The sequence below is a fragment of the Scyliorhinus canicula genome, chromosome 29 (genome assembly GCF_902713615.1).
Source record: "Scyliorhinus canicula chromosome 29, sScyCan1.1, whole genome shotgun sequence".
Taxonomy (NCBI): domain Eukaryota; kingdom Metazoa; phylum Chordata; class Chondrichthyes; order Carcharhiniformes; family Scyliorhinidae; genus Scyliorhinus; species Scyliorhinus canicula.
The window spans coordinates 6,148,439-6,220,527 of record NC_052174.1 but is presented as its reverse complement, the minus strand read 5'-3'; the positions used below and the strand labels follow the sequence as shown (position 1 = coordinate 6,220,527).

At 44.5% G+C, this 72,089-nt stretch overlaps 3 protein-coding genes across 3 annotated transcripts; 1 reads left to right on the top strand and 2 right to left on the bottom strand.

The window, feature by feature from the left end:
* Positions 1-12,353: 12,353 nt before the first annotated feature.
* Positions 12,354-16,452, bottom strand: LOC119958284 (probable G-protein coupled receptor 139). Its single transcript, XM_038786716.1, has 2 exons — positions 16,356-16,452; positions 12,354-13,249 (listed from the first exon to the last, which is right to left on the bottom strand). Exons 1-2 carry the CDS (start codon positions 16,450-16,452, stop codon positions 12,354-12,356), a joined length of 993 nt encoding a protein of 330 aa, XP_038642644.1.
* Positions 16,453-37,308: 20,856 nt separating this feature from the next.
* Positions 37,309-41,392, bottom strand: LOC119958283 (probable G-protein coupled receptor 139). Its single transcript, XM_038786715.1, has 2 exons — positions 41,296-41,392; positions 37,309-38,204 (listed from the first exon to the last, which is right to left on the bottom strand). Exons 1-2 carry the CDS (start codon positions 41,390-41,392, stop codon positions 37,309-37,311), a joined length of 993 nt encoding a protein of 330 aa, XP_038642643.1.
* Positions 41,393-56,844: 15,452 nt separating this feature from the next.
* Positions 56,845-60,715, top strand: LOC119958282 (probable G-protein coupled receptor 139). The gene is made up of 2 exons (XM_038786714.1): positions 56,845-56,941; positions 59,820-60,715. The coding sequence occupies exons 1-2, from the start codon at positions 56,845-56,847 to the stop codon at positions 60,713-60,715; spliced, it is 993 nt and encodes a 330-aa protein (XP_038642642.1).
* The last annotated feature ends 11,374 nt before the right edge of the window (positions 60,716-72,089 follow it).

The following is a 72,089-nucleotide window of genomic DNA, read 5'->3' as shown; positions in this document are numbered from 1 at the left end:
CCCTGCCATGAGATCATCAATTGACCCTAATTTGTTGCACAATGCCAGGCCTGGTATAGACTGCTCTTGGACTTTTTTCCCAGGACATTCTGTTCTTCGAAATTGTTCGAGAAAACATAATATGAGCTCTTCATCCAGACCATCTTTCCCAATTTGACTTTTTCAGTCAATATGTAGATCGGGATCGCCCATGAGTATCATTGTGCATTGTCACGTTTCAGCATGGCATGTTTGATCTCGTGCACAATGCAGCCATGTTGCATCGCTGATTGAGTGAGTGATCGTTTCAGGGAGGGTGTCAGTCATAAGGTCTGCCTTTTCCAGGACGGTGCCAATGTCATTGAAACTGTTCAGGTTTATGCAGGCAAGTAAATGGTGGAAAGGCTTTGGGACATCAGGGGCTGGATTCTCCAAAAATGGACCTAAGTTCCCATACCGGCGTAAAAACGCTGACGTTTCACTCTTGGCTTTCCTCAACAAAGTCAAGAGCGGTTCTCCTACCTGCAGGGGGCGAGCAGGCCCCCCGGGCAGCTGCTCATTGATCTGGCTGAGTAAATGGCTCCCGCACGGGTGGTGGGGAGTCGGCGCCTGTGCACGGCGGTGGGCTGCAGCGGCCCTGCTGTGCGCCATTGCGGACTCAGACAGCGAGCCAACATCGACAATGTAGCCCCCCCTCCCCCCAGATGCCTGTGAGTCCCCCCCCCCCACCCCTCCCTCCGGCTTGATCCCCCTTCCAGTGCAGCTGCGGACTGAGTCTGCCGCTGCGACCCGAGGTTCTCGACCAGCGATACATGGTTAGAACCACGCCGTCGGGAACTCGGCCAGTTTTGCCCAGATAAGTAATGGTGGGGGGGGGGGGGGGGGGTGGGGGGTTGCTCTGTTATTGGCCCCCAAGCCCTGCTACGTAATCCGCTTGCGAGTGATCTCCGGCCCCCAGCCAAACGTGATTTTGGTTCTGAGCTGCGGGGAATCCAGCCCCAGGTATAGAGGTTAGTGGATTGGCTATATATCAGAACACGGTAGGAATGGTCGTGGTGATAGGAAGAACCAATAATCCTAACCAGGGGCTGTTTAGCACAGGGCTAATTCGCTGGCTTTGAAAGCAAACGAAGGCAGGCCAGCCTTCCTGAACAGGCGCCGGAATGTGGCGACTTGGGGCTTTTCACAGTAACTTCATTTGAAGCCTACTTGTGACAATAAGTAATTTTTAATTTTTTAATTTAATTTTATTGGTGAAATCAAAATGGCATCAAGCACATGAGGAAAACGCCATATCATCCGCCGTCCAATGCTTTGGGAGCTAGTGAGAAAGGCAGACCTTCAAACCTTGTATCTGGTTGCATCGTGAGAAACTAGTTTGGCACTGTTCCTATTTGATTCCAGAACCACTCCCCACAACATGACAGGAGTCACCCTGGCAGTTCTTTGCTGGGACCATGTCTATGCACGAGGCTGCGATTGTTGTTTCCAGTTTAGGCAGGGACGGTGGAGTCGCAACAGGAAAATCAAATTAGAAATCACAAAGCCGGAAGATCTGAGAGGGTGTTTAGGGGTGGTGACACAATCTGTCTCCGGAATTTCAGAGATGGCGCCAGCTGGGTCCTCGGAATGACATCAGAAAACAAACGTGGCCTGTAATCTACATAGTGAAATCCCAAGACATAGTTCTAAAAAGACACCTGGATCACCTCAGAGGTAGAGAGCCTGCCCAATTGAGAGTCCATCTGAGACCCCAAAGGAGTCCCTGGCACAGGGCTACCAGCAGTAGAGGATCCTATGCCCATCTCCGCCAATTGTTAGGGCTTGGTTCAAAATGGAGGCCAAGTAATTGGAGGTTCCAGTTAGGGAGCTAGGTGGTAGTTAGGAATAAAATGCAATGAATGCAATATGTCTAGAGGGTTGGAAAACAAAAGCAGGGATGTACTTCTGAGGCTATTTATGGCTCTGCTCAGGCCCCATTTGGAGTATTGTGAGCAGTTTTGGGTAGCATATATAAGGACGAATGCGCTGGCCTTGGAAAGGGTTCAGAGGAGGTTCACAAGAATGATCCCTGGAATGAAGAACTTGTCGTATGAGGAACATAGAACATAGAACGATACAGCGCAGTACAGGCCCTTCGGCCCTCGATGTTGCACCGACATGGAAAAAATCTAAAGGCCATCTAACCTACACTATGCCCTTATCATCCATATGCTTATCCAATAAATTTTTAAATGCCCTCAATGTTGGCGTGTTCACTACTGTTGCAGGTAGGGCATTCCACGGCCTCGCCACTCTTTGCGTAAAAAACCCACCTCTGACCTCTGTCCTATATCTATTACCCCTCAATTTAAGGCTATGTCCCCTCGTGCTAGCCACCTCCATCCGCGGGAGAAGGCTCTCGCTGTCCACCCTATCTAACCCTCTGATCATTTTGTATGCCTCTATTAAGTCACCTCTTAACCTTCTTCTCTCTAACGAAAACAACCTCAAGTCCATCAGCCTTTCCTCATAAGATTTTCCGTCCATACCAGGCAACATCCTGGTAAATCTCCTCTGCACCCGTTCCAAAGCTTCCACGTCCTTCCTATAATGAGGCGACCAGAACTGTACGCAATACTCCAAATGCGGCCGTACTAGAGTTTTGTACAACTGCAACATGACCTCATGGCTCCGGAACTCAATCCCTCTACCAATAAAGTCCAACACACCATAGGCCTTCTTCACAACCCTATCAACCTGGGTGGCAACTTTCAGGGATCTATGTACATGGACACCGAGATCCCTCTGCTCATCCACACTACCAAGAATTTTACCATTAGCCAAATATTCCGCATTTCTGTTATTCTTTCCAAAGTGAATCACCTCACACTTCTCCACATTAAACTCCATTTTCCACCACTCAGCCCAGCTCTGCAGCTTATCTATGTCCCTCTGTAACCTGCAACATCCTTCCGCACTGTATACAACTCCACCGACTTTAGTGTCGTCTGCAAATTTACTCACCCATCCTTCTGCGCCCTCCTCTAGGTCATTTATAAAAATGACAAACAGCAACGGCCCCAGAACAGATCCTTGTGGTATGCCACTCGTAACTGAACTCCATTCTGAACATTTCCCATCAACTACCACTCTCTGTCTTCTTTCAACTAGCCAATTTCTGATCCACATCTCTAAATCACCCTCAATCCCCAGCCTCCGTATTTTCTGCAATAGACGACCGTGGGGAACGGATGAGGACTCTGGTGCTGTACTCGTTGGAGTTTAGAGGGGTGAGAGGGAATCGTATTCAAACTTCCAGGATACTGCGCGGCCTGGATAGAGTGGACACGGAGAGAATGTTTCCACTGGTAGGAAAAAGTAAAATCTGAGGGCACAGCCCCAGCCCTATGATCCTTTTAAAATTGAGATGAGGAGGAATTTCTTCAGCCAGAGGGCGATGAATCTGTGGAACTCTTTGCCGCAAAAGGCTGTGGAGGCCAAGTCACTGAGCGTCTTTAAGACAGAGATAGATAGGTTTTTGATTAATTAGGGGATCAGAGGTTATGGGGAGAAGGCAGGAGAATGGGGATGAGAAACATATCAGCCATGATTGAACGGCGAGTAAGCTCGATGGTCCAAATGGCCTGATCATGCTCCAATGACTTATGGTTTCCTCAACTGCCAATACCGAAGCAACTCCAACATCGGTAACCCTGAGGTGCTCCCAGTGGAAGTGAAGATCGCTGATCCACTTCACCCCTTCCGATCCGACTCCATCTGCCACAGACTTGATGCCCAGTTTGAAGAGATGAAGGAGGCAACCATGACGTGAAAGCATTGATGATGGAATGGACTTGAGGAGGTGGGGGGAGGATGCGGAGAAGATGTTGTAGTTTCCCCGCTCCAGGAAAGTACTGGACGACGAACTGAACTGAAGAAAGGGATTAGGAGAGCTAAGAGAGGGCATGAAAAATCTTTGGCGGGTAGGATCAAGGAAAACCCCAAGTCCTTTTACACATATGTGAGAAATATGAGAATGACTAGAGCGAGGGTAGGTCCGATCAAGGACAGTAGCGGGAGATTGTGCATTGAGTCTGAAGAGATAGGAGAGGTCTTGAACAAGTATTTTTCTTCAGTATTTACAAACGAGAGGGGCCATATTGTTGGAGAGGACAGTGTTAAACAGACTGGTAAGTTCGAGGAGATACTTGTTAGGAAGGAAGATGTTTTGAGCGTTTTGAAAAACTTGAGGATAGACAAGTCCCCCGGGCCTGACGGGATATATCCAAGGATTCTATGGGAGGCAAGAAATGAAATTGCAGAGCAGTTGGCAATGATCTTTTCGTCCTCGCTGTCAACAGGGGTGGTACCAGAGGATTGGAGAGTGGTGAATGTCGTGCCCCTGTTCAATAAAGGGAATCGGGATAACCCTGGGAATTACAGGCCAGTTAGTCTTACTTCGGTGGTAGGCAAAGTAATGGAAAGGGTACTGAGGGATAGGATTTCGGAGCATCTGGAAAGTCACTGCATGATTTGGGATAGTCAGCACGGATTTGTGAGGGGTAGGTCTTGCCTCACAAGTCTTTTAGTCTCCTTTGAGGAGGTGACCAAGCATGTGGATGAAAGTAAAGCAGTGGATGTGGTGTACATGGATTTTAGTAAGGCATTTGATAAGGTTCCCCATGGTAGGCTTATGCAGAAAGTAAGGAGGCATGGGATAGTGGGAAATTTGGCCAGTTGGATAACAAACTGGCTAACCGATAGAAGACAGAGAGTGGTGGATGGCAAATATTCAGCCTGGAGCCCAGTTACCAGTGGCGGACCGCAGGGATTAGTTCTGGGTCCTCTGCAGGTTGTGATTTTCATTAATGACTTGGATGAGTGAGTTGAAGGGCGGGTCAGTAAATTTGCAGATGATACCAAGATTGGTGGAGTTGTGGATAGTGAGGAGGGCTGTTGTCGGCTTCAAGGAGTCATAGATAGGATGCAGAGCTGGGCTACGAAGTGGCAGATGGAGTTTAACCCTGACGAGTGTGAGGTTGTCCATTTTGGAAGGACAAATATGAATGCGGAGTACAGGGTTAACGGTAGGGTTCTTGGCAATATAGAGGAGCAGAGAGATCTTGGGGTCTATGTTCATAGATCTTTGAAAGTTGCCACTCAAGTGGATAGAGCTGCGAAGAAGGCCTATGGTGTGCTACCGTTCTTTGCAAAGGGATTGAATTTATGAGTCGTGAGGTGATGATGCAGCTGTACAAAACCTTGGTCAGGCCACATTGGAGTACTGTGTGCAATTCTGGTCACCTCATTTTAGGAAGCATGTGGAAGATTTGGAAAAGGTGCAAAGGAGATTTACCAGGATGTTGCCTGGTCTTTCGAGGAAAGGTTGAGGGTGCTAGGCCTTTTCTCATTAGAACGGAGAAGGATGAGGGGCGACTTGATCGAGGTTTATAAGATGATCAGGGGAATAGATAGAGTAGACAGTCAGAGACTTTTCCCAGGGTGGAACACAACATTTCAGGGGGACATAAATTTAAGGTAAATGGTGGAAGATATAGGGGGGATGTCAGAGGTAGATTCTTTACCCAGAGGGTAGTGGGGGCATGGAATGCACTGCCTGTGGAAGTAGTTGAGTCGGAAACGTTAGGGACCTTCAAGCGGCTATTGGATAGGTACATGGATTAGGGTAGAATAATGGATTGTTGATTAATTTCTTCTTAAGGGCAGCACGGTAGCATTGCGGATAGCACAATTGCTTCACAGCTCCAGGGTCCCAAGTTCGATTTCGACTTGGGTCACTGTCTGTGTGGAGTCTGCACATCCTCCCCGTGTTTCCTCCCACAGTCCAAAGATGTGCAGGTTAGGTGGATTGGCCATGATAAATTGCCCTTATTGTCCAAAATTCTATGATTAACCAAGGACAAAAGTTCGGCACAACATCGTGGGCCGAAGGGCCTGTTCTGTGCTGTATTTCCCTTATGCACTAAGATACCCACTGTATCTCAGAGCTCTGGAATCTTTCACCGTTTAGATAATATGCTTCATCATACCAATATGATATACCATTTTCACATTTTCATTGAACTGCATTTGCCAAATGTTTGCCCACTGACTTAATCCATCGATAACTATTTGGAGCCTTCTTATGTCTTCTTCACAAATCATGTACCTAGCTATCTTTGTGTCATCAACAAATTTGGTAACCATCCCATCCATCCCTTCATCGAATTCTTTTATATAAATTGTACAAAGTGGAGGTCCCGCCCTGATCAATGTGGCAGACCACCCGTTTGATCTTTCCAATTTAGAAAATACCCATTAAGTCTACTAGAACATAGAACATAGAACAGGACAGGCCCTTCGGCCCTCAATGTTGTGCCGAGCCATGATCACCCTACTCAAACCCACGTATGCACCCTACACCTGTAACCCAACAACCCCCCCTTAACCTTATTTTTATTAGGACACTACGGGCAATTTAGCATGGCCAATCCACCTAACCCGCACATCTTTGGACTGTGGGAGGAAACCGGAGCACCCGGAGGAAACCCACGCACACAGGGGGAGGATGTGCAGACTCCACACAGACAGTGACCCAGCTGGGAATCGAACCTGGGACCCTGGAGCTGTGAAGCATTTATGCTAACCACCATGCTACCCTGCTGCTACTCTGTGCTTCCGGTTAGGAATCTAATCTTTTATCAATCTGATCTGTTACCCCCTCTATCAAGAGCTTTAATTTTCCACAATAATCTTTGATATGGCATTTTATCAAAGTACTTCTGGAAACATAAGTCCAGAGCGTCCACCCTTTATGCCGTTGCTTCCTCAAGTAACTAAAATAAAGGGCAGCACGGTGACGCAGTGGTTAGCATTGCTGCATCACGGCACCGAGGTCCCATGTTCGATCCCGCCTGTGGGTCACTGCCCGTTGGAGTTTGCACATTCTCCCCGTTTTTGCGTGGGTTTTGCCCCCACAACCTAAAGATGTGCAGGGTGGGTGGATTGGCCAGGCTAATTTGCCCCTTAATTGAAAAAAAAAAATGAATTGGGTACTCTTAAAAAAAAAATTTTTTGAAGTAGCAAAATAAGTTGGTTATGCACGATTTCACCAAACCATGTTGAATTTGCTTGATTACCCTGAACGTCTGGTATATCTCCTTTAATAATACCTCCTAACATTTTCCCTGTGACAGATGTTAAGCTAACTGGATGGTAATTTTCCACTTTGTCTTCCCCCTTTTTCAATATTGGAGCTCAATTTGCAATCATCCAAGCTGATGGGACATGTCCAGAAAATAGATAGATTTGGGAAATTAAAACCAATGCACCACTTACATCATCAGCCATTTGTTTCAACACCCGAGGATGAATTCCATCAGGACCCGATCATTTGACAATCTGCAGTTCCAGAAATGTCACCCCATCAGCCATAGTGCTAACCACTATGCTACCCTGCTGCCCATTTCTGTCAAGGCCCCGGCAAGTTCTCCCTTTGCCTCCATCAGTATTCTGGGATAGATTCCATCTGGCCCTGGTGACTTATCTACCTTAATGTTTTTCAAAATGCCCACACCTCCTCCGTTTTGATCTCATTGTGACCTTGAGTTTCTACACACCCTTCCCCAGACTCATCCTCCAACAAGTCCTTCTCTTATTGATTAGGGTTGGCGCATTTATTTAAAGCAAAGCCAAACCTAGATTTCAATGTACACAATTACCAGAAGTCCAGATAGAGTGGATAGGAATGCCCTATAGCCCCTAGTTGAGGGGCCCATAAACTGGCAATACAATGTAGACTCAGATAGAGGGTTTTGAGATGATTGGAAGGACAATTCTTGAACCAAGAGGGGAGTGTCGATCCGGAATGTATTACAGCAAAGTGGAGTAAGGCAAGGAACCTCAATCCATTTCAACAGTACTTCGATCTGAACTTGAGATGGAGAAACCTACAAGGCTATGGACAAGTGCTGGGCGGTAGGAGGAGTCAGGGTGACTGCTCCTTGACTTGCAAAAGTTCGATGAATTGAATGACCTCCAAGCAGGATGATTCCACCATTCTGAATTCCTGCAATCGGAGAGTTTCTCAATGGCTCCGAGTTAATTCAGCTTTTCTCAGCTTTGTTGATGGAACAGCTGCTGGCTTGTGGCTGTTTACAGTGCTTCTGCCGTTGACACAGAAGGACTCATAGTTTGCAGTTTGCAGCCGCCATACCTGTTATAGCTGTATATTATATTTCACCATGATATTAACAGACATGATGAAGCACGTTTTCAATGTGAAGATGGGACGTGATCGCCACAAAGGTAGCCTCCTACCAATAATATCATGGTAAGAATAATATTTTGCTCTGTTTAATAGTATATATAAATGTCGATGGGCTTCAGAGTGGTTTCACAGGTTGTAGCACTAGCGAGGGCCGAAGGGCCTTCACTGCGCTTAATGTTCAATGTTCTATGTATTGGTTACTAGGTTTGATATAAAACTGACCTCCCCAGTTTCCTGCCCACATGAACTCTCTCTTCAAAGTTCTTTTCACCTTCCCCTTACAAAACCTGTTGACTGTAAGTCTGGTGCCAATATCTAGCCTTGGGTGGAATGATTTGGGCTGCATTCACAAGTAACCAGACTCTGAGCCAACTCCATTCCGATGAGCCAGTGAATACAACCATCCTCACACTGTCCACAGGCTTGATCGGAAAGAACATGTGAACAAAATTATAGAACAGTACAGCACAGAACAGGCCCTTCGGCCCTCAATGTTGTGCCGAGCCATGATCACCCTACTCAAACCCACATATCCACCCTATACCCGTAACCCAACACCCCCTTAACCTTACTTTTTATTAGGACACTACGGGCAATTTAGCATGGCCAATCCACCTAACCCGCACATCTTTGGACTGTGGGAGGAAACCGGAGCACCCGGAGGAAACCCACGCACACAGGGGGAGGACGTGCAGACTCCACACAGACAGTGACCCAGCCGGGAATCGAACCTGGGACCCTGGAGCTGTGAAGCATTTATGCTAACCACCATGCTACCCTGCTGCCCCAAATGGCATATTAACTGCACTGGCTAGTAGAGGGAAATTTCGGACTGATCTCTTCCCTCTACACTTATTATGACTCGGGCAATACTTGCTAGCTTCAAGTGGGGCAGCATGGTAGCAAGGGGCAGCACGGTAGCATGGTGGTTAGCATAAATGCTTCACAGCTCCAGGGTCCCAGGTTCGATTCCCGGCTGGGTCACTGTCTGTGCGGAGTATGCACGTCCTCCCAGTGTGTGCGTGGGTTTCCTCCGGGTGCTCCGGTTACCTCCCACAGTCCAATGATGTGCGGGTTAGGTGGATTGGCTATGCTAAATTGCCCGTAGTGTACTAAAAAGTAAGGTTAAGGGGGGTGTTGTTGGGTTACGGGTATAGGGTGGATACGTGGGTTTGAGTAGGGTGATCATTGCTCGGCACAACATCGAGGGCCGAAGGGCCTGTTCTGTGCTGTACTGTTCTATGTTCTATGTTCTAAGTATGCTGTACCAGAATCCAGGAAGTGTGCTTTAACCTGATCCCGGAAGTGTGCTGTACCAGAATCCAGGAAGTGTGGTTTATCTTGATCCCGGAAGTGTCTTGTCCCAGAATCCAGGAAGTGTGGTGAAATCTGATCCCGGAAGTGTGTTGTACCAGAATCCAGGAAGTGTGGTTTAACTTGTTCCCGGAAGTGTGTTGTACCAGAATCCAGGAAGTATGGTGTAACCTGATCCCGGAAGTGTGTTGTACCAGAATCCAGGAAGTGTGCTTCAACCTGATCCCGGAAGTGTGTTGTACCAGAATCCAGGAAGTGTGCTAAAATCTGAGTCACCGAAGTGTGCTGTGCCAGATTCCAGGAAGTGTGCTTTATCCTCACGGTAGCATGGGGGCCTCACGGTAGCATGGTGGTTAGCATCAATGCTTCACAGCTCCAGGGTCCCAGGTTCGATTCCCGGCTGGGTCACTGTCTGTGCGGAGTCTGCACGTCCTCCCCGTGTGTGCGTGGGTTTCCTCCGGGTGCTCCTGTTTCCTCCCACAGTCCAAAGATGTGCGGGTTATGTGGATTGGCCATGCTAAATTGCCCGTAGTGTAAGGTTAATGGGGGGATTGTTGGTTTACGGGTATACCGGTTACGTGGGTTAAGTAGGGTGATCATTGCTCGGCACAACATCGAGGGCCGAAGGGCCTGTTCTGTGCTGTACTGTTCTATGTTCTATCCTCATCCAGGAAGTGTACTGTAATGGGTCGCAAGTATTGTGCTACAGCAGGTTCCAAGTGCTTCCTGGACTGTAAAATTTCACTTCAGCAGTAGGATGCTGTGTTGGAACCTGGGAGCTTCCAAGAGGAATATCAATTAGATTTTATACAGGAACACTGAATTATTCTCACAATTCGTCCCAGTGATGTTACAGACACAAATATGTTTTGCACTTTTCCTTCCGCATTAGCTTTTTGTTTAATTCACAAAATTATTTCTTTAAATAAGAGTAGAAGTCAGGGAAATCTGTCAAAATCGAATACATGACAGGACATTGCGAATAAATAGTGATATGTCAGGAGGTGGCTGCAACAATTCATCATTCCCCCTCAAACTAATCTGGTGGAGGAGCCCAGTACTGGGTCATGGGTTGAGGATAGGTTGTGAACCTTTTATAACTGTGGTGAGGAGACATTTCCTCTCCCAGAGACTGGTGAAGCTGAGGAATTCACTACCACAGAAAGTAGTTGCGGACAAAATGTGTGATTTCAAGACAGAATTAGATATATTTCTTGGGACTGAAGGGAGCAAGGGATATGGGGGAAGGCGGGTGCAGAACATTGAATTTGTCAATCAGCCATGATTTTAATGAATGGCGGAACAGGCCTGAATGCCTAAATGACCTCCTGCCGATATTTTCTATGCAGGTTTCTGAGCATTAGGTTGTGTATGTAGATACTTTGATCAATGGTAACGCCCAGCATATTGATAGTGGGACTATTGCAGCAATTGAATGTCAAGGGGAGGACTTTAGATTTTCTCTTCTTGCAGATGGACATTGCCTGTCACTTCCGTGGAGCGAATGCAGCATACCACTTATCAGCCTAAGCCTGAATATTGCCTCGTTCCTGCTGCATGAGGGACAGCTGTTTCAATATCTGCAGACCTGTGAATGGTGCTGAACATTGGGAACTGACCAGTGAACATTCCCACTTCTGACCTAATGATGGAAGTGAGGTAATTGATGAATCAGGTAAAGGTGGTTGGGCATCGGACACTACCCTGAGGGACTCATGCAGCAAAGTCTCAGTACTGGGGCAGAACAGTGGTTATCACAGCTCCAGGTCCCAGGATCAATTCCCTGCTTGGGTCACTGTCTGTGCGGAGTCTGCATGTTCTCCTTGTGTCTGCGAGTTTCCTCCGGATGCTCTGGTTTCCTACCACAGTCCAAAGATGTGCAGGCTAGGTGGACTGGCCGTACTAAATTGCCCCTTAGTGCCCAAAAATGGTTAGGTGGGGTTGTACGTTAGAATGGAGATGTAGGGATAGGGTGTAGGTGTGGGCTCATGTCGGGTGCTCTTTCCAAGAGCCGGTGCAGACTCGATGAGCCGAATGGCCTCCTTCTGCACTGTGAATGCCATGATTCACCTCTAACAATCGCAACCACATAGTTTTATGCCAATCAAGACTTTCAGCAGTGTAGAGTTCCCCTCATGGTTCCGACTGACCTCCATTTTAGACCATAGAACAGTACAGCACAGTACAGGCCCTTGAGGCCACGATGTTGTACCGACCATTTATCCAAATCTAAGATCAACCTAACCTACACCCCTTCAATAGGGGTAGGTATAGCACAGTGGGCTAAGAAACTGGCTTGTAATGATAAACAAGACCAGCAACGCTGGTTCACATTCACATACCAGCCTCCCCCAACAGGCGCTGGAATGTCACTTTTAACATTAACTTCATTGAAGCGTACTTGTGACAATAAGCTTTTATTATTTACTGCTGTACAGGTGCCTGTCCAAGAGTCGCTTAAATGTCCCCAATGACCCTGACTCCACCACCTCTGCTGGAAGTGCATTCCACCCACTCTCTGTGTAAAGAACCTACCACTGACATCTCCCCCGTACCATCATCCAATCACCTTAAAATTAGATTATTTTTCTCAGTTGTGGAGCGGAATTTCCACTGCTGTTCAATTACGTGCTAAAATCAACAATGTAGAGAATGCGTGTAGCAGTTCAGTTGTTGCCAGTACATGGCCAGAAGGTTCAGAAATACGGCATTAAAAAAATTCCGAGCAAACTAGATTGAAAGAAAAGATTAAGAAATAAAACAGCAAGACACAGAAGCACCGAATAATGTTAGAAAGCGTGATTTCTTATCATCTAACTAATTTGACCATCATGGAAAGGGGATACTTCACTCCATTCGCCAACTCTTCTCTGAATTTCCTCTGCGTCACTGTATAGACAAAAGTGTTTGTGCAGCAGCTGAGAAGCTGCAGCATTGAGCCTATTTCCCGAACAAATGCGGGCACTGAAACGGAATATTTCAAGTAATCTAATCGTTTCAATATCGAACAAACTGTAAACACCACCCACAGCACTATGAAATTTCCCGATATGAGAAACAACAAAATCATGGATTTCCTTCGGTTGCCCATCTCTAGGTCACTGGGAGTTTCCCCGTTGCTTCGGCGCTGGAGTCGCCTGCGGGCTCTGCTGCTCACCAGTACGTGCCTGACCGTCAATGCATTGAGCAGTAGAATCAAAAGAAATGGAATCAAAGGCGTTACAATGTAATGAATTAATTCAACTATGGCCCAGATCAGTGAATGGGATACACTGGTGCCCACGCTACAGAACCAGGAACTGTTCGAGAGCCAATATTTATGTGTAAACATAAAATACCAGGAAATATTCTTCAAAAGGCTCAACACTGTCACAATTCCGAGGACCATTGCGGCAATTCTTTCAGTGCAATGTTTAGATTTTAGCTTCTGGCAAGAAATGGCTACAAATCGATCAAAGGTGAAAGTGACCGTGAACCATACGGAACAGTCAGTGACAGCATAAAGCAGTACTGCATGGATATTACACAATGGGATTATGCGCACAAAGTTAAATTGTTCCCAATAAACAATAGGAATTTGCCTCAATATCAGATCGATGATGACAACGAACAAATCCGCTGCTGCCATGGCCACCAGGTAGTAAGTAACGCATTTAGAGAGACCACACTTTCCCCGGCATAGAATGGCAATCGTTACTACGTTAACTGTAAATAAGAGCAAAATGTGAAAATTATTCAGCTGACACGCAACAGAAGTTTAAAGATCTGTCTGAGCAAAGGAATAGGCTGCATAACAGGGATATATATAAATATTACGATGTTGATGCATATCAATGCACTGATGCTATTGTCCTTCGAGCTAGGGGAGGTCATGGGTTGCACGGTATTGTCGGAGGAGCCTTGGTGATTTGTTTGACTGAGCATTTGTAGATGGTACATATTTGTGCTCCTGTGAATCAGATATGGAGGAGGGATAGTATGTTTATGGAAATGGATTTGGAGCTGCTGAAGTAGGCTAGGTTCTCCTTGGTATTGTTGTGCTTCTTAGTACAGCTGGAGTCTCACGCATTTAATAAATGAAGAGTATTCCAAAGGGCATCTATCATGACTTTGGATGATAGAAAGAATTTAGAAAGTCAGGAGGTGAAGTTTTGTCTACTGTGTACGTACTTTGTATGTTTTCTTGGCCACAGAAAAACACTTTTCACTGTGCTTCGGCACATAGAACATAGAAGAATACAACACAGAACAGGCCCTTCGGCCCACGATGTTGTGCAAAACCTTTGTCCTAGATTAAGAACAAATTTAACTAAAGCCCATCATTCTACCGTAATCCATGTACCTATCTAATAGCCGCTTGAAGGTCCCTAATGTTTCCGACTCAACTACTTCCACGGGTAGTGCATTCCATGCCCCCACTACTCTCTGGTTGAAGAACCTACCTCTGACATATGTTTCACCATTCACCTTAAATTTATGGCTGCTTGTAATGGTTTGTTCCACCCGGGGAAAAAGTCTCTGACTGTCTACTCTATCTGTTCCCCTGATCATCTTATAAACCTCTCTCAAGTCGCCCCTCATTCTTCTCCATTCTAATGAGAAAATACATAGTACACTCAACCTTTCATCATAAGACCTGCTCTCCATTCCAGGGAACATTCTGGTGAACCCCCTTTGCACCTTTTACAAAGCTTCCACATCCTTCCTAAAATGAGGCGACCAGAATTGCACACAGTACTCCAAATGTGGCCTGACCAAGGTTTTGCACAGCTGCATAATCACCTCATGGCTCTTACATTCAACCCATCTGGTAATGAACGCTAGCACACCACAGGCCTTCTTCACAGCTCTATCCACTTGACTGACAACTTTCAAAGATCTATTAACATAGACCCCAAGTTCTCTCTGCTCCTCCACATTGCCAATAACCCTACTGTTAACCCTGTATTCCACATTCATATTTGTCCTTCCAAAATGGACAACCTCACACTTGTCAGGGTTAAACGCCATCTGCCACTTCTGAGCCCAGCTCTGCGTCCTATCTATGTCTCTTTGCAGTGAAGAACAGCCCTCCTCACTATCCTCAACTCCACCAATCTTCGTATCGTCTGCAAGTTTTCTGACCCACCCTTCAGCTGCCTCATCCAAGTCATTAATGAAAATCACAAACAGCAGAGGACCCAGAACTGATTCCTGCGGTACTCCATTGGTAATTGGGCTCCAGGCTGAATATTTGCCATCCACCACCACTCTCTGACTTCTATCAATTAGCCAGTTCGTTCTCCAACTGGCCAAATTTCCCACTATGCCATGCCTCCCTACTTTCTGCATAAACTTACCATGGGGAACCTTATTAAATGCCTTACTAAAATCCATGTACACTACATGCACTGCTTTACCTTCATCCACGTGCTGGTCACCTCAAATAATTCAATAATACTTGTGAGGCAAGACCTACCCCTAACAAATCCGTGCTGACTATCCCTAATCAAGCAGTGTCTTTCCAGATGCTCAGAAATCCTATCCCTCAGTATCATTTCCATTACTTTGCCTACCGCCGAAGTAAGACTAACTGGCCTGTAATTCCCAGGGTTATCCCTATTCCCTTTTTTGAACAGGGGCACGACATTCGCCACTCTCCAATCCTCTGGTACCACCCCTGTTGACAGCGAGGACGAAAAGATCATTGCCAACGGCTCTGCAATTTCATTTCTTGCTTCCCTTAGAATCCTTGGATATATCCCGTCAGGCCCGGGGGATTTGTCTATCGTCAAGTTTTTCAAAATGCCCAACACATCTTCCTTTCTAACAAGTATCTCCTCGAGCTTACCAGTCAGTGACAATAAATCAAATCAAATCAAAATCCAATCAAATCAACTAATCGTAAAGCTTCCACTGAATTATTGTTTAAACAGATTGTCAATTAACATATTGTTTCTGGATATTTTTTTATGTTGGCCTTTAAAGAATTGTCATGTCTCTTTGTCCTCTTCCTCTGCTTAACATGCAATAGTTTATCATGTCCGTGGTTATTGAATAGGTATTTCATGCTCCTATGTTCTAACCCTGTTTCGAACAGAATGTACATAAAGCAGCTTTAAGTCTGCTGTGCGCAGGCAGCACGGTGGCGCAGTGGGTTAGCACTGCAGCCTCACGGCGCCGCAGTCCCAGGTTCGATCCCAGCTTTGGGTCACTGTCTATGTGGAGTTTGCATATTCTCCCCATGTTTGCGTAGGTTTCGACTCCACATCCCAAAAATGTACAAGTGAGGAAGATTGGGCACGCTAGATTGACAGTTAACTGGGGAAGATTAATTGGGTGTTCTCATTTTTTTTTAAAAAAGTCTTCTGTGAACAGATGTGTCCAGCGGCCAATGAACAGAGGAGCATATGTTGATTTGATAAACCAAAATAGGACATATATATTATCCTATATCATATACCTATCCACCCATCCGAATTGTCTATCTCCATAGAACTGCCCGTCCGTCGCTCCATTCATTCATCTGTCCATCCATTCATCCATCTGTCTGTCCATCTGTATCGATCTATGTCACTATCTATCAATTCAGCTCTCATTCTGCTCTGCCAGAAAGAGATGAAGAAAGAGAGACTGAAAATGAAATAAAGGATGGAAGGAAAGAGCGAGGGAGCAGTAAATAAATAAAGACAGAAATAAGTTTTTGTCTCGAACTGTGCTGACTGTTGTGATATGAGAAACATAATTAAAGAAAGAACGACACACGCAACCTAAAATAAGACGTATTGTTAATTTGAGATTATTGATCCAATTGCTGTAGGTCATTACATACCCGGAACACCAACTGCAGCTAAGACGGGATAGTAAATTCTCTGAATATCGGCAATTGCCCAGAGAATCTTGAGCTTGGTCAAAAAGTTGAGCGACATTATCCTCACTTCCCTGAGAGCAAATGGTTCAAAATGTCTCCATGACGTTGCGAACGATTCTCACTGATACATTTACAAGATTCGTCCCAATTATAGGAGAGCGGATTCAACCAGCTGCAAAATCATATCCCAAGCTGCCTCGGCTTAATTGCAATCAAAAACCAAACAGAGAGAGAGAGAGAGAGAAAGAAAGACAGAAATAAAGAGAGAAAGAAGAAAGAATGAAAGAAAGAGAAAGAAGGAAGAAAGAGAGAAAGAGAGAGAGAAAGAGACCGAGAGAGAAAGAGAGCGAGAGAGAGAGAAAGAGAGAACGAGAGAGAGAAAAGAGAGAAAGAAAGAAAGAGAGAAAGAAGAAAGAAAGAAAGAAAGAGAAAGAGAGAAAGAAAGAGAGAAAGAGAGAGAGCGCGAGAGAGAGTGAAATAGAGAAAGAGAGAGAGAAAGAAAGAAATCTGTCGCTTCTTGAATTTGTACTGTATATATTAAAATTCTATCGTTCGTTGAGAACTGCTCTGTATTTTCTCTTGTTTTGAATCGCTATTAATAACTTCCATACGAGTCATATCAAAAACTGAACATCGCCCAAAACTGAAGGTTGTTCAACACGCCATGCTTGATGTTCAGGGATGATGAATAAATCGAGTCGACACTGTAATTTTCCAATTTCAGTTTCAACAATATTAAGCATGTGGACGTTAATTGAGCACAATTTGTCCACGAGTACTCGAATCCATTTGTGGAAGCATTCTGAAATCTCGCATGCAATTTTAACATAACCTGGTCAGCAAATTTGGAGGGGGGACGTGAGCGTTTTCTTGCCTAACTACTCGATTGTTCCCACAAGTGAACGACAGACATTGATCGTTCCTCGACGAGAAAAGAACGTTGTGTGTGTGGGGTTATGGGATGAAGAATGAGGAGTGGCACCACGTGAATTGCTGATTTGGGGGCCGATGCAGAGAAGGTGAATCAACTGGCATCCTTCTTTAAAATTCAGTCAAAATTCTGTTAAAATTCAGTCAAATCCCTTATATATTATTCTCTGTCGCATTGCACCATGCACGATCTAAGATCCAGTGTAAACCGATATTTAAATGACCATCATGAATTTCAAACTTAGAAAGCACTTTCTTTGTGTGATCTTCACAGTGATGGGAGACACTTGATAGCTATATAGCAATCTAAAATTAATCAAGGCGAGGAACTGACAAGATTTGATAGAAATAAATTGATGATTTTGGAGGAAATGATGATACTGTGGACGCATGAAGCGCCATAAAAGTTGGCTCACACACCTCAAGATATTAAAAGAACAAAGAAGAGAACAAAGAAAATTTACAGCACAGGAAGAGGTCCTTGGGCCCTCCAAGCCTGCGCCGATCCAGATTCTTGATCTAAAACTGTTGCCTATTTTCTAAGGATCTGTATCCCTCTGCTCCCTGCATCTTCATGTATCTGTCTAGAATCTAGTAATAATCTTGTAATAATATATCTCGATTTGGAAACTGCAGATTGTACAGGATCATTGTTAAAGCCATTTTATAATTTAGGAAACATAGAAGTCATAATTGGTAAGTTATAGGCTCAACAGTCCAATATTTGTCGTGGAGAAGTTAATTTAGTTTAGTAGAGTAACTGAGATATTGGGTAATCAATAGAGCCACTTGGAGAGCGTTGGAGGCGAGGTATATTTTCCCCCCTGTTTCACACCTCTTTCTGGTACCTGCTGACGGTCTATCCTTGGCCCCTTACAAATCCTCGCTCAAGAATAGGCACCCTGGCAACTCTCGGCCACAACACATTGCGACGTGTCTCATCTCCTCCACTGTTCATGATTATCAGGTGAAGTGTCTGATATGCAACTTTGTCTGAGCATAAATGACCTTCTATTGCATTTTCTGATGATTGAGTCTGCTAGTGACAATAAGCGATTTTCATTTCATTTTCATTTCATTTCATCCTGTTAATTTCATTGGTCTGTAAAAGTCTATTGCCCTCTCCTTTGACATGCTCAGTGGCTGACCTTCTGCAGCTTTCTGGGGTAGAGCATTCCAAAGATTCAACAGCATCTGACGGAAGAAATTCCTCCTCATCTCGGTGGTAAATGGCCTGCCCCTTATTCTGCAACGGTGTCCCCAGGTTTTGGCGTTTTATGCATTTGGGCACTTCAATAAGATCTCCTCTCATTCTTCAAAACGTTGAGGATTACAGGTGCGATCTGTCATGTCACATTACCTTTAAGAAATGGGTGTTAATAAATGTACCTTTAAGAAATGGTGGTTTATCAGCGATGTCAGAGTGTGGGTAGAGCTGGGCTGTCAGTCAGCTTTTTACTTCCGCTTTAGGCTGTTTGCTGCAGGGTGTGTTTCAGATTCATTTTCAGTGTTGGAGCTGAAGCCAGACAGAGCAGGTGTACTGTTGATCTCTCTGCCATGAAAAGACTATCTCTTGATCATTTGGTGAATTCAGAATTATAAATGTTGTCAGTAGTGAATGTAAACCTAATGTGCTTCTGTTAAAAGGTGTTCCTTTTGTCTTCTGGTAGTTGTTTGGGAAGTTATTAAGGATTACTTAGTGTTGTATTCTTTGGGGGTTGTATTTGAATTGATGGTTGCTAAGATGTGCACTCTATGTTTTAAAAAGGTTAACCTGAATTCATAGAATAAACATTGTTTTGCATTAAAAAATACTTTTTCATCTCTGCTGTGCCACACATGTAGAGTGTGCCGTGGGCTTCCCCTACCACAATCTATTCAAAGTTGTGGGTCAGGTGAACTCCATGATACACTCTGGTGTTCTCTAAACCCTGGCCCATAACAAATCTGAGATAGCTTTGCTCTATAAAAGGGGTAAATGCGAATGTAATTCACCATAGTCTGAGATGGCAATAGGCTGCTTTCCCCTTTGAGGGGGAGAAGTAACTTGTGGTGATTTAACCTGATGATCACCATACCTTCGATTAGGGACAAGGTTGAGAAGGCCTTCATGATACTATTTTCAATAATATCAAACCTCCTTATTCAGCTCACCTGTTGGTGAAACAGACATCCACTTTATTATCCCCAGCCTGGGTTGTTTCAGTGCACGTCCAGATTATGGCCTCACACTCTACCTTTTATGACCCTGAGGTTATAAAGAATTGTGCAGTCCATTCCATTACAAGCAGCCAGCTTTGTACATTCTTTGTCCCCGTGCTCGATGACCCAGATGGGCTCCTTGTCAAGAAATTATTTTCGTCGCTCTTAATTTCCAATCTCTCCATTGTTCATCCTCTCTCTCTTCGATAATCACAAGAGTTGAATAGAATATGGCGGAAATCTGGTTTAGACAACTCCCGCCTGATCTTGTTGAAACACTTGACACATACGAGATTCTGCTGTCGTATGACCAACGTCTTCATATTCTAGGACCACCTTGGAATGTAAAATCACCTCAGCTTCTGTTTTCCAAAGCTAATCTTTCCGTTTTCCTTTACTCCACCATCAATCGCGAGTGTAAAGAACTCATAGATTTCTTTGTCATTAAGATTACCCGTCCCTCAGGTTTTATTCTGTTTTCATTCAAATCTGCCATATCATACGTCTTCAAAAATTAAGCAACATTTAATCCCTGTCCTTGTAAATTCTCACAGCAACTGTAACCCCGCCACCCACCAATTTCCTCTCCGACGCCAATAGACCTTTTTGTTCCTCTGAAGTTTATGCCAATTTTCCTGGAGTTGCGTGTTTGAATATCTTCAAACTGGGATCCGTTTGACACGGCAACACAATAGCTCTCCTTTTATCAAAGTCACAAATGTCACCATTTCTGATTGTGACAGCAGTAAACTACCCAATCCCTCCATTCTAGGCCGATCCACAGCCTTTGATTCAAAGGGTGACCCCTTGTTCATGACCCCGCGGGGTCTTAGAAGTTTCAATCAAGTCCTTTAACATCCAAAAGACACAAGCCTGGTCTGTCCAACCTTTTCTCATTAGACATCCCAGCCCTGATCACCGTTTGATCTTTCCAATCTAAAAATGACCCATTAAGTCAACACTGTGTTTCCGGTTAGGCATCGAATCTTCTATCAATCTGATCTGTTACCCACTCTATCAAGAGCTTTAATTTTCCACAATAATCTTTGATGTGGCATTTTCTGGAAATCTAAGGCCAGAGCGTCCACCTTTTCTGCAGTTGCTTCCTCAAGTAACTGAAATAAAGTGCAGCATTGTGGCGCATTGCTGCCTCACGGCACCGAGGACCCAGTTTCGATCCCGGCTCTGGGTCACTCTCCGTGTGGAATTTGCACATTCTCCCCGTGTTCGCCTGGGTTTTGCCCCCTCGATGATGTGGCGATTTCGGAGACATGGGTAGAGCAGGGACAGGAATGGTTTTTGAAGGTTCCAGGATTTAGATGTTTCTGTAATAACAGAGAAGATGGTAAAAGAGGGGGGGGGGGGGTGTGGCATTGTTAATCAAGGAAAGGATTACGGCGGCAGAAAGGACATTTGAGGACTCGTCTACTGAGGTAGTATGAACCGAGGTTAGGAACAGGAGAGGAGAGGTCACCCTGTTGGGAGTTGTCTATCGACCTCCGAATAGTTCCAGAGATGTTGAGGATGGGATAGCAAAGATGATTCTCGACAGGAGCGAGAGTAACAGGGTAGTTGTTATGGGGGACTTTAACTTTCCAAATATTGACTGGAAATACTAAAGTTCGAGTACAATAGATGGGTCAGTTTTTGTGTAGTGTGTGCAGGAGGGTTTTCTGACACAGTATGTAGACAGGCCAACAAGGGGCGATGCCACATTGGATTTGGTACTGGGTAATGAACCCGGCCAGGTGTTAGATTTAGATGTAGGTGAGCACTTTGGTGATAGTGGCACAATTCGGTTATGTTTACTTTAGCGATGGGCAGGGAAAGGTATATACCGCAAGGCAAGAATTATAATTGGGGGAAAGGCAATTATGATGCTATTCGGCAAGATTTTGGATGTATAGGATGGGGATGGAAACTGCAGGGGATGGGTACAATCGAAATGTGGAGCTATTTCAAGGAAGAGCTACTGCGTGTCCTTGATAAGTATATAGCTGTCAGGCAGGGAGGAAGTTGTCGAGCAAGGGAACCGTGGTTTGCTAAGGAAGTTGAAGCACTTGTCAAGAGGAAAAAGAAGGCTTATGTTAGGATGAGACATGAAGGCTCAGTTAGGGCACTTGAGAGTTACAAGTTAGCCAGGAAGGACCGAATGGGAGAGTTAAGAAGAGCGAGGAGAGGACAGGAAAAGTCATTGGCGGATAGGATCAAGGAAAACCCTAAGGCTTTCTATAGGTATATCAGGAACAAAAGAATGACTAGAGTAAGATTAGGGCCAATCAAGGATAGTAGTGGAAAGTTGTGTGTGGAATCAGAGGAGATAGGCGAAGCGTTAAATGGATATTTTTCGTCAGTGTTTACACTGGAGAAAGACAATGTTGTGAGGAGAATACTCAGGTACAGTCGACCAGGCTAGATGGGATTGAGGTGCAGAAGGAGGAGGTGTTAGCAATTTGGAAAGTGTAAAAATAGATTAGTCTCTGGGCCAGGTGGGATTTATCCTAGGATTATCTGGGAAGCCAGGGAGGAGATTGCAGAGCATTTGTCCTTGATCTTTATGTCGTCTTTGTCGACAAGAATAGTGCCGGAAGACTGGAGGATAGTAAATGCTGTCCCCTTGTTCAAGCAGGGGAGTAGAGACAACCCTGGTAATTATAGACCTGTGAGCCTTACTTCGGTTGTGGGTAAAATGTTGGAAAATGTTATAAGAGATAGGGTGTATAATCATCTTGAAAAGAACAAGTTGATTAGCGATAGTCAACGGTTTTGTGAAGGGTAGGTCATGCCTCACAAACCTTATTGAGTTTTTTCAGAAGGTGACCAAACAGGTGGATGAGTGTAAAGCGGTTGATGTGGTGTATATAGATTTCAGTTAGGCGTTTGGTCAGGTTCCCCACGGTAGGCTATTGCAGAAAATACGGAAGTATGGGATTGAAGGTGATTTAGCGCTTTGGATCAGTAATTGGCTAGCTGATAGAAAACAAAGGGTGGTGGTTGATGGCAAATGTTCATCCTGGAGTCCAGTTACTAGTGGTGTACCGCATGAATCTGTTTTGGGGCCACTGCTGTTTGTCATTTTTATAAATGACCTAGAAGAGGGTGTAGAAGGATGGGTTAGTAAATTTGCAGATGACACGGTGGAGTTGTGGATAGTGCTGAAAGATGTTATAGGTTACAGAGGGACATAGATAATCTGAAGAGCTGGGCTGAGAGGTGACAGATGGAGTTTAATGCGGAAAAGTGTGAGGTGGTTCACCTTGGAAGGAGTTACAGGAATGCAGAGTACTGGGTTACTGGCAAGGTTCTTGGTAGTGTAGATGAACAGAGAGATCTCGGCATCCAGGTACATAAATCCCTGAAAGTTGCCACCCAGGTTAATAGGGCTGTTAAGAAGGCATATGGTGTGCTAGCCTTTATCAGTAGGGGGATTGAGTTTCGGAGCCACGAGGTCATGCTGCAACTGTACAAAACTCTGGTGCGGCCGCACCTGGAGTACTGCGTGCAGTTCTGGTCACCACATTACAGGAAGGATGTGGAAGCTTTGGAAAGGGTTCAGAGGAGATTTACTCGGATGTTGCCTGGTGTGGAGGGAAGGTCTTACGAGGAAAGGCTCAGGACGTGAGGTTGTTTTCGTTAGAGAGGAGAAGGCTGAGAGGTGACCTACTAGAGACATATAAGATAGTCAAAGGGTTAGATAGGGTGGACAGTGAGAGTCATTTTCCTAGGATGGCGATGACCAACACGAGGGGACATAGCTTTAAATTGAGGGGTGGTAGATATAGGACAGATGTCAGAGGCAGTTTCTTTACTCAGAGAGTAGTAGGGGTGTGGAACGCCCTGCCTGCAACAGTAGTATACTCGCCACGTTGAAGGGCATTTAAGTGGTCACTGGATAAACATATGGATGAAAATGGAATAGTGAAGGTCAGGTAGGCTTCAGATGGTTTCACTGGTCGGCGCAACATCGAGGGCCAAAGGGCTCGTACTGCGCTGTAATTTTCTATGTCCTATGTTCAACCCAAAGGTGTGCAGGGTAGGTGGATTGGCCACGCTATATTGCCCCTTAATTGAAAAAAAAATGAATTGGGTACTCTAAATTTATTTTTAAAATGTAACTAAAATAAGTTGGTTATGCACGATTTCACCAAACCATGTTGAATTTGCCTGAATACCCTGGACGTCTAGTATATCTCCTTTAATAATACCTCCTAACATTTTCCCTGTGACAGATGTTAAGCTAACTGGATGGTAATTTTCCACTTTGTCTTCCCTCCTTTTTCAATACTGGCGCTCCATTTTCAATCTTCCAAGCTGATGGGACATGTCCAGAAAATAGATAGATTTGGGAAATTAATACCAATGCACCACTTAAATCATCAGCCATTTGTTTCAACACCCGAGGATGAATTCCATCGGGACCCGATCATCTGACAATCTGCAGTTCCAGAAATGTCGCCCCATCAGTCTCACTTGCCTGGTGATTGTACTTTTCCTGCGTTCCTCCATTGCTTCCATTTGCTGATTTGTAACTGCTTCTGCTGTGCTGCTTGTATCCTCTACAGCAGTGGTTCTCAACCTTTTTTAAACCATGGACCCCTTTTCCTCTTAATTTTTTTTTGTGGACCCCCATAGCCATTCCACACAGAAAAAAAAGCTTCTTATATTTTTCACTAACAGAAAAGTAAAGAAATTGTATCAAATATTAAAGAAATAGTAAATGATTATGCTTTATTTTGAAGGAAAACTAATTTATTGCAAATAAACATATTTAACAATTAAATTCTATAGAGCATTATGTACACTAGTAAATAATTCATAATAAACCATTTTAAGATAGGCCTAAGTGAGTAATTAAGAAATAAATGCAGGTTTATTCAATGAGATCCCTGTGGTTGATGCTGCTCAGCGAGTTTTTTTATATTCGGCTCCATCGCGGTCAATGATAGTCGAAGATCACCCTTTTTCACAATGTCGAGTCTATTACGAGCTTTTGGTAATAAGTGAAGAACATGACTAAATCCTGATTCAACAAGGTAAGATGATGGAAAAGCTATAACCTAGAGCTGTGCTTTATCCCAGAGTAGTGGGTACTTTTTAGCAGTGTCATTTGTTTTCCATATATTATGCTTCCCATCTTTGAATTTTTCGTGCAATATTTCATCATTTTGTAATTCAATGAGGGTCTCCTGTAAAGAAATGTCTACATCGGCAGCATTAACTTCAAAAGGAATTGCCACCCAAGTTGGTATATCCATCATGAGTAGGTCACTAAACCGAGCTTGCATATTTTCATGCAATGTTTCCAAATATTCAGCATACAATGCAAGGTCATCATCGTGCAAGTCGCTGCTAATCTAGGTCAAACAAGGAAACTGTTCAAATGCACGACGTCTGATATTAATTTTGTACAGCGGCAGTTTTATCAGAAAAGCAGTAATAACACCTTTACTGGATATGAGATCAGAATGTTTTCCTTGGAGCTGTTTATTAAGTAAATTGATTTTTTCAAATATATCAGATAAGTAAAATACATTACATTTAGCTGCAAGCAGTTGTTCTCCAAGCTGGGTGTTAGCCAGAAATAAGACAATAGAGTCCCAAAGTTCAGTAAAACGATGAAGGCAATTCCCCTTTGATAACCACCTCACCTCAGTATGCATTACAAGGCGTTCAAACTCTTCCCCATTTTCTCTGCAGAATTCACGAAAGAAGCGATCTCGATGAGAATTTGACTTAATATGGTTAACCACTTTTATCACAACACTAAGGGCATCATGCAGACGTCCGCCCAATTGCTTTGCAACTAAGTGTTGACGGTGTATCACACAGTGTATGCAAAATACTTCGGGGACAGCCTTTTTCAAGAATGTAATAAAACCTTTGTATTTGCCAGTCATTTATAGCCCCTGAGAGTTGATAGTTTCAACCGAAATCGTTTCTGTTTCTAAAGAAGTCAATGCCGTTAATTCTTCCTTCAGTAGCGTGGTAAACTAATCCAAGGGAGATTAGTGGGACAATTAGGGCCACAGCAAATGCACCTTTTTGGTTCTGAGCTCCTTCAGCCCTCAAGGTAAATTAGATAGATTATAATCTCTCTTTGACCTTTGTCAGTGCGAGAGAGAGAGAGTCTAATTTGTTCTGAAGTAGAATTGCTCTATGGACCACTAAAATATCACCGTGGACCCCCAATTCGGTATTTTATTTGTGTGGACCCCCAGTAATGTTACATGGACCCCCAGGGTCCATGTGGACCCTGGTTGAGAACCATTGCTCTACAGTGAAGATTGATGCAAGGTACCTGTTCAATTCACCTACCATCTTCTTGTTCCCATTATCAATTCTCCAGATTCACTTTTTATTGGAGCAACGCTCACTTTCTAATTTCAAAAATATTTATGGAAACTCCTAGTATGGTTATGTACTTATGGCTAGCTTTTGCTCGCACACTAATTATCCTCCCTGTGTTAATCTTAATTCACCATTTGTTCTTCCTTATATTCTGTCCAATCGTTTGACATTCCACCTGTCTTTGCTGGGTTATATATCTTTGCTTTAGGTTTGACACTATCTTTAACATTTATAGTTGATCACGGATTGTGTGTCCATCTCCTGGACTTTTTCTTACTCATTAAAATGTATCTGGTCTGTGCCTCCTGACAAATCCCCTTAAATATCTGCCGCTACATCTCTTTGACCTATCACTGAATATAATTTGCGAATTCACTTTCGCAAATTCTGCTTTCATAGGGCAGCACGATAGCACAAGTGGCTAGCACTGTGGCTTCACAGTACCAGGGTTCCCAGGTTCAATTCCCCGCTGGATCACTGTCTGTGTGGAGTCTGGACGTTCTGCCCGTGTCTGTGTGAGTTTCCTCCGGGTGCTCCGGTACACTCCCACAGTCGAAAAACGTGCAGGTTATGTGGATTGGCAATGCTAATCATCAATGTAAATTGTGAACAATTGTGGGCCCAACACGGATCCCTGAGGGACACCACTAGCTACTGATTGCCAACCAGAGAAACACCCATTTATCCCAACTCTTTGCTTTCTATTAATTAACCAATCCTCTATCCATGCTACTACTTTACCCTTAATGCCATGCATCTTTATCTTATGCAGCAACCTTTTGTGTGGCACCTTGTCAAAGGCTTTCTGGAAATCCAGATATACCACATCCATCGGCTCCCCGTTATCTACTGCACTGGTAATGTCCTCAAAAAATTCCACTAAATTAGTTAGGCACGACCTGCCTTTAACGAACCCATGCTGCGTCTGCCCAATGGGACAATTTCTATCCAGATGCCTCTCAATTTCTTCCTTGATGATAGATTCCAGCATCTTCCCTATTACCGAAGTTAAACTCACTGGCCTATAATTTCCTGCTATCTGCCTACCTCCTTTTTTAAACAGTGGCGTCACGTTTGCTAATTTCCAATCCACCGGGACCACCCCAGAGTCTAGTGAATTTCGATAAATTATCACTAGTGCACCTGCAATTTCCCTAGCCATCTCTTTTAGCACTCTGGGATGCATTCCATCAGGGCCAGGAGACTTGTCTACCTTTAGCCCCATTAGCTTGCCCATCACTCCCTCCTTAGTGATAACAATCCTCTCAAGGTCCTCACCTGTCATAGCCTCATTTCTATCAGTCGCTGGCATGTTATTTGTGTCTTCCACTGTGAAGACCGACCCAAAAAACCTGTTCAGTTCCTCAGCCATTTCCTCATTTCCCATTATTAAAACTCCCTTCTCATCCTCTAAAGGACCAATATTTACCTTAGCCACTCTTTTTTGTCTTATATATTTGTAAAAACTTTTACTGTCTGTTTTTATATTCTGAGCAAGTTTACTCTCATACTCTATCTTACTCTTCTTTCTAGCTTTTTTAGTAGCTTTCTGTTGCCCCCTAAAGATTTCCCAGTCCTCTAATCTCCCAGCACTCTTTGCCACTTTATATGCTTTTTCCTTCAATTTGATACTCTCCCTTATTTCCTTAGATATCCACGGTCGATTTTCCCTCTTTCTTCCGTCCTTCCTTTTTGTTGGTATAAACCTTTGCTGAGCACTGTGAAAAATCGCTTGGAAGGTTCTCCACTGTTCCTCAACTGTTCCACCATAAAGTCTTACCTCCCAGTCTACCTTAGCTAGTTCTTCTCTCATCCCCTTGTAATCTCCTTTGTTTAAACAAAACACTAGTATTTGATTTTACTTTCTCACCCTCCATCTGTATTTTAAATTCCACCATATTGTGATCGCTCCTTCCGAGAGGATCCCTAACTATGAGATCATGAATCAATCCTGTCTCATTACACAGGACAAGATCTAGGACCGCTTGTTCCCTCGTAGGTTCCATTACATACTGTTTAGGAAACTATCGCGGATACATTCTATAAACTCCTCCTCACGGTTGCCTTGACCGACCTGGTTAAACCAATCGACATGTAGATTAAAATCCCCCATGATAACTGCTGTACCATTTCTACATGCATCAGTTATTTCTTTGTTTATTGCCTGCCCCACCATCTCGTTACTATTTGGTGGCCGATAGACTACTCCTATCAGTGACTTTTTCGCCTTACTATTCCTGATTTCCACCCAAATGGATTCAACCTTATCCTCCATAGCACCGATGTCATCCCTTACTATTGCCCGGATGTCATCCCTAAATAACAGAGCAACACCACCTCCCTTACCATTCACACTGTCCTTCCGAATAGTTTGATACCCTCGGATATTTAACTCCCAGTCGTGACCATCCTTTAACCATGTTTCAGTAATGGCCACTAAATCATAGTCATTTACGATGATTTGTGCCACCAACTCATTTACTTTATTCCGAATACTACGGGCGTTCAGGTAAAGTACACTTATGTTGGTTTTTTTACCTCTGTTTTGAATCTTAACATCTCCAGTTTAATTCCTTTTGTTATTACTGGGCCTATTCACTGTGCTGCCCTCAGTCACTGTACCTTGTACTGTCGCCCTTATGGATTTCTGACTATGTCTTCTCTGCCTTGCACTTTTCCCCTTACTTCCTTTTGTTTCTGTCCCTGTTTTACTACCTTCCAACTTCCAGCATTGGTTCCCATCCCTCTGCCACATTAGTTTAAACCCTCGTATAGACGTTAGTGGATTGGCTATAACTCAGAACACAGTAGGAATGGTCGTGGTGATAGGAAGAACCAATAATCAGAACCAGGGGATGTTTAGCACAGGGCTAATTCGCTGGCTTTGAAAGCAAACGAAAGCAGGCCAGCCTTCCTGAACAGGAGCCGGAATGTGGCGACTAGGGGATTTTCACAGTAACTGCATTTGAAGCCTACTTGTGACAATAAGTAATTTTTAATTTTTTAATTTAATTTTATTGGGGAAATCAAAATGGCATCAAGCACATTAGGAAAACGCCATATCATCCGCCGTCCAATGCTTTGGGCGCTAGTGAGAAAGGCAGACCTTCAAACCTTGTATCTGGTTGCATCGTGAGAAACAAGTTTGGCACTGTTCCTATTTGATTCCAGAACCACTCCCCACAACATGACAGGAGTCACCCTGGCAGTTCTTTGCTGGGACCATGTCTCTGCACTCGGCTGTGATTGTTGTTTCCAGTTTAGGCAGGGACGGTGGAGTCGCAACAGGAAAATCAAATTAGAAATCACAAAGCCGTAAGATCTGAGAGGGTGTGTAGGGGTGGTGACACAATCTGTCTCCGGAATTTCAGAGATGGCGCCAGCTGGGTCCTCGGAATGACATCAGAAAACAAACGTGGCCTGTAATCTAGATAGTGAAATCCCAAGACAAAGTTCTAAAAAGGCACCTGGATCACCTCAGAGGTAGAGAGCCTGCCCCATTGAGAGTCCATCTGAGACCCCAAAGGAGTCCCTGGCACAGGGCTACCAGCAGTAGAGGATCCTATGCCCATCTCCGCCAATTGTTAGGGCTTGGTTCAAAATGGAGGCCAAGTAATTGGAGGTTCCAGTTAGGGAGCTAGGTTGTAGTTAGGAATAAAATGCAATGAATGCAATATGTCTAGAGGGTTGGAAAACAAAAGCAGGGATGTACTTCTGAGGCTATTTATGGCTCTGCTCAGGCCCCATTTGGAGTATTGTGAGCAGTTTTGGGTAGCATATATAAGGACGAATGCGCTGGCCTTGGAAAGGGTTCAGAGGAGGTTCACAAGAATGATCCCTGGAATGAAGAACTTGTCGTATGAGGAACGGATGAGGACTCTGGTGCTGTACTCGTTGGAGTTTAGAGGGGTGAGAGGGAATCGTATTCAAACTTCCAGGATACTGCGCGGCCTGGATAGAGTGGACACGGAGAGAATGTTTCCACTGGTAGGAAAAAGTAAAATCTGAGGGCACAGCCCCAGCCCTATGATCCTTTTAAAATTGAGATGAGGAGGAATTTCTTCATCCAGAGGGTGATGAATCTGTGGAACTCTTTGCCGCAAAAGGCTGTGGAGGCCAAGTCATTGAGCGTCTTTAAGACAGAGATAGATAGGTTTTTGATTAATTAGGGGATCAGAGGTTATGGGGAGAAGGCAGGAGAATGGGGATCAGAAACATATCAGCCATGATTGAACGGCGAGAAAGCTCGATGGTCCAAATGGCCTGATCATGCTCCAATGACTTATGGTTTCCTCAACTGCCAATACCGAAGCAACTCCAACATCGGTAACCCTGAGGTGCTCCCAGTGGATGTGAAGATCGCTGATCCACTTCACCCCTTCCGATCCGACTCCATCTGCCACAGACTTGATGCCCAGTTTGAAGTGATGAAGGAGGCAACCATGACGTGAAAGCATTGATGATGGAATGGACTTGAGGAGGTGGGGGGAGGATGCGAAGAAGATGTTGTAGTTTCCCCGCTCCAGGAAAGTACTGGACGACGAACTGAACTGAAGAAAGGGATTAGGAGAGCTAAGAGAGGGCATGAAAAATCTTTGGCGGGTAGGATCAATGAAAACCCCAAGGCCTTTTACACATATGTGAGAAATATGAGAATGACTAGAGCGAGGGTAGGTCCGATCAAGGACAGTAGCGGGAGATTGTGCATTGAGTCTGAAGAGATAGGAGAGGTCTTGAACAAGTATTTTTCTTCAGTATTTACAAACGAGAGGGGCCATATTGTTGGAGAGGACAGTGTTAAACAGACTGGTAAGTTCGAGGAGATACTTGTTAGGAAGGAAGATGTTTTGAGCGTTTTGAAAAACTTGAGGATATACAAGTCCCCCGGGCCTGACGGGATATATCCAAGGATTCTATGGGAGACAACAAATGAAATTGCAGAGCAGTTGGCAATGATCTTTTCGTCCTCGCTGTCAACAGGGGTGGTACCAGAGGATTGGCGAGTGGTGAATGTCGTGCCCCTGTTCAAAAAAGGGAATCGGGATAACCCTGGGAATTACAGGCCAGTTAGTCTTACTTCGGTGGTAGGCAAAGTAATGGAAAGGGTACTGAGGGATAAGATTTCGGAGCATCTGGAAAGTCACTGCATGATTTGGGATAGTCAGCACGGATTTGTGAGGGGTAGGTCTTGCCTCACAAGTCTTTTAGTCTCCTTTGAGGAGGTGACCAAGCATGTGGATGAAAGTAAAGCAGTGGATGTGGTGTTCATGGATTTTAGTAAGGCATTTGATAAGGTTCCCCATGGTAGGCTTATGCAGAAAGTAAGGAGGCATGGGATAGTGGGAAATATGGCCAGTTGGATAACAAATTGGCTAACCGATAGAAGACAGAGAGTGGTGGATGGCAAATATTCAGCCTGGAGCCCAGTTACCAGTGGCGTACCGCAGGGATTAGTTCTGGGTCCTCTGCAGTTTGTGATTTTCATTAATGACTTGGATGAGTGAGTTGAAGGGCGAGTCAGTAAATTTGCAGATGATACCAAGATTGGTGGAGTTGTGGATAGTGAGGTGGGCTGTTGTCGGCTTCAAGGAGTCATAGATAGGATGCAGAGCTGGGCTACGAAGTGGCAGATGGAGTTTAACCCTGACAAGTGTGAGGTTGTCCATTTTGGAAGGACAAATATGAATGCGGAGTACAGGGTTAACGGTAGGGTTCTTGGCAATATAGAGGAGCAGAGAGATCTTGGGGTCTATGTTCATAAATCTTTGAAAGTTGCCACTCAAGTGGATAGAGCTGCGAAGAAGGCCTATGGCGTGCTACCGTTCTTTGCAAAGGGATTGAATTTATGAGTCGTGAGGTGATGATGCAGCTGTACAAAACCTTGGTCAGGCCACATTGGAGTACTGTGTGCAATTCTGGTCACCTCATTTTAGGAAGCATGTGGAAGATTTGGAAAAGGTGCAAAGGAGATTTGCCAGGATGTTGCCTGGTCTTTCGAGGAAAGGTTGAGGGTGCTAGGCCTTTTCACATTGAAACGGAGAAGGATGAGGGGCGACTTGATCGAGATTTATAAGATGATCAGGGGAATAGATAGAGTAGACAGTCAGAGACTTTTTCCCAGGGTGGAACACAACATTTTAGGGGGACATAAATTTAAGGTAAATGGTGGAAGATATAGGGGGGATGTCAGAGGTAGATTCTTTACCCAGAGGGTAGTGGGGGCATGGAATGCACTGCCTGTGGAAGTAGTTGAGTCAGAAACGTTAGGGACCTTCAAGCGGCTATTGGATAGGTACATGGATTAGGGTAGAATAATGGATTGTTGATTAATTTCTTCTTAAGGGCAGCACGGTAGCATTGCGGATAGCACAATTGCTTCACAGCTCCAGGGTCCCAAGTTCGATTTCGACTTGGGTCACTGTCTGTGTGGAGTCTGCACATCCTCCCCGTGTTTCCTCCCACAGTCCAAAGATGTGCAGGTTAGGTGGATTGGCCATGATAAATTGCCCTTATTGTCCAAAATTCTATGATTAACCAAGGACAAAGTTTCGGCACAACATCGTGGGCCGAAGTGCCTGTTCTGTTCCCTAATTTCCCTTATGCACTAAGATACCCACTGTATCTCAGAGCTCTGGAATCTTTCACCGTTTAGATAATATGCTTCATCATACCAATATGATATACTATTTTCACATTTTCATTGAACTGCATTTGCCAAATGTTTGCCCACTGACTTAATCTATCGATAACTATTTGGAGCCTTCTTATGTCTTCTTCACAAATCATGTACCTCGCTATCTTTGTGTCATCAACAAATTGGGTAACCATCCCATCCATCCCTTCATCGAATTCTTTTATATAAATTGTACAAAGTGGAGGTCCCGCCCTGATCAATGTGGCAGACCACCCGTTTGATCTTTCCAATCTAAAAAATACCCATTAAGTCTACTCTGTGCTTCCGGTTAGGAATCTAATCTTTTATCAATCTGATCTGTTACCCCCTCTATCAAGAGCTTTAATTTTCCACAATAATCTTTGATGTGGCATTTTATCAAAGTACCTCTGGAAACAAGTCCAGAGCGTCCACCCTTTATGCCGTTGCTTCCTCAAGTAACTAAAATAAAGGGCAGCACGGTGATGCAGTGGTTAGCATTCCTGCATCACGGCACCGAGGTCCCAAGTTCGATCCCGCCTCTGGATCACTGCCCGTGTGGAGTTTGCACATTCTCCCCGTTTTTCCGTGGGTTTTGCCCCCACAACCTAAAGATGTGCAGGGTGGGTGGATTGGCCAGGCTAATTTGCCCCTTAATTGAAAAAAAAAATGAATTGGGTACTCTAAAAAAAATTTTTTTGAAGTAACAAAATAAGTTGGTTATGCACGATTTCACCAAACCATGTTGAATTTGCCTGATTACCCTGAACGTCTGGTATATCTCCTTTAATAATACCTCCTAACATTTTCCCTGTGACAGATGTTAAGCTAACTGGATGGTAATTTTCCACTTTGTCTTCCCCCCTTTTTCAATATTGGAGCTCAATTTGCAATCATCCAAGCTGATGGGACATGTCCAGAAAATAGATAGATTTGGGAAATTAAAACCAATGCACCAGTAAGGCAAGGAACCTCAATCCATTTCAACAGTACTTCGATCTGAACTTGAGATGGAGAAACCTACAAGGCTATGGACAAGTGCTGGGCGGTAGGACGAGTCAGGGTGACTGCTCCTTGACTTGCAAAAGCTCGATGAATTGAATGACCTCCAAGCAGGATGATTCCACCATTCTGAATTCCTGCAATTGGAGAGTTTCTCAATGGCTCCGAGTTAATTCAGCTTTTCTCAGCTTTGTTGATGGAACAGCTGCTGGCTTGTGGCTGTTTACAGTGCTTCTGCCGTTGACACAGAAGGACTCATAGTTTGCAGTTTGCAGCCGCCATACCTGTTATAGCTGTATATTATATGTCACCATGATATTAACAGACATGATGAAGCACGTTTTCAATGTGAAGATGGGACGTGATCGCCACAAAGGTAGCCTCCTACCAATAATATCATGGTAAGAATAATATTTTGCTCTGTTTAATAGTATATATAAATGTCGATGGGCTTCAGAGTGGTTTCACAGGTTGTAGCACCAGCGAGGGCCGAAGGGCCTTCACTGCGCTTAATGTTCGATGTTCTATGTATTGGTTACTAGGTTTGATATAAAACTGACCTCCCCAGTTTCCTGCCCACATGAACTCTCTCTTCAAAGTTCTTTTCATCTTCCCCTGACAAAACCTGTTGACTGTAAGTCTGGTGCCAATATCTAGCCTTGGGTGGAATGCTTTGGGCTGCATTCACAAGTAACCAGACTCTGAGCCAACTCCATTCCGATGAGCCAGTGAATACAACCATCCTCACAGTGTCCACAGGCTTGATCGGAAAGAACATGTGAACAAAATTATCTATGGCATATTAACTGCACTGGCTAGTAGAGGGAAATTTCGGACTGATCTCTTCCCTCTACACCTATTATGACTCGGGCAATACTTGCTAGCTTCAAGTGGGGCAGCATGGTAGCAAGGGGCAGCACGGTAGCATGGTGGTTAGCATAAATGCTTCACAGCTCCAGGGTCCCAGGTTCGATTCCCGGCTGGGTCACTGTCTGTGCGGAGTATGCACGTCCTCCCAGTGTGTGCGTGGGTTTCCTCCGGGTGCTCCGGTTACCTCCCACAGTCCAATGATGTGCGGGTTAGGTGGATTGGCTATGCTAAATTGCCCGTAGTGTACTAAAAAGTAAGGTTAAGGGGGGTGTTGTTGGGTTACGGGTATAGGGTGGATACGTGGGTTTGAGTAGGGTGATCATTGCTCGGCACAACATCGAGGGCCGAAGGGCCTGTTCTGTGCTGTACTGTTCTATGTTCTATGTTCTAAGTATGCTGTACCAGAATCCAGGAAGTGTGCTTTAACCTGATCCCGGAAGTGTGCTGTACCAGAATCCAGGAAGTGTGGTTTATCTTGATCCCGGAAGTGTCTTGTCCCAGAATCCAGGAAGTGTGGTGAAATCTGATCCCGGAAGTGTGTTGTACCAGAATCCAGGAAGTGTGGTTTAACTTGTTCCCGGAAGTGTGTTGTACCAGAATCCAGGAAGTGTGGTGTAACCTGATCCCGGAAGTGTGTTGTACCAGAATCCAGGAAGTGTGCTTCAACCTGATCCCGGAAGTGTGTTGTACCAGAATCCAGGAAGTGTGCTAAAATCTGAGTCCCCGAAGTGTGCTGTGCCAGATTCCAGGAAGTGTGCTTTATCCTCATCCAGGAAGTGTACTGTAATGGGTCGCAAGTATTGTGCTACAGCAGGTTCCAAGTGCTTCCTGGACTGTAAAATTTCACTTCAGCAGTAGGATGCTGTGTTGGAACCTGGGAGCTTCCAAGAGGAATGTCAATTAGATTTTATGCAGGAACACTGAATTATTCTCACAATTCGTCCCAGTGATGTTACAGACACAAATATGTTTTGCACTTTTCCTTCCGCATTAGCTTTTTGTTTAATTCACAAAATTATTTCTTTAAATAAGAGTAGAAGTCAGGGAAATCTGTCAAAATCGAATACATGACAGGACATTGCGAATAAATAGTGATATGTCAGGAGGTGGCTGCAACAATTCATCATTCCCCCTCAAACTAATCTGGTGGAGGAGCCCAGTACTGGGTCATGGGTTGAAGATAGGTTGTGAACCTTTTATAACTGTGGTGAGGAGACATTTCCTCTCCCAGAGACTGGTGAAGCTGAGGAATTCACTACCACAGAAAGTAGTTGCGGACAAAATGTGTGATTTCAAGACAGAATTAGATATATTTCTTGGGACTGAAGGGAGCAAGGGATATGGGGGAAGGCGGGTGCAGAACATTGAATTTGTCAATCAGCCATGATTTTAATGAATGGCGGAACAGGCTTGAAGGACTAAATGACCTCCTGCCGATATTTTCTATGCAGGTTTCTGAGCATTAGGTTGTGTATGTAGATACTTTGATCAATGGTAACGCCCAGCATATTGATAGTGGGACTATTGCAGCAATTGAATGTCAAGGGGAGGACTTTAGATTTTCTCTTCTTGCAGATGGACATTGCCGGTCACTTCCGTGGAGCGAATGCAGCATACCACTTATCAGCCTAAACCTGAATATTGCCTCGTTCCTGCTGCATGAGGGACAGCTGTTTCAATATCTGCAGACCCGTGAATGGTGCTGAACATTGGGAACTGACCAGTGAACATTCCCACTTCTGACCTAATGATGGAAGTGAGGTAATTGATGAATCAGGTAAAGGTGGTTGGGCATCGGACACTACCCTGAGGGACTCATGCAGCAAAGTCTCAGTACTGGGGCAGAACAGTGGTTATCAGAGCTCCAGGTCCCAGGATCAATTCCCTGCTTGGGTCACTGTCTGTGCGGAGTCTGCATGTTCTCCTTGTGTCTGCATGAGTTTCCTCCGGATGCTCTGGTTTCCTACCACAGTCCAAAGATGTGCAGGCTAGGTGGGCTTGCCGTACTAAATTGCCGCTTAGTGCCCAAAAATGGTTAGGTGGTGTTGCGCGTTAAAATGGAGATGTAGGGATAGGGTGGAGGTGTGGGCTCATGTCGGGTGCTCTTTCCAAGAGCCGGTGCAGACTCGATGAGCCGAATGGCCTCCTTCTGCACTGTGAATGCCATGATTCACCTCTAACAATCGCAACCACATAGTTTTATGCCAATCATGACTTTCAGCAGTGGAGATTTCCCCTCATGGTTCCGACTGACCTCCATTTTAGACCATAGACCAGTACAGCACAGTACAGGCCCTTGAGTCCACGATGTTGTACCGACCATTTATCCAAATCTAAGATCAACCTAACCTACACCCCTTCAATAGGGGTAGGTATAGCACAGTGGGCTAAGCAACTGGCTTGCAATGATAAACAAGACCAGCAACGCTGGTTCACATTCACATACCAGCCTCCCCCAACAGGCGCTGGAATATCACTTTTAACAGTAACTTCATTGAAGCGTAATTGTGACAATAAGCTTTTATTATTTACTGCTGTACATGTGCCTGTCCAAGAGTCGCTTAAATGTCCCCAATGACCCCCTCCACCACATCTGCTGGAAGTGCATTCCACCCACTCTCTGTGTAAAGAACATACCACTGACATCTCCCCTGCACCTTCATCCAATCACCTTAAAATTAGATTATTTTTCTCAGTTGTGGTGCGGAATTTCCACTGCTGTTCAATTACGTGCTAAAATCAACAATGTAGAGAATGCGTGTAGCAGTTCAGTTGTTGCCAGTACATGGCCAGAAGGTTCAGAAATACGGCATTAAAAAATTCCGAGCAAACTAGATTGAAAGAAAAGATTAAGAAATAAAACAGCAAGACACAGAAGCACCGAATAATGTTAGAAAGCGTGATTTCTTATCATCTAACTAATTTGACCATCATGGAAAGGGGATACTTCACTCCATTCGCCAACTCTTCTCTGAATTTCCTCTGCGTCACTGCATAGACAAAAGTGTTTGTGCAGCAGCTGAGAAGCTGCAGCATTAAGCCTATTTCCCGAACAAATGTGGGCAATGAAACGGAATATTCCAAGTAATCTAATCGTCTCAATATCGAACAAACTGTAAACACCACCCACAGCACTATGAAATTTCCCGATATGAGAAACAACAAAATCATGGATTTCCTTCGGTTACCCATCTCTGGGTCACTGGGAGTTTCCCCGTTGCTTCGGCGCTGGAGTCGCCTGCGGGCTCTGCTGCTCACCAGTACGTGCCTGACCGTCAATGCATTGAGCAGTAGAATCAAAATAAATGGAATCAAAGGCGTTACAATGTAATGAATTAATTCAACTATGGCCCAGATCAGTGAATGGGATACACTGAGGCCCACGCGACAGAACCAGGAACTGTTCGAGAGCCAATATTCACTTGTAAACATAAAATACCAGGAAATGTTCTTCAAAAGGCTCAACACTGTCACAATTCCGAGGACCATTGCGGCAATTCTTTCAGTGCAATGTTTAGATTTTAGCTTCTGGCAAGTAATGGCTACAAATCGATCAAAGGTGAACGTGACCGTGAACCATACGGAACAGTCTGTGACAGCATAAAGCAGTACAGCATGGATATTACACAAAGGGATTATGCGCACAAAGTTAAATTGTTCCCAATAAACAATCGGAATTTGCCTCAATATCAGATCGATGATGACAACGAACAAATCCGCTGCCGCCATGGCCACCAGGTAGTAAGTAACGCATTTAGAGAGACCACACTTTCCCCGGCATAGAATGGCAATCGTTACCATGTTAACTGTAAATAAGAGCAAAATGTGAAAATTATTCAGCTGTCACGCAACAGAAGTTTAAAGATCTATCTGTGCAAAGGAATAGGCTGCATAACAGGGATATATATAAATATTACGATGTTGATGCATATCAATGCACTGATGCTATTGTCCTTCGAGCTAGGGGAGGTCATGGGTTGCACGGTATTGTCGGAGGAGCCTTGGTGATTTGTTTGACTGAGCATTTGTAGATGGTACAGATTTCTGCTCCTGTGAATCAGATATGGAGGAGGGATAGTATGTTTATGGAAATGGATTTGGAGCTGCTGAAGTAGGCTAGGTTCTCCTTGGTATTGTTGTGCTTCTTAGTACAGCTGCAGTCTCACGCATTAAATAAATGAAGAGTATTCCAAAGTGCATCTATCATGACTTTGGATGATAGAAAGTATTTAGAAAGTCAGGAGGTGAAGTTTTGTCTACTGTGTACGTACTTTGTATGTTTCCTTGGCCACAGAAAAACACTTTTCACTGTGCTTCGGCACATAGAACGTTGAAGAATACAACACAGAACCGGCCCTTCGGCCCACGATTTTGTGCAAAACCTTTGTCCTAGATTAAGAACAAATTTATCTAAAGCCCATCATTCTACCGTAATCCATGAACCTATCTAATAGCCGCTTGAATGTTTCCGACTCAACTACTTCCACGGGCAGTGCATTCCATGCCCCCACTACACTCTGGCTAAAGAACCTACCTCTGACATCCCCTATATTTCCACCATTCACCTTAAATTTATAGCCACTTGTAATGGTTTGTTCCACCCGGGGAAAAAGTCTCTGACTGTCTACTCTATCTGTCCCCCTGATCATCTTGTAAACCTCTATCAAGTCGCCCCTCATTCTTCTCCATTCTAATGAGAAAATACCTAGCACACTCAACCTTTCCTCATAAGACCTACTCTCCATTCCAGGGTACATTCTGGTGAATCCACTTTGCACCTTTTACAAAGCTTCCACATCCTTCCTAAAATGAGGCGACCAGAATTGCACACAGTACTCCAAATGTGGCATAACCAAGGTTTTGCACAGCTGCATCATCACCTCATGGCTCTTAAATTCAACCCATCTGGTAATGAACGCTAGCACACCATAGGCCTTCTTCACAGCTCTATCCACTTGACTGGCACCTTTCAAAGATCTATTAACATAGACCCCAAGGTCTCTCTGCTCCTCCACAATGCCAATAACCTTACTGTTAACCCTGTATTCCACATTCATATTTGTCCTTCCAAAATGGACAACCTCACACTTGTCAGGGTTAAACGCGATCTGCCAATTCTCAGCCCAGCTCTGCATCCTATCTATGTCTCTTTGCAATGAAGAACAGCCCTCCTCACTATCCACAACGCCACCAATCTTCGTATCGTCTGCAAATTTTCTGACCCACCCTTCAACTCCCTCATCAAAGTCATTAATGAAAATCACAAACAGCAGAGGACCCAGAACTGATCCCTGCGGTACGCCATTGGTAACTGGGCTCCAGGCTGAATATTTGCCATCCACCACCACTCTCTGACTTCTATCAGTTAGCCAGTTCGATCTCCAACTGGCCAAATTTCCCACTATCCCATGCCTCCTTACTTTCTGCATGGGGCACCTTATTAAATGCCTTACTAAAATCCATGTACACTACATCCACTGCTTTACCTTCATCCACATGCTTGGTCACCTCCTCAAATAATTCAATAAGACTTGTGAGGCAAGACCTACCCCTAACAAATCCGTACTGACTATCCCTAATCAAGCAGTGTCTTTCCAGATGCTCAGAAATCCTATCTCTCAGTATCCTTTCCATTACTTTGCCTACCACCGAAATAAGACTAACTGGCCTGTAATTCCTAGGGTTATCCCTATTCCATTTCCTGAACAGGGGCACGACATTCACCGCTCTCCAATCCCCTGGTACCACCCCTGTTGACAGTGAGGACGAAAAGATCATTGCCAACGGCTCTGCAATTTCATTTCTTGCTTCCCATAGAATCCTTGGATATATCCCGTCAGGCCCGGGGGACTTGTCTATCGTTAAGTTTTTCAAAATGCCCAACACATCTTCCTTTCTAACAAGTATCTCCTCGAGCTTACCAGTCAGTGGCAATAAATCAAATCAAATCAAAATCCAATCAAATCAACTAATCGTAAAGCTTCCACTGAAATATTGTTTAAACAGATTGTCAATTAACATATTGTTTCTGGATTTTTTTAATGTTAGCCTTCAAAGAATATGTCATGTCTCTTTGTCCTCCTCCTCTGCTTAACATGCAATAGTTTATCATGTCCGAGGTTATTGAATAGGTATTTCACGCTCCAATGTTCGACCCCTTTTTCGAACAGAATATACATAAAGCCGCTTTAAGTCTTCTGCGCGCAGGCAGCACGGTGGCGCAGTGGGTTAGCCCTCCAGCCTCACGGCGCTGCAGTCCCAGGTTCGATCCCAACTTTGGGTCACTGTCGATGTGGAGTTTGCATATTCTCCCCATGTTTGCGTGGGTTTCGTCCCCACAGCATAAAAATGTGCAAGCGAGGTGGATTTGGCTAGATTGACGCTTTACTGGGGAGGGTTAATTGGGTGTTCTCAATTTTTAAAAAAGTCTTCTGTGAACAGGTGTGTCCAGCGGCCAATGAACATAGGAGCATATGTTGATTGGATAAACCAAAATAGGACATATATATAATCCTATATATCATATACCTATCCACCCATCCGAATTGTCTATCTCCATAGAACTGCCCGTCCGTCGCTCCATTCATTCATCTGTCCATCCATTCATCCATCTGTCTGTCCATCTGTATCGATCTATGTCACTATCTATCAATTCAGCTCTCATTCTGCTCTGCCAGAAAGCAAGGAAGAAAGAGAGACTGAAAATGAAATAAAGGATGGAAGGAAAGAGCGAGAGAGCAGTAAATAAACAAAGGCAGAAAGAAGTTTTTGTCTCGAACTGTGCTGACTGTTGCGATATGAGAAACATAATTAAAGAAAGAACTACACACGCAACCTAAAATAAGACGTATTGTTAATTTGAGATTATTGATCCAATTGCTGTAGGTCATTACATACCCGGAACACCAAATGCAGCTAAGACGGGAAAGTAAATCTTCTGAATATCGGCAATTGCCCAGAGAATCTTGAGCTTGGTCAAAAAGTTGAGCGACATTATCCTCACTTCCCTGAAAGCAAATGGTTCAAAATGTCTCCATGACGTTGCGAACGATTCTCACTGATACATGTGCAAGATTCGTCCCAATTATAGGAGAGCGGATTCAACCAGCTGCAAAATCATATCCCAAGCTGCCTCGACTTAATTGCAATCAGAAACCAAACAGAGAGAGAGAGAGAAATAAAGTAGGAAATAAAGAGAGAAAGAAAAAAGAATGAAAGAAAGAGAAAGAAGGAAGAAAGAGAGAAAGAGAGAGAGAAAGAAAGCGAGAGAGAAAGTGAGCGAGAGAGAGAGAGAAAGAGAGAACGAGAGAGAGAAAAGAGAGAAAGAAAGAAAGAGAGAAAGAAGGAAGAAAGAAAGAAAGAGAAAGAGAGAAAGAAAGAGAGAAAGAGAGAGAGAGAGCGAGAGAGAGAAAGAGAGAAAGAGAGAGAGAAAGAAAGAAATTAGTTGCTTCTTGAATTTGTACTGTATATATTAAAATTCTATCGTTCGTTGAGAACTGCTCTGTATTTTCCTTGTTTTGAATCGCTGTTAATAACTACCATACGAGTCATATGAAAAACTGAACATCGCCCAAAACTGAAGGTTGTTCAACACGCCATGCTTGATGTTCAGGGATGATGAATAAATCGAGTCGACACTGTAATTTTCCAATTTCAGTTTCAACAATATTAAGCACGTGGTCGTTGATTGAGCACAATTTGTCCAGGTACTCGAATCCATTTGTGGAAGCATTCTGAAATCTCACATGCAATTTTAACATAACCTGGCCAGCAAATTTGGAAGGGGGACGTGAGCGTTTTCTTGCCTAACTACTCGATTGTTCCCACAAGTGAACGACAGACCTCGATCGTTCCTCGACGAGAAAAGAGAACGTTGTGTGTGTGGGGTTATGGGGTGAAGAATGAGGAGTGGCACCAAGTGAATTGCTGATTTGGGGGTCGATGCAGAGAAGGTGAATCAACTGGATTCCTTCTGCCCTTTAAACATGCAGTCAAATCACTTATATATTATTCTCTGTTGCATTTATTATTATTATTTTTGAACAGTACAGCACAGAACAGGCCCTTCGGCCCTCGATGTTGTGCCGAGCAATGATCACCCGACTCAAACCCACGTATCCACCCTATACCCGTAACCCAACAACCCCCTCCTTAACCTTACTTTTTTTAGGACACTACGGGCAATTTAGCATGGCCAATCCACCTAATCCGCACATCTTTGGACTCTGGGAGGAAACCGGAGCACCCAGAGGAAACCCACGCACACACGGGGAGGACGTGCAGACTCCGCACAGACAGTGACCTAGCTGGGAATCGAACCTGCCTTGCACCGAGCACGACTTCAAGATCCGGTGTAAACTGATATTTAAATGACAATCATGAATTTCAAACTTAGAAAGCACTTTCTTTGTATCATCAGTAATGGGAGACCCTTCATCGCTAGATAGCAATCTAAATTTTATTAAGGCGAGGAATTGACAAGATTTGATAGAAATAAATTGATGATTTTGGAGGAAATGATGATACTGTGGACGCAAAAGCGCCACAAAAGTTGGCTCACACACCTCAAGATATTAAAAGGACAAAGAAGAGAACAAAGAAAAATTACAGCACAGGAAGAGGTCCTTGGGCCCTCCAAGCTTGCGCCGATCCAGATTCTTGATCTAAAACGGTTGCCTATTTTCTAAGAAAAAGTATCCCTCTGCTCCCTGCCCATTCATGTATATGTCTAGATACATCTTAAATGACGCTATCGCGCCTGCCTCTATCACCTCCGCTGGCAATGCGAACCAGGCACCCACCACCCTCTACGTAAAGAACTTTCCACGCAAATCTCCCTGAAACTTTTCCCCTCTCACCTTGAACTCGTGGCCCCTAAAAGGAGCGTGTGAGCAATGTTTAGATAATCTTGTAATAATATATCTCGATTTGGAGCTGCAGATTGTACAGGATCATAGAACATAGAACATAGAACGATACAGCGCAGTACAGGCCCTTCGGCCCTCGATGTTGCACCGACATGGAAAAAAAAACTAAAGGCCATCTAACCTACACTATGCCCTTATCATCCATATGCTTATCCAATAAATTTTTAAATGCCCTCAATGTTGGCGAGTTCACTACTGTTGCAGGTAGGGCATTCCACGGCCTCACCACTCTTTGCGTAAAAAACCCACCTCTGACCTCTGTCCTATATCTATTACCCCTCAATTTAAGGCTATGTCCCCTCGTGCTAGCCACCTCCATCCGCGGGAGAAGGCTCTCGCTGTCCACCCTATCTAACCCTCTGATCATTTTGTATCATTGTTAAAGCCATTTTATAATTTAGGAAACGTAGAAGTCATAATTGGTAAGTTATTGGCTCAACAGTCCAATATATGTCGTGGAGAAGTTAATGTAGTTTAGTAGAGTAACTGGGATATTTGGTAATCAATAGTGCCACTTGGAGAGCGTTGGAGGCGATGTATATTTTCTTCCCTCTTTCACACCTCTTTCTGGTACCTGCTGACGGTCTATCCTTGGCCCCTTACAAATCCTCGCTCAAGAATAGTCTTTAACGTGCACCGTGGCAACTCTCGGCCACAACACATTGCGACGTGTCTCAACTCCTCCACTGTTCATGATTATCAGGTGAAGTGTCTGATATGCAACTTTGTCTGAGCATAAATGACCTTCTATTGCATTTTGGGATGATTGAGTAAATTGTCTTCATTCCCCATTCTGAACTTCATTCCATTGAACCCAAAGAAGTCCTCCAGTGCATAAAGAGGCCATTCGGCCCATCGAGTCCCCGCCTACCCCCTCAAAGAGCACCCTACCTGGGCCCAATACTCCACCGGAAACCCTGCCCAATCTCTGGACATTAAAGGGCAATTTAGAATGGCCAATCCACCGATCGGACGAGATTTTTTCCCCACGTAATGACCCAGCACTTACATTCATAACCTTGGAATCATATGTTATCCCAACTCAGTTTTAATCATGAATAGGTACACTGGAATACAGAAGCAGAAGTAGGCCATTCGCGCCCTCGAGATTGCACCGCTATTTGAATACATTATGGTTGGCCTTCTGTTCCAACGTCGTATACCCACACAGGGCTAAATCGCTGGCTTTGAAAGCAGACCAAGGCAGGTCAGCAGCATGGTTCAATTCCCTTAACAGCCTCCCCAGACAGGCGCCGGAATGTGGCGACTAGGGGCTTTTCACAGTAACTTCATTGAAGCCTACTAGTGACAATAAGTGATTTTCATTTCATTTTCATTTCATTTCACCCTGTTAATGTCATTGGTCTGTAAAAGTCTATTGCCCTCTCCTTTGACATGCTCAGTGACTGACCTTCTGCAGCTTTCTGGGGTACAGCATTCCAAAGATTCACCAGCATCTGACGGAAGAAATTCCTCCTCATCTCGGCGGTAAATGGCCTGCCCCTTATTCTGCAACGGTGTCCCCAGGTTTTGGCGTTTTATGCATTTGGGCACTTCAATAAGATCTCCTCTCATTCTTCAAAACGTTGAGGAATACAGTTGCAATCTGTCATGTCACATTACCTTTAAGAAATGGGTGTTAAGAAATGTACCTTTAAGAAATGGTGGTTTATCAGCGATGTCAGAGTGTGGGTAGAGCTGGGCTGTCTGTCAGCTTTTTACTTTCGTTTTAGGCTGTTTGCTGCAGGGTGTGTTTCAGTTTCATTTTCAGTGTTGGAGCTGAAGCCAGACAGAGCAGGTGTACTGTTGATCTCTCTGCCATGAAAAGACTATCTCTTGATCATTTGGTGAATTCAGAATTATAAATGTTGTCAGTAGTGAATGTAAAGCTAATGTGCTTCTGTTAAAAGTTGTTCCTTTTGTCTTCTGGTAGTTGTTTGGGAAGTTATTAAGGATTACTTAGTGTTGTACTCTTTGGGGGTTGTATTTGAATTGATGGTTACTAAGATGTTCACTGTACGTTTTAAAAAAGTTAACTTGAATTCATAGAATAAACATTGTTTTGCATTAAAAAATAATTTTTCATCTCTGCTGTGCCACACCTGTAGAGTGTGCCGTGGGCTTCCCATACCACAATCTATTCAAAGTTGTGGGTCAGGTGAACTCTATGATACACTCTGGGGTTCTCTAAACCCTGGCGCATAAGAAATCTGAGATAGCTTTGCTCCATAAAAGGGGTAAATGTGAATGTAATTCACCAGAGTCTGAGACGGCAATAGGCTGCTTTCCCCTTTGAGGGGGAGAAGTAACTTGTGGTGATTTAACCTGATAATTACCATACCTTCGATTAGGGTCAAGGTTTTGAAGGCCTTCATGATACTATTTTCAACAATATCAAACCTCCTTATTCAGCTCACCTGTTGGTGAAACAGTCATCCACTTTATTATCCCCAGCCTGGGTTGTTTCAGTGCACGTCCAGATTATGGCCTCACACTCTACCTTTTATGACCCTGAGGTTATAAAGAATTGTGCAGTCCATTCCATTACAAGCAGCCAGCTTTGTACATTCTTTGCCCCGTGCTCGCTGACCCAGATGGGCTCCTTCTCAAGAAATTATTTTCGTCGCTCTTAATTTCCAATCTCTCCATTGTCCATCCTCTCTTTCTTCAATAATCACAAGAGTTGAATAGAATATGACGGAAAACTGGTTTAGACAACTCCCGCCAGGTCTTGCTGAAACACTTGATACATACGAGATTCTGCTGTCGTCTGACCAACGTCTTCATATCCTAGGACCACCTTGGAAAATCACCTCAGCTTCTGTTTTCCAAAGCTAATCTTTCCGTTTTCCTTTACTCCACCATTAATCGCGAGTGTAAAGAACTCATAGATTTCTTTGTCATTAAGATTACCCTTCCCTCAGGTTTTATTCTGTTTTCTTTCAAATCTGCCATATCATACGTCTTCAAAAATTAAGCAACATTTAATCCTTCTGTCCTTGTAAATTCTCACAGAAACTGTAACCCCGCCACCCACCAATTCCTCTCCGACGCCAATAGACCTTTTTGTACCTCTGAAGTTTATGCCAATTTTCCAGGAGTTGCGTGTTTGAATATCTTCAAACTGGGATCCATTTGACACGGGAACACAATAGCTCTCCTTTTTATCAAAGTCACAAATGTCACCATTTCTGATTGTGACAGCAGTAAACTACCCAATCCCTCCATTCTCGGTCTATCCACAGCCTTTGATTAAAAGGGTGACCCCTTGTTTTTAAGTCACCCCTAGTTCTATATTCTCCCACAAGTGGAAACATCCTCTCCCGGTCCACCCTATCATGACCACACGGGGTCTTAGAAGTTTCAATCAAGTCCTTTAACATCCAAAAGATACAAGCCTGGTCTGTCCAACCTTTTCTCATTAGACATCCCTGCCCTGATCACCATTTGATCTTTCCAATCTAAAAATGACCCATTAAGTCAACTCTGTGCTTCCGGTTAGGCATCTGACCTTCTATCAATCTGATCTGTTACCCACTCTATCAAGAGCTTTAATTTTCCACAATAATCTTTGACATGGCATTTTCTCAAAGTACTTCTGGAAATCTAAGGCCAGAGTGTCCACCCTTTATGCAGTTGCTTCCTCAAGTAACTGAAATAAAGTGCAGCATGGTGGCGCATTGCTGCCTCACGGCACCGAGGTCCCAGGTTCGATCCCGGCTCTGGGTCACTCTCCGTGTGGAATTTGTATATTCTCCCCGTGTTCGCCTGGGTTTTGCCCCCTCGATGATGTGGCGATTTCGGAGACATGGGTAGAGCAGGGACAGGAATGGTTTTAGCAGGTTCCAGGATTTACATGTTTCTGTAAGAACAGTGAAGATGGTAAAAGAGGCGGGGGGGTGTGGCATTGTTAATCAAGGAAAGGATTACGGCGGCAGAAAGCACTTTTGAGGACTCGTCTACTGAGGTAGTATGAACCGAGGTTAGGAACAGGAGAGGAGAGGTCACCCTGTTGGGAGTTGTCTATAGACCTCCGAATAGTTCCAGAGATGTAGAGGATAGGATAGCAAAGATGATTCTCGACAGGAGCGAGAGTAGCAGGGTAGTTGTTATGGGGAACTTTAACTTTCCAAACATTGACTGGAAATCCTATAGTTCGAGTACTATAGATGGGTCCGTTTTTGTGTAGTGTGTGCAGGAGGGTTTTCTGACACAGTATGTAGACAGGCCAACAAGGGGCGATGCCACATTGGATTTGGTACTGGGTAATGAACCCGGCCAGGTGTTAGATTTAGATGTAGGTGAGCACTTTGGTGATAGTGATCACAATTCGGTTATGTTTACTTTAGCGATGGGCAGGGATAGGTATATACCGCAAGGCAAGAATTATAGCTGGGGGAAAGGCAATTATGATGCTATTCGGCAAGATGTAGGATGTACAGGATGGGGAAGGAAACTGCAGGGGATGGGTACAATCGAAATGTGGAGCTATTTCAAGAAAGAGCTACTGCGTGTCCTTGATAAGTATGTACCTGTCAGGCAGGGAGGAAATTGTCGAGCAAGGGAACCGTGGTTTACTAAGGAAGTTGAAGCACTTGCCAAGAGGAAAAAGAAGGCTTATGTTAGGATGAGGCATGAAGGCTCAGTTCGGGCACTTGAGAGTTACAAGTTAGCCAGGAAGGACCGAATGGGAGAGTTAAGAAGAGCGAGGAGAGGACAGGAAAAGTCATTGGCGGATAGGATCAAGGAAAACCCTAAGGCTTTCTATAGGTATATCAGGAACAAAAGAATGACTAGAGTAAGATTAGGGCCAATCAAGGATAGTAGTGAAAGTTGTGTGTGGAATCAGAGGAGATAGGGAAAGCGTTAAATGGATATTTTTCGTCAGTGTTTACACTGGAGAAAGACAATGTTGTGAGGAAAATACTCAGGTACAGTCGACCAGGCTAGATGGGATTGAGGTTCACAAGGAGGAGGTGTTAGCAATTTTGGAAAGTGTAAAAATAGATTAGTCCTCTGGGCCAGATGGGATTTATCCTAGGATTCTCTGGGAAGCCAGGGAGGAGATTGCAGAGCCTTTGTCCTTGATCTTTATGTTGTCTTTGTTGCCAGGATTAGTGCCGGAAGACTGGCGGATAGCAAATGTTGTCCCCTTGTTCAAGAAGGGGAGTAGAGACAATCCTGGTAATTATAGACCTGTGAGCCTTACTTCGGTTGTGGGTAAAATGTTGGAAAATGTTATAAGAGACTTAGGGCAGCACGGTAGCATGGTGGTTAGCGTAAATGCTTCACAGCTCCAGGGTCCCAGGTTCGATTCCCGGCTTGGGTCACTGTCTGTGCGGAGTCTGCACGTCCTCCCCGTGTGTGCGTGGGTTTCCTCCGGGTGCACCGGTTTCCTCCCACAGTCCAAAGATGTGCGGGTTAGGTGGATTGGCCATGCTAAATTGCCCGTAGTGTCCTAAAAAGTATGGTTAAGTTGATTAAGTTCAGTAAGTTGATTGGGTTACGGGTATAGGGTGGATACGTGGGTTTGAGTAGGGTGATCATTGCTCGGCACAACATCGAGGGCCGAAGGGTCTGTTCTGTGCTGTACTGTTCTATTTCTATTTCTAGATAGGGTGTCTCATCATCTTGAAAAGAACAAGTTGATTAGCGATAGTCAACGGTTTTGTGAAGGGTAGGCCATGCCTCACAAACCTTATTGAGTTTTTTCAGAAGGTGACCAAACAGGTGGATGAGGGTAAAGCGGTTGATGTGGTGTATATAGATTTCAGCTAGGCGTTTGGTAAGGTTCCCCACGGTAGGCTATTGCAGAAAATACGGAAGTATGGGATTGAATGTGATTTAGCGGTTTGGATCAGTAATTGGCTCGCTGATAGAAGGCAAAGGTTGGTGGTTGATGGCAAATGTTCATCCTGGAGTTCAGTTACTAGTGGTGTACCGCAAGAATCTGTTTTGGGGCCACTGCTGTTTGTCATTTTTATAAATGACCTGGAAGAGGGTGTAGAAAGATGGGATAGTAAATTTGCAGAAGACACAAAGGTCGCTGGAGTTGTGGATAGTGCTGCAGTTTCTTATAGGTTACAGAGGGACATAGATAAGCTGCAGAGCTGGGCTGAGAGGTGGCAGATGGAGTTTAATGCGGAAAAGTGTGAGGTGGTTCAATTTGGAAGGAGTAACAGGAATGCAGAGTACTGGGCTACTGGCAAGATTCTTGGTAGTGTAGATGGACAGAGATAGCTCGGCATCCAGGTACATAAATCCCTGAAAGTTGCCACCCAGGTTAATAGGGCTGTTAAGAAGGCATATGGTGTGCTAGCCTTTATCAGTAGGGGGATTGAGTTTCGGAGCCAAGAGGTCATGCTGCAACTGTACAAAACTCTGATGCGGCCGCACCTGGAGTACTGCCTGCAGTTCTGGTCACCACATTACAGGAAGGATGTGGAAGCTTTGGAAAGGGTTCAGAGGAGATTTACTAGGATGTTGCCTGGTATGGAGGGAAGGTCTAACGAGGAAAGGCTCAGGGACTTGAGGTTGTTTTCGTTAGAGAGGAGAAGGCTGACAGGTGACTTAATAGAGACATATAAGATAGTCAGAGGGTTAGATGGGGTGGACAGTGAGAGTCTTTTTCCTCGGATGGTGATGACCAACACGAGGGGACATAACATTAAATTGAGGGGTGGTAGATATAGGACAGATGTCAGAGGCAGTTTATTTACTCAGAGAGTAGTAGGGGTTTGGAACCCCCTGCCTGCAACAGTAGTAGACTCGCCACGTTTAAGGGCATTTAAGTGGTCACTGGATAGACATATGGATGAAAATGAAATTGTGAAGGTCAGATAGGCTTCAGATGATTTCATAGGTCGGCGCAACATCGAGGGCCGAAGGGCTCGTACTGCGCTGTAATTTTCTATGTTCAACCCAAAGGTGTGCAGGGTAGGTGGATTGGCCACGTTAAATTGCCCCTTAATTGAAAAAAAATGAATTGGGTACTCTAAATTTATTTTTCAAATGTAACTAAAATAAGTTGGTTATGAACGATTTCACCAAACCATGTTGAATTTTCCTGAATACCCTGGACGTCTAGTATATCTCCTTTAATAATACCTCCTAACATTTTCCCTGTGACAGATGTTAAGCTAACTGGATGGTAATTTTCCACTTTGTCTTCCCTCCTTTTTCAATACTGGCGCTCCATTTGCAATCTTCCAAGCTGATGGGACATGTCCAGAAAATAGATAGATTTGGGAAATTAAAACTAATGCACCACTTAAATCATCAGCCATTTGTTTCAACACCCGAGGATGAATTCCATCGGGACCCGAACATTTGGCAATCTGCAGTTCCAGAAACGTCACCCCATCAGCCTCACTTGCCTGGTGATTGTACTTTTCCTGCGTTCCTCCATTGCTTCCATTGGCTGAATTGTAACTGCTTCTGCTGTGCTGCTTGTATCCTCTACAGTGAAGATTGATGCAAGGTACCTGTTCAATTCACCTGCCATCTTCTTGTTCCCATTAACAATTCTCCCGATTCACTTTTTATTGGAGAAACGCTCACTTTATATTTTCAAAAATTTTTATGGAAACTCCTAGTATGGTTATGTACTTATGGCTAGCTTTTGCTCGCACAATAATTATCCTCTCTGTGTTAATCTTAAGTCACCATTTGTTCTTCCTTTTATTCTGTCCAATCGTTTGACATTCCACCTGTCTTTGCTGGGTTATATACCTTTGCTTTAGGTTTGACACTATCTTTAACCTTTATAGTTGATCACGGATGATGTGTCCATCTCCTGGACTTTTTCTTACTCATTATAATGCATATGGTCTGTGCCTCCTGACATATCCCCTTAAATATCTGCCGCTACATCTCTTTGACCTATCACCGAATATAATTTGCGAAATCACTTTCGCAAATTCTGCTTTCATAGGGCAGCACGATAGCACAAGTGGCTAGCACTGTGGCTTCACAGCACTAGGGTTCCCAGGTTCAATGCTGGATCACTGTCTGTGTGGAGTCTGGACGTTCTCCCCGTGTCTGTGTGAGTTTCCACCGGGTACTCCGGTATACTCCCACAGTTGAAAAACGTGCAGGTTATGTGGATTGGCAATGCAAAATTGCTCTTAGAGTCAATAAAAAGGTTAGGAGGGGTTATTGGGTTACGGGGATAGGGTGGAAGTGAGAGCTTAAACGGGTCGGTGCAGACTCGATGGGCCGAATGGCCTCCTTCTGCACTGTATGTTCCATGTGCTGCCTCACGGTGTCGAGGTCCCAGGTTCGATCCTGGATCGGGGTCACTGTCGGTGTGCAGTTTGCACATTTTCCCCGTGTTTGCGTGGGTTTCGCCCCCACAACCCAAAGATACGCAGGGTAGGTGGATTGGCCACGCTAAATTGCCTCTTAATTGGAAAAAATGCATTGGATACTCTAAATTTATTTTTAAGAAACACAAAAAAACTCTGCTTTCCTTTCCCTCATAAATATCCTTATTTAAATTGAAAAAAACATAGCCTTGGACCCACTTCTCCCTCCCTCAAAGCGAATGCAGATTTCAATCCTATAATGTTCACTGGTGCGGAGTGGTGCCCCTGCCATGAGATCATCAATTAACCCTAATTTGTTGCACAATACCAGGCCTGGTAGAGACTGCTCTTGGACTTTTTTCCCAGGACATTCTGTTCTCCGAAATTGTCGAGAAAACATAATATGAGCTCTTCATCCAGACCATCTTTCCCAATTTGACTTTTCCAGTCAATATGTAGATCGGGATCGCCCATGAGTATCATTGTGCATTGGCACGTTTCAGCACGGCATGTTTGATCTCGTGCACAATGCAGCCATGTTGCATCGCTGATTGTGTGAGTGATCGTTTCAGGGAGGGTGTCAGTCATAAGGTCTGCCTTTTCCAGGACGGTGCCAATGTCATTGAAACTGTTCAGGTGTATGCAGGCAAGTAAATGGTGGAAAGGCTTTGGGACATCAGGGGCTGGATTCTCCAAAAATGGGCCTACGTTCCCATACCGGCGTAAAAACGCTGACGTTTCACTCTTGGCTTTCCTCAACAAAGTCAAGAGCGGTTCTCCTACCTGCAGGGGGCGAGCAGCCCCCCGGGCAGCTTCTCATAGATCTGGCTTAGGAAATGGCTCCCGCAAGTATGGTGGGGAGTCGGCGTCTGTGTACGGCGGTGGGCTGCAGCGGCCCTGCTGTGCGCCATTGCGGACTCAGACCGCGGACCAACATCGACAATGTAGCACCCCCCCCCACCCCAGATGGCCCTCGCACGCGGATCCGAGCTGGCCAATCACTGCCCGAGCTGCCGGTGAGTCCCCCACCACTCCCTCCGGCGCATGATCCCCCCTGCAGTGCAGCTGCGGACTGAGTCTACCGCTGCCACCCAAGTTTCTCGACCAGCGATACATGGTTAGAACCACGCCGTCGGGAACTCGGCCAGTTTTGCCCAAAAATCAATAGGAGGGGTGGGGGGGGGGGGGGAGGCTCTGCTATTGGCCCCCAAGCCCTGCTACGTAATCTGCTTGCGGGTGATTCTCCGGCCCCCACGCCAATCGCGATTTTGGTGCTGAGCTGCGGGGAATCCAGCCCCAGGTATGGAGGGTAGTGGATTGGCTATATCTCAGAACACAGTAGGAATGGTCGTGGTGGTATGAAGAACAAATATTCTGAACCGGGGGGCTGTTTAGCACAGGGCTAAATCGCTGGCTTTGAAAGCAGAACAAGGCAGGCTAGCCTCCCCGAACAGGCGCAGGAATGTGGCGACTAGGGGCTTTTCACAGTAACTTCATTTGTAGCCTACTTGTGACAATAAGTAATTTTTAATTTTTTAATTTAATTTTATTGGTGAAATCAAAATGGCATCAAGCACATTAGGAAAACGCCATATCATCCGCCGTCCAATGCTTTGGGCGCTAGTTGAAAGGCAGACCTTCAAACCTTGTATCTGGGTGTATCGTGAGAAACAAGTTTGGCACTGTTCCTATTTGATTCCAGAACTACTCCCCACAACATGACAGGAGTCACCCTGGCAGTTCTTTGCTGGGACCATGTCTATGCACGAGGCTGTGATTGTTGTTTCCAGTTTAGGCAGGGACGGTGGAGTCGCAACAGGAAAATCAAATCAAATTAAAAATCGCAAAGCAGTAAGATCTGAGAGGGTGTTTAGGGGTGGTGACACAATCTGTCTCCGGAATTTCAGAGATGGCGCCAGCTGGGTCCTCGGAATGACATCAGAAAACGAACGTAGCCTGTAATCTACATAGTGAAATCCCAAGACAAAGTTCTAAAAAGGCACCTGGATCACCTCAGAGGTAGGGTGCCTGCCCCATTAAGAGTCCACCTGAGACCCCAAAGGGGTCCCTGGCACAGGGCTAACAGCAGTAGAGGATCCTATTCCCATCTCCGCCAATTGTTAGGGCTTGGTTCAAAATGGAGGCCAAGGAATTGGAGGTTCCAGTTAGGTAGGCGGTAGTTAGGAATAAAAAGCAATGAATACAATATGTCTAGAGGGTTGGAAAAGAAAAGCAGGGATGTACTTCTGATGCTATTTATGGCTCTGCTCAGGCCCTACTTGGAGTATTGTGAGCAGTTTTGGGTAGCATATATAAGGACGAATGCGCTGGCCTTGGAAAGGGTTCAGAGGAGGTTCACAAGAATGATCCCTGGAATGAAGAACGTGTCGTATGAGGAACGGATGAGGACTCTGGTTCTGTACTCGTTGGAGTTTAGAGGGATGGGAGGGATTAGTATTGAAACTTCCAGGATACTGCGTGGCCTGGATAGAGTGGACATGGAGAGAATGTTGCCACTGGTAGGACAAAGTAAAATCCGAGGGCACAGACCCAGCCCTATGATTCTTTTAAAATTGAGATGAGGAGGAATTTCTTCAACCAGAGGGTGGTGAATCTGTGGAACTCTTTGCTGCAAAAGGCTGCAGAGACCAAATCACTGAGTGTCTTTAAGACAGAGATAGATAGGTTTTTGATTAATTAGGGGATCAGAGGTTATGGGGAGAAGGCAGGAGAATGGGGATGAGAAACATATCAGCCATTATTGAATAGCAGAGAAAGCTCGATGGACCAAATGGCCTGATCATGCTCCAATGTCTTATGGTTTCCTCGACTGTGAATACCATGGCAACTCCAACATCCGTAACCCTGAGGTGCTCCCTGCGGAAGTGAAGATCGCCGATCCACTTCACCCCTTCCGATCCGACTCCATCTGCCACAGACTTGATGCCGAGTTTGAAGAGATGGAGGAGGCAACCACGCCGTGAAAGCATTGATGATGGAACGGACTTGACGAGGTAGGGGGAGGATGTCATAATGACCACGAAGGCCACAGTGATGATTGTCAGACTTCCCCGTGGGCTTCGTAGAATATGAGTTCCCTTATTGAGCGGACGGATGCTTACCCAATAGGAAGTATTCTTTAGGAACTTCAATCTAGAAGACCAGACCTGGAGTGGCATTCGAGCAAGGCCCCCGTATGGGGCTCAGGCAGTGTTCACCATATCTGTGGCTATTCTAGCTGTCTTAATAAACTTGAGTTTCCATGAAACCTGGCCTTGGGATAGTTTTCGCACACTGCTACCTCTATGAGGGAAGACACAACATGTAGTGCTGTACAAAATAATCGAGCTGCCAATAAGCAAGAGTCAGTGTGGGTGGTGTACCTAGACATTCCCAATCCCAAATTGTTGCAACACTTTACAATGGGAACCAGGTAAAGGAAACAGCTTTAGACCAGTCGCTATTTTCAGAATATTGTCGGCAGATTGAATTTAATTGTTCTATTCTCTGCTCCAATTGGATCTGCTGAATGAAGATGTCAAGTTACAGATATATATGGGAATAAAGAACCGATTCTCAAGGCCAGTGAAATCAATGAATTAGCAGAGGGTGAAAAGGAAATTTTGGCTGCTCAGGGAGATAATTCGGTAAACAGAATGCAATAAGTGCATAAGAGGCAGAGAAAGCAGCCTGTTCAAAATATGCAACCAGACAATGATTAGAAATTTGAGAAAAACGAGTGGTCTTTGTTGAGACCATCGCTGCCCAATATGGAAAACAGCTGCGACATTGAGATGGAAATCTAGGGGATTCTCCGTTCCCCCAGCCACGGCTTTCTCAGCTGCGCGCCATTCGCTGGTGGTGGGAATTTATCTTTCTGCCACTTGTCAATGGGATTTCCCATTGATGCCTCCCCATGTCACAGGCAATCCCGTGGGCGGGATACACTGCCAGGGGCAAAGGAGTATCCCGACTGTCGGAGAATCGCAGCCAGCCTTTCGAGTCCATGTGGCCCTTCTGCAGAACTGAAAAGGGAGAGTCGCGTTAAGAATTCTCTAATTTGAGAGGAAAGAGAGACAGAATGGAAGGTCAGGGATGTTCGAGCTGAGGAGGGATTGAGAAAGAGGCCGTGGACATTGGACAAATGGGGTGTTACTGATGCCTTGAAGGACTGAAGACTGTTAATAGTGGCACAGTGGGAAGAGAGTAGAGTGTACTGGGCGAGCAAAGGCCAGAGAGTGGGAGCAAAGCTGAACAACAAGGGACAGGTGGCCCTCGGGGGATGAGTGGGGTTCTGTTGGGGTAAGACAATGGAACATAAAGACAAAGCACAAAGGTGTGTGTGTGGGGGTGGTCAAGATGTTCACAATCTGATGTTGTTCAATTCAAATTTTGAGTCCAGAATATTCAATCCGAAGATGATAACAGATGTCTAGATCACTGCACTTAACTGAGAACTGCGATTGATGCAATGTTGCCTGCTCCACAACATGACTACATATAGATTTCAAATAACATCCTGACTGCTGTGTTCTTTTGTAGAACAGTTTCTGTTGGTCAATTTCATTGATGGAATAGAGGGCGCAGAGGAAAGGAACAGGTTGTGAATTTCTCAAGCAAAAGCAAAATAAAGTGGAAGTTATAATTTCGAATCTAAAAAGAGGGGAGATAAACCGATATTCATCTGGCAGGCCAAGCACCATCTGGGGAAACTGCACTGCAGGGATTGCAGGGAGTGTTGTATGTTGGGAATAACATTGTCGCTCAAATGAATCAGTCCCCGTTCTGTTACTTTATTGAAGCTGTTTTATGATTTGTGCTTCTTAAGGAGTGGGCAGTCTTGATAGACTTTTATATTGATAGTTCGTCCTATAGTATTGTTAAGGAAATGTTGAATTCTGTGGAATGTTTATTGGGATTGGAGAACTTTGTGTGAATGAATGCAGGCGCAGCGTGCAGATTGTCCCTCGGGTCATTTCCTGATTGCAAACTCAAATGTTGAGAAAGTCATTGAGTGGAACTTGTTTGACGTCACCTGTTTGTTCAGTGACTGTAAGTAAGCCAAGCCAGCTTGGGACCCGATTTACTGACCTGTTAGATTGCCTCTCCAATAAATAAAAGGACATTTTCCTCATGTGCCAAATGGAGAATTGCTCCCGGCATCCAAACAGAACATCACATTCCGGATTCGTGGAATAGAGTGAAAAGAAAACATGTCTCTTGGATTTCTGCTAAAACTCAAGATATTATGGGCATTTTATGACATACAGAAGATTTACTATCCGATTTTAGCTGTGGTTGGTGTCCCTGGTAAGTTACCAGTCAGGGCCAGTTATTCAAGCACTTGAGTATTAAAATATATGGTATCTTATTGCAGAACCTAGCTCTTTATTTTATAATTTTTCATCAGATAAAATACTGGCAACTCAACTTGTATCCTTGTCTATGATATCCAGTTGGATGCACAGTCTGTGTACCATGGGAAATATACGATTTTGTCCTTCCTTCCTTCTTCTCTGCTCTTTTCTCTCTTTCTTTCTCTGTCCTTCTTTCCCACATTCATTCTCACTTTCTGTCGATCTCACCCGCTTTCTTACTATCTCTCTTTCTATTTTTGCGTTTTGTGAGCATTCGATAGCGCCCCATGGACCAATAATATGGAGATGCCGGCATTGGACTGGGGTGAGCCCAGTAAGAAGCCTTACAACACCAGGTTCAAGTCCAACAGGTTTGTTTCAAATCACTAGCTTTCGGAGCACTGCTCCTTCCTCAGGTGAATGGAGGAAGGAGCTGCGCTCCGAAAGCTAGCGTTTGAAACAAACCTGTTGGACTTTAACCTGGTGTTGTAAGACTTCTTACTGGACCAATAATAAGCATTTGTGTTCATTGGCAACAAATAAATATTGCTTCGCCATTGATGATAGTTACTAATTGAGTGGAAACAATCTATTTCGATATCAAGCTTATTTTAAACTGCAGTCCAAGGCTTGTTACTGGTACATTGCAATGAGAGATAATGTGATATATTCTCTGTAAATACTGAGCCAGAGAAACGGGATGAGAAGTTGTTACCCTTTTAGTCTGCAGGTTATATTTGGCTAATTCCTTGCACGATTTCAGCACTTCCAGACTTTCTATTATTATTATATTATTATTAAAAGGGATTATTATTTAAATGATAAAATATTAAAACATGCTGTTGTGCAGTGAGACCTGGGTGTGCTAGTGCATGAGTCGCAAAAAGTTGGTTTACAGGTGATTAAGAAGGCAAATGGAATTTTGTCCTTCATTGCTCGAGGGATGGAGATTTAGACTAGGGAGGCCCTGCTGCCAATGTATAAGGTGTTAGTGAGGCCACACCTGGAGTATTGTGTTCAGTTTTGTTCCCCTTACCTGAGAAAGGACGTACTGGCACTGGAGGGCGTGCAGAGGAGATTCGCTAGGTTAATCCAGAGCTGATGAGGTTGGATTACGAGTAGACTGGGATTGTATTCGTTGGAATTTAGAAGGATGGGGGGGGGGGGAGGGATCTTATAGGAACTATATAAAATTATGAAGGGAATAGATAGGATAGATGTGGGCAGGTTGTTTCCCCTGGCCGGTGAAAGCAGAACGAGGGGGCATAGCCTCAAAATAAGGGGAAGTAGATTTAGGACTGAGTTTAGGAGGAACCTCTTCACCCAAAGGGTTGTGAATCTATGGAATTCCTTGCCCAGTGAAGCAGTTGAGGCTCCTTTATTAAATGTTTGAAAGATAAAGATAGAGCTGAGTCCACAATAGATCAGCCATGGTCTCATTGAATGGCGGCGCAGGCTCGAGGGGCCAGATGGTTTACTCCTGCTGCTAGTTCTTATGTTCTTACATCTTCCTCAGGAAGCACTCGCTTTTTCTTTACGGATACAAGGGAATTCTGTGGTTGAACTGCAGCTTATGATGATGTTTAGAAATCAGTGCATTGTAGGTTTTAACTTCCATTAATTGGTTTGTTCATGACCTTGACAGTTGCTTACAGTTGTTGAATGAGAACGTGAACTCTGAGATATTGTGTCGCTGTCCTTAATACCTTGACAAAATGCCCATCATCAATCAGAAAATCGACTGTCTGACAATCACAGTCGTTAAGCATCGTTTATGATTCTTTTCTGCAAGATAATTTCACCTTCCCAGCTCGGCACTTCAATACCCGTACGCCTCAACAACTAGTGCAGTGAAATTGAAACTTGGAAAAGTCCCTCATTTTTATCTTCCCCCGGATTATATGTAAATGTGATCAATGTCAATTCTGGAGGCGAATGGAAAAGTGGACATTTTCAGAGTGGCTGGGCTATAACGGGGTGGTAGGGAAGTTATAACTACACCCTCTGTTCTTTCGACCTAATTCAGCTTTGGTGCTGTCGCTGAAAGCAATAATGGGTATGGAAGAGGGTATAGCTCAGAATCACCAGAATTATACCGTGGCTCAAATGATTACATTGTGAGACAGGGTTCATGCACGAGTGTTAAGTTCCCATAAATATTCAAGATGTAAATATGATCAGTTGTTTGAAATCAAATTATTTGAAATGAATGCAAATGAATTATTTCTTCTGCCAAACATGTCTGAATCAAAGCTGCAGCTGTGTGGTTGCACAATCAGGTAATGACCTCTTACAGCAAGAAGTTTGGACCCATCTGCCCTCATAATCCTTTAACAAGTAGGTGGATAGATAATTTAAAAAAGGGTATTTGATGAGCGTGACCTTTAAGGATTAGAGATGCAAAGCACCTAAATTGAGTTAATTTACAAATCAGACAAATTCTATTTGATAATTGGAGAATTTCCAAGGTGTTAAAAGGCCAAACACTGGCCGTAAATAAATGGCTTTCCAAAATCCTAAATGACTGCTTAGGTATTAATTCACAATGAATTTTCATGCTTTAACTATGTTTCATTTGATTTTGTCGAATCAATTATTTGTTCATTCATTGCTGGTCACGGAATAAAATTCCTACCTCGAATGGTCTGTTTCCCCAAAAAAAACCCAACTCAATTCAAGCGCTGGGTACAAACGCAAGCTGCCGATTTTTTCGTCATTTACAGCTTATTGAAATAAAATGTTTATATGCACATTCTACAATGCCTTTCTTTTCATCAATTATGATCATCTGATGTACGTTAAAACGCTCCCTATTTTCCCCTTGCTTACAGTTAATGCAGTGACGATTTTGATCCTGTCCCGGGGAAAATGTGGTCTCTCCAAATGTGTCACTGGATATCTGGTCGCCATGGCAGCGGCAGATTTACTGGTCATAATATTCGATCTGATACTGAGGCAGATTCCCATTGTTTATCGATCAGAATTTGCTTTTCTGTTGTATGTCAGAGTGTGTAACGTCCACGCCGTTCTGCTTTATGCTGTCACAGACTGCTCTGTCTGGTTTACTGTCGCTTTCACCTTTGATCGATGTGTAGCCATTTGTTGTCAGAAGCTAAAGTCCAAATATTGCACTGAGAGAACAGCAGCTATGGTGCTCGGGACAGTGACGCTCCTCAGCTGTTTGAAGAACACCTTCTGGTATTTTATGTATACAAGTGCATATTGGCTTTCAAATAGTCCCTGGTTTTGCCTCGTGAAGGTCTACATATCCCGTTCACTCACCTGGACCGTGGTTGAATTACTGCATCATATCTTAAATCCTTTTATTCCATTTCTTTTGATTCTAATCTTCAATGCATTGACGGTCAGACACATTTTAATGGCAAGCAGAGCCCGTCGGAGGCTCAGGAGACGGAGTAGTGGGGACAGTCCCAAGGACCCAGAGATGGGAAATAGACGGCAATCGATGATTGTGCTATTCATTATATCAGGCAATTTCATATTGTTATGGGCGGTGTTTACGGTATGTTCTGTATGGAGACGATTGGATTACTTTGGCTACCCAGTTTCTCTGCCCTCCTTTGTACCTGAAATTGGTTTCATGCTCCAACTCCTGAGCTGCTGCACCAACACGTTTATCTACGCAGTTACTCAGAGCAAATTCAGAGCGGAATTGAGAAACGGAGTGAAATATCCAATCGTCATAATGATCAAACTAATTCGATGACAAGACTTCCTAATTTCTAACATTAATGTGTATATCAGAAGACCAGAGCAGGTTTAAATAAAAACAATTTGAAGGATAAAGAGATAGTTTGAGCATCGACTAGTATCTCACAAACTCAGAAGTGTTTTCTAAATTCAGAAATATTAAAAGGCAAAAGGAAGAACGTGAGAGCAAGTGATATTCTTTGGGTTTTGAGGACTGGTTAGGTGCGAATGAGCACTTTGCAACTGTCTGATAAATAAGGGTTTTTTTCAGCTAATGTTACAGTAAACAAAGTATTAGAGAAATTGAGCAGGATGGTTCGCAAGTAAAAGTAAAATACTGTATGTACTGGAAAGCTGAAATAAAAGACGAACGTACTGAGAAAACGCAACAGGTATGGCAGCATCTGTGGAGAGAGACACAAAGTGTTCAATTTGCATCAAATATGACTTCTTTTTCGTCCGAAGGAGAAAACTCAAAATGTTCAAATTTGTTTTTCTCTCTCCAGAAATGCAACAAGAGCTACGGAGCTTTTCGAGAAGTTTCTATTTTAGATAGGGTGCTAGTACATTTCAAATGCTCATCTCAATGTTTCTTCAAGATTTCAATGTTTTGAGAGTTCTCGTCTCCACCACCCTTTCAGACCATGAGTTCCAGACTCCCTCGTCCTCTGGGTGAAAAAGCTATTCCTCGAATCCCCATTTAACCTCGTGTCCATTACCTTAAATGAATGCCCCCTGGTTACTCACCATCCACTACCCCATCCCCCACCTCCCACTCAGCCGTCAAAGGCAGCACGGTAACACAGTGGTTAGCACAGTTGCTTCACAGCTCCAGGGTCCCAGGTTCAATTCCCCACTGGGTCACTGTCTGTGCGGAGTCTGCACCTTCTCCCCGTGTGTGCGTGGGTTTCCTCCGGCTGTTCCGTTTTCCTCCCACAGTCCAAAGATGTGCAGGTTAGGTGGATTGGACATGTTAAATTGCACTTAGTGTCCAAAAAAAAAGGTTGGACGGGGTTACTTGGTTATGGGGATAGAGTAATGGTACTCTAATAACGAAAGTAAAAGTAAAATACTGCATGTACTGGAAAGTTGAAATAAAAGACGAAAGTACTGAGACAACAGTAATCGTAAAGGGCCGGTGCAGACTCGATTGGCCGAATGGCCTCCTTCTGCACTGTAAATTCTATGAAATTTAAGCAATATCCTGGGGAATCTGCTCTGTACCCTCTCCTGCGCAATCACATTCTTCATATCAAGCGGTGACCAGAACTGCACGCACTCCTCGTTCTGCACAGCTCCATCATAACCTCCCTGCTCTTAAACATAAAGGTTATCAATACAAAACGTCTGGCTTCTCTTTTTCTGAACGCGTTGAATGGTTCTTGGATAGAACGTGAACCCTGAATCGGTGTTCACTTTGTTTCTGCATGGTGGCGTTCTCCATCCCACATCAACTGATTATCGTGGCAGCAAGCATGGCAAAACAATGGAAACCTTAGCCACACCTCTGGTAAATATTAACGCTCACGCGCCACTTCTATCCATAAAAACCTGTGAGACTTGCAAAGAATCTGTGGGTTATTTTCATTGGCATCGACTCCCAGAGCAGCTAAACAATAATACATAGGTTTTCTACACATTCATTCATGCTATTTGCAGTTAGCCTAACACCATTGGGCAGCACGGTAGCATTGTGGATAGCACAAATGCTTCACAGCTCGGGTCCCAGGTTCGATCCCGGCTTGCGTCATTGTCTGCCTCCCCATGTGTGCGTGGGTTTCCTCTGGGTGCTCCGGTTTCCTCCCACAGTCCAAAGATGTGCAGGTTAGGTGGATTGGCCGTGATAAATTGCCTTTAGAGTCCAAAATTGCCCTTAGTGTTGGGTGGGGCTACTGTGTTATGGGGTTAGGGTGGAGGTGTTAACCTTGGGTAGGGTGATCTTTACAGGAGCCGGTACAGACTCGATGGGCCGAATAGCCTCCTTCTGCACTGTAAATTCTATGATAAAAAAATGTCTGACTTTGTCATCCCTCAAGATGGACGTTTGTAAGTTGGACGTTTTACAACACAAGGACGATACTGCACCTGTGGGAAACAGTTGGAGTAGTCCGTGTCATTGGAGTATTGTTAAGGGGACACTTTAATTGCCAATTTCTCTTTGCAACTATTAAGTTACTGTTGAAAGATCACAATATTTGCTTGGTATCATTGCAACGTCAATCTATTCAACATTGTTTGTACAGATTGGATGGTACCTGATGTCTGTATGAGGTGCATAAATATGCAATTAATTTTCTATTAGCAAAATATATTTCATTTCTGCACTTTGAAAGAGTTGCATGTTTGAATGAAATGAAAATCGCTTATTGTCACGAGCAGGCTTCAATGAAGTTACTGTGAAAAGCCCCTAGTCGCCACATTCCGGCGCCTGATCGGGGAGGCTGATACGGGAATTGAACCGTGCTGCTGGCCTGCCGGTCTGTTTGAAAAGCCAGCCATTTAGTCCAGTGTGCTAAACCAGCCCCTAAGTGGAACCTTTGGTTATTAGTTTCTACTGGAGCTACCTGTCCACAGTGCAACACAGGGGCGCATGGTGGCGCAGTGGCAGCACAGTGGTAGCGCCCAGGTCCCAGATTCGATTCTGGGTCACTGTCCGTGGAATCTAGATTAGAACCACCCTTTGGGTGAAAACGTTTTCCCCGCACTGCTCCTCTTAACCTCCTGACCAGTACCTCAAATCTATGCACCATGTTCATTTATCCCACAGTCGAGGGGCAAAGTTTGTTCCAGTCTGTACTATCTGTGCCCTCATACTTTTAAACACGTCAATCAGGTCCCCCCTCGTCCTTCCCTGCTCCAAGGAAAACAACCCCGGCCTAACCAGCCTCTCTTCATGGCTGAAACGCTCCAGCCCAGGCAGCATCCTGGTGAATCTCTCTGCACTGTCTTCTGAAATCACTTCCTTCCGGTAGTGGTGACCAGAACTGCACACAGCACTCCAGCTGTGGTCTAACCAGCAGTTTAGACAGCTCCATCAGAACCTCCCTGCTCTTATATTATAAGCTTTTCAAGGAAACACAGCCGGAGTGACGCACATCCAGAGTGGGAATTGCAACTTGGTAATTTGGTTCAGTGAGGTAATTCGGTACACAGTGAGAGAATGTGCTTTTCAGAGGTTCTTTTTAACCCTGGTAAGTGACTGGTAAGTAGTTTTTCTTTTCGTTGTCTAATTTATTTATTTTTATTTTGAAATTGTAGTTGTATAAGTTTACCTAAGGTTTAAGACATGGCAGGAGATCCCAGACCCATGTCATGCTCCTCGTGTGCGATGTGGGAGCTCAGGGTCACGTCCACTGTCCCTGGCTCTTTCACGTGCAATAAGTGTGTTCAGTTGCAGCTCCTGTTAGACCGGTTGATGGCTCTGGAGCTGCGGATTGACTCACTTTGCAGCATCCGCGATGCTGAGGAGGTCGCGGATAGCACATTTAGCCAGTTGGTCACACCGCAGGTGAAAGCTACTGAGGGAGATAGCAAATGGGTGACCAAAAGACAGAGCAAGAGTAGGAAGGCAGTGCAGGTGTCCCCTGCGGTCATCTCCCTGCAAAACAGATATACCGCTTTGGATACTGTTGGGGGAGATGGCTCACCAGGGGAAGGCAGCAGCAACGTTCATGGCACCGTGGCTGGCTCTGCTGCACAGCAGGGCAGGAAGAAAATGGCAGGGCTATAGAGATAGAGGACTTGATCGTCAATGGAATAGACAGGCGGTTCAGTGGACGCAATCGATACTCCATGATGGTATGTTGCCTTCCTGGTGCAAGGGTCAAGGATGTCGCGGAGCGGCTGCAGGACATTCTGGGTGGGGAGAGTGAACAGCCAGCTGTCGTGGTGCACATAGGCACCAACGATATAGGTAAAAAACGGGATGAGGTCCTACAAGCAGAATTCAGGGAGTTAGGAGTTAAACTAAAAAGTAGGACCTCAAAGGTAGTAATCTCAGGATTGCTACCAGTGCCACGGGCTAGTCAGAGTACGAATGTCAGGATAGATAGGATGAATGCGTTGCTCAAGAGATGGTGGAAGAGGGAGGGATTCAAATTCCTGGGGCATTGGGACCGGTCCTGGGGGAGGTGGGACCAGTACAAACTGGACGGTCTGCACCTGGGCAGGACTGGAACCGATGTCCTGGGGGGGGGGGGGGGGGAGGGCGTTTGCTAGAGCTGTTGGGGAGGGTTTAAACTGATGTGTCAGGGGGATGGGAACCGATCCAGGAAGTTGGAAGGTAGTAAAACAGGAACAGAAGCAAACGGAAGTAAGCGGAAAAATGCAAGACAGAGAAGACATAGTCAAAAATCAAAAAGGGCGATAGTACAAGGTACAGTGACTGAGGGGAGCTCAGTGAATAGGCCCAGTAATGCTAAAAGGAATTAAACTGGAGATGTTAAGATTCAAAACAGAGGTTAAAAAAAAAACCAACATAAGTGTACTTTACCTGAATGTTCGTAGTATTCGGAATAAAGTAAATGAGTTGATGGCACAAATCATTGTAAATGACTATGATTTAGTGGCCACTACTGAAACATGGTTAAAGGATGGTCATGACTGGGAGTTAAATATCCGAGGGTATCAAACTATTCGGAAAGACAGAGTGGATGGTAAGGGAGGTGGTGTTGCTCTATTATTTAAGGATGACATCCGGGCAAGAGTAAGGGATGACATCGGTGCTATGGAGGATAAGGTTGAATCCATTTGGGTGGAAATCAGGAATAGTAAGGTGAAAAAGTCACTGATAGGAGTAGTCCATCGGCCACCAAATAGTAACGTTATGGTGGGGCAGGCAATAAACAAAGAAATAACTGATGCATGTAGAAATGGTACAGCAGTTATCATGGGGGATTTTAATCTACATGTTGCAGAAAATACGGAGGCTGGGGATTGAGGGTGATTTAGAGATGTGGATCAGAAATTGGCTCGTTGAAATAAGACAGAGAGCGGTAGTTGATGGGAAATGTTCAGAATGGAGTTCAGTTACGAGTGGCGTACCACAAGGATCTGTTCTGGGGCCGTTGCTGTTTGTCATTTTTATAAATGACCTAGAGGAGGGCGCAGAAGGATGGGTGAGTAAATTTGCAGACGACACTAAAGTCGGTGGAGTTGTAGACAGTGCGGAAGGATGTTGCAGGTTACAGAGGGACATAGATAAGCTGCAGAGCTGGGCTGAGAGGTGGCAAATGGAGTTTAATGTGGAGAAGTGTGAGGTGATTCACTTTGGAAAGAATAACAGAAATGCGGAATATTTGGCTAATGGTAAAATTCTTGGTAGTGTGGATGAGCAGAGGGATCTCGGTGTCCATGTACATAGATCCCTGAAAGTTGCCACCCAGGTTGATAGGGTTGTGAAGAAGGCCTATGGAGTGTTGGCCTTTATTGGTAGAGGGATTGAGTTCCGGAGCCATGAGGTCATGTTGCAGTTGTACAAAACTCTAGTACGGCCGCATTTGGAGCATTGCGTACAGTTCTGGTCGCCTCATTATAGGAAGGACGTGGAAGCTTTGGAACGGGTGCAGAGGAGATTTACCAGGATGTTGCCTGGTATGGAGGGAAAATCTTATGAGGAAAGGCTGATGGACTTGAGGTTGTTTTCGTTAGAGAGAAGAAGGTTAAGAGGTGACTTAATAGAGGCATACAAAATGATCAGAGGGTTAGATAGGGTGGACAGCGAGAGCCTTCTCCCGCGGATGGAGATGGCTAGCACGAGGGGACATAGCCTTAAATTGAGGGGTAATAGATATAGGACAGAGGTCAGAGGTGGGTTTTTTACACAAAGAGTGGTGAGGCCGTGGAATGCCCTACCTGCAACAGTAGTGAACACGCCAACATTGAGGGCATTTAAAAGTTTATTGGATAAGCATATGGATGATAAGGGCATAGTGTAGGTTAGATGGCCTTTAGATTTTTTCCATGTCGGTGCAACATCGAGGGCCGAAGGGCCTGTACTGCGCTGTATCGTTCTATGTTCTATGTTCTATGTTGATTGGTTTAACCAGGTCGATCAAGGAAACCTTGAGGAGGAGTTTATGGAATGTATCCGTGATAGTTTCCTAGAACAGTATGGAATGGAACCTACGAGGGAACAAGTGGTCCTAGATCTTGTCCTGTGTAATGAGACAGGATTGATTCATGATCTCATAGTTAGGGATCCTCTCGGAAGGAGTGATCACCATAGGGTGGAATTTAAAATACAGATGGGGTGAGAAAGTAAAATCAAATACCAGTGTTTTGTGTTTAAACAAAGGAGATTACAATGGGATGAGAGAAGAACTAGCTAAGGTAGACTGGTAGCAAAGACTTTATGGTGGAACAGTTGAGGAACAGTGGAGAACCTTCCAAGCGATTTTTCACAGTGCTCAGCAAAGGTTCATACCAACAAAAAGGAAGGACGGTAGAGAGAGGGAAAATCGACCGTGGATATCTCAGGAAATAAGGGAAAGTATCAATTGAAGGAAAAAGCATATAAAGTGGCAAAGATTGGTGGGAGACTAGAGGACTGGGAAATATTTAGGGGGCAACAGAAACTACTAAAAAAGCTATAAAGAAGAGAAAGATAGAGTATGAGAGTAAACTTGCTCAGAATATAAAAACAGACAGTAAAAGGTTTTACAAATATCTAAAACAAAAAAGAATGGCTAAGGTAAATATTGCTCCTTTAGAGGATGAGAAGGGAGTTTTAATAATGGGAGATGAGGAAATGGCTGAGGAACTGAACAGGTTTTTTGGGTCGGTCTACACGATAGAAGACACAAATAACATGCCATTGACTGATAGAAATGAGGCTATGACAGGTGTTGACCTTGAGAGGATTGTTATCACTAAGGAGGTAGTGATGGGCAGGCTAATGGGGCCAAAGGTAGAGAAGCATCCTGGCCCTGATGGAATGCATCCCAGAGTGCTAAAAGTGATGGCTAGGGAAATTGCAGATGCACTAATGACGATTTACCAAAATTCACGAGACTCTGGGGTGGTCCCGGTGGATTGGAAATTAGGAAACGTGACACCACTGTTTAAAAAAGGAGGTAGGCAGAAAACAGGAAATTATAGGCCAGAGAGCTTAACGTCGGTATTATGGAAGATGCTGGAATCTATAATCAAGGAAGAAATAGCGAGGCATCTGGATGGAAATTGTCCCATTGGGCAGACGCAGCATGGGTTCGTAAAGGGCAGGTCGTGCCTAACTAATTTAGTGGAATATTCTGAGGACATTACCAGTGCAGTAGATAATGGGGAGCCAATGGATGTGGCATATCTGGATTTCCAGAAAGCCTTTGACAAGTTGCCACACAAAAGGTTGCTGCATGAGATAAAGATGCATGGCATTAAGGGTAAAGTAGTAGCATGGATAGAGGATTGGTTAATTAATAGAAAGAAAAGAGTGGGGATTAATGGGTGTCTCTCTGGTTGGCAATCAATAGCTAGTGGTGTCCCTCAGGGATCCGTGTTGGGCCCACAATTGTTCACAATTTACATAGATGATTTGGAGTTGGGGACCAAGGGCAATGTGTCCAAATTTGCAGATGACACTAAGATGAGTGGTAAAGCGAAAAGTGCAGAGGATACTGGAAGTCTCCAGAGGGATTTGGATAGGTTAAGTGAATGGGCTAGGGTCTGGCAGATGGAATACAATGTTGACAAATGTGAGGTTATCCATTTTGGTAGGAATAACAGCAAACGGGATTAATATTTAAACGATAAAATATTAAAGCATTCCTCTGTGCAGAGAGACCTGGGTGTGCTAGTGCATGAGTCACAGAAAGTTGCTTTACAGGTGCAACAGGTGATTAAGAAGGCAAATGGAGTTTTGTCCTTAATTGCTAGAGGGATGGAGTTTAAGACTAGGGAGGTTATGTTGCAATTGTATAAGGTGTTTGTGAGGCCACATCTGGAGTATTGTGTTCAGTTTTGGTCTCCTTACTTGAGAAAGGACATACTGGCACTGGAGGGTGTGCAGAGGAGATTCACTAGGTTATTCCCAGAGCTGAAGGGGTTAGATTATGAGGAGGGATTGTGTAGACTGGGACTGTACTCGTTGGAATTTAGAAGGATGAGGGGAATCTTATAGAAACATTTAAAATTATGAAGGGAATAGATAGGATAGATGCGGGCAGGTTGTTTTCATTGGCGGGTGAAAGCAGAACTAGGGGATATAGCCTCAAAATAAGGGGAAGTAGATTTAGGACTGACTTTAGGAGGAACTTCTTCACCCAAAGGGTTGTGAATCTATGGAATTCCTTGCCCAGTGAAACAGTTGAGGCTCCTTCATTAAAGGTTTTTTAGGTAAATATAGATAGTTTTTTGAAGACTAAAGGGATTAAGGGTTATGCCGGTCCGGAAAGTGGAGCTGAGTCCACAAAAGATCAGCCATGATCTCATTGAATGGCGGAGCAGGTTCGAGGGGCCAGGTGGCCGACTCCTACTCCTAGTTCGTATGTTCTTATGGTCTTATAAAGGCGAATACATAGAACATTGAACAGTACAGTGCAGTACAGGCCCTTCAGCCCACGATGTTGTGCCGACCATTTATCCTAATCTAAGATCAACCTAACCTACACCCCTTCAATTTACTGATATCCATGTGCCTGTCTAAAAGTCGCTTAAATGTCCCTTCTGACTCTGACTCTGCCACCTCGCTGGCCGTGCATTCCACGCACCCACCACACTCTGTGTAAAGTACCAACCTCTGACATCGCCCCTATACCTTCCTCCAATCACCTTAATATTATGTCCCCTCGTGACAGCCATTTCCGCCTCGGGGAATAGTCTCTGGCTATCCACTCTATCCATGCCTCTCATCACCTTGTACACCTCTGTCAAGTCGCCTCACTTCCTTCTTCGCTCCAGTGAGAGAAGTCCCAGCTCCCTCAACCTCTCTTCATAAGGCATGTCCTCCAGTCCAGGCAGCATCCCGGTAAATCTCCTCTGTATCCTCTCCAAAGCATCCACATCCTTCCTATAATGAGGCAAACAGAACAGGACACAATATTCCAAGTGTGGTCTCACCAGCGTTTTATCAAGTTGCAGCAAAACCTTGCAGCTCTAAAACTCAATCCCCCTGTTAATAAAAGCCAACACACCACATGCCTTCTAAACAACCCTATCAACCTGGGTGGCTACTTTCAGGGATCTATGTCCGTGGACCCCAAGATCCCTCTGTTCCTCCACACTTCGAAGAATCCTGCTTTTAACCCTGTATTCAGCATTCAAATTTGATCTTCCAAACTGAATCACTTCACATTTCACATTTATCTAGGTTGCACTCCATCTACCACTTCTCAGCCCAGCTCTGCATCCTGCAATGAACACATACACAGATACCCATCAACACACATATACACACATACTGTTGAACACAAATACACATACCCATGAACCCACATACATACGTACTGGTGAACACATGCATCCACAAATAACACCCATATGTACCCATGAACAAACACAAAGATACCCATTGACACATACACACACAGACACCTATGAACACACACATATAAACCCATGAACACAGGCACACACAAATACCCATGAACTCACACATAGATACCATCAACACACACACATGCATATAGATGAACATGTATACAAATTTATTCCCATAAATACACACACATGCCATGAACACACATACACATATAGAACATAGAACAGTACAGGCCCTTCGGCCCTCGATGTTGTGCCGAGCAATGATCACCCTACTCAAACCCACGTATCCACCCTATACCCGTAACCCAACAACTCCCCCCCTTAACCTTACTAGTAGGACACTACGGGCAATTTAGCATGGCCAATCCACCTAACCCGCACATCTTTAGACTGTGGGAGGAAACCGGAGCACCCGGAGGAAACCCACGCACACACGGGGAGGACGTGCAGACTCCACACAGACAGTGACCCAGCCGGGAATCGAACCTGGGACCCTGGAGCTGTGAAGCATTTATGCTAACCACCATGCTACCGTGCTGCCCCAATATCTATGAACATACATATACCAATGAACACACACATATCAACCCATTAACCCACATACATATTGATGAACATATACACATAGACACATGAACACAGCCACACACATACCACGAACACACAGACAATTATGCTCCATGAACACACACGCATATCCATGAACTCACACATGTACCCATATAGAAACATTTAAAATTATGAAGGGAATAGATAGGATAGATGCGGGCAGGTTGTTTCCACTGGCGGGTGACAGCAGAACTAGGGGGCATAGCCTCAAAATAAGGGGAAGTAGATTTAGGACTGAGTTTAGGAGGAACTTCTTCACCCAAAGGGTTGTGAATCTATGGAATTCCTTGCCCAGTGAAGCAGTTGAGGCTCCTTCATTACTTGTTTTTAAGGTAAAGATAGATAGTTTTTTGAAGAATAAAGGGATTAAGGGTTATGGTGTTCGGGCCGGAAAGTGGAGCTGGGTCCACAAAAGATCAGCCATGATCTAATTGAATGGCGGAGCAGGCTCGAGGGGCCAGATGGCCTACTCCTGCTCCTAGTTCTTATGTTCTTATGTTCTTATGACACACACACATACCGATGAACACACACTTGCATAGTAATGAACGCACACACACATATGTCCATGAACACACACACACAGATGCCCATTAACACACAGACACACATACATCCGTGAACACCTGTACACACGCACCCTGAACACATGCACATATATACCCATGAACACACAAACACATATGGGGGGCACGGCGGCACAGTGGTTAGCACTGCTGCCTCACAGCGCCAGGGACCCGGGATCAATTCCAGCCTCAGGTGACTGTCTGTGTGGAGTTTGCACATTCTCCCCGTGTCTGCATGGGTTTCCTCCGGGTGCTCCGGTTTCTTCCCACAGTCTAAAAGATGTGCAGGTCAGATGGATTGGCAGTGCTAAATGTCCCCTTCGTATCCAAAAGCTGTTGCGGGGGATGGCGCAGAGAATGGGCCTGAGTCGGCTGCTCTTTCAGAGGGTTGGTACCGACTAGTTGGGCCGAATGGCTTCCTTCTGCACTGTAGGGATTCGATGAACACCCACACGTACACCCATGCATACATTCAGATAGACGTTCTCTTACCTGCACTTCCCCTCTGATCAGATACAATTCCCAGCAGTGTCCACCAGAGCGTGCTCAGAAATGGGATCCTTGGCTGATTTCTACAGCTCAGTGACTCTGAACCCATTGTAGCACTTGCACCATTACTCTTAGCAAGACTTGAACTGGAACAGTTTACTGGTCCCCTCATGGGACAGTGCGTCTTGCGTGGTTGCGTCTGGGAACTGTCAGAAATTGGCATCCCCTCGCTCAATTGCTGAGCGGCTT

Bases quoted from the DNA above. Each gene is read 5' to 3' on its own strand.
- LOC119958284 (XM_038786716.1), bottom strand. From the start codon at position 16,452: ATGTCGCTCAACTTTTTGACCAAGCTCAAGATTCTCTGGGCAATTGCC. The intron at 13,250-16,355 runs GTATGTAATGAC...TCTTATTTACAG, and splicing joins AGCTGCAGTTGGTGTTCCGG to TTAACGTAGTAACGATTGCC.
- LOC119958283 (XM_038786715.1), bottom strand. From the start codon at position 41,392: ATGTCGCTCAACTTTTTGACCAAGCTCAAGATTCTCTGGGCAATTGCC. The intron at 38,205-41,295 runs GTATGTAATGAC...TCTTATTTACAG, and splicing joins AGCTGCATTTGGTGTTCCGG to TTAACATGGTAACGATTGCC.
- LOC119958282 (XM_038786714.1), top strand. From the start codon at position 56,845: ATGTCTCTTGGATTTCTGCTAAAACTCAAGATATTATGGGCATTTTAT. The intron at 56,942-59,819 runs GTAAGTTACCAG...CCTTGCTTACAG, and splicing joins AGCTGTGGTTGGTGTCCCTG to TTAATGCAGTGACGATTTTG.